The sequence below is a fragment of the Nuphar pumila genome, chromosome 8, assembly GCF_984573655.1.
Source record: "Nuphar pumila chromosome 8, dmNupPumi1.hap1.1, whole genome shotgun sequence".
NCBI lineage: Eukaryota > Viridiplantae > Streptophyta > Magnoliopsida > Nymphaeales > Nymphaeaceae > Nuphar > Nuphar pumila.
In genome coordinates, this window is record NC_143256.1 from 23,718,833 (window position 1) to 23,790,921 (window position 72,089).

The 72,089-nt window shown below is 36.8% G+C and overlaps 1 protein-coding gene across 1 annotated transcript; it reads right to left on the bottom strand.

Moving 5' to 3' along the window:
• Window positions 1–29,573: 29,573 nt before the first annotated feature.
• Window positions 29,574–36,872, bottom strand: LOC149829802 (caffeic acid 3-O-methyltransferase 1-like). Its single transcript, XM_090016095.1, has 4 exons — window positions 36,569–36,872; window positions 32,366–32,784; window positions 31,023–31,087; window positions 29,574–30,180 (listed from the first exon to the last, which is right to left on the bottom strand). The coding sequence occupies exons 1-4, from the start codon at window positions 36,868–36,870 to the stop codon at window positions 29,860–29,862; spliced, it is 1,107 nt and encodes a 368-aa protein (XP_089872221.1). The 5' UTR covers window positions 36,871–36,872; the 3' UTR covers window positions 29,574–29,859.
• Between the last annotated feature and the right edge of the window lie 35,217 nt (window positions 36,873–72,089).

The window sequence follows — 72,089 nt, forward strand, 5'->3', positions numbered from 1 at the left end:
ACTCATTATCGTCTGATTCCGCTGCTAAAAGCTTTTGTAAGTTCTGCTGCAAAGAAAAAAAAAAGAAATTCATGAAAAATTTTAACTTAGCTTTGTTTTGGAAATCCGGGGCGTTACAACTTTCAATCCTGAATATCAAAACTGGGTCATTCTGGACCAAGGAGGCTGTACTCGTCTGGCTATGAATGACAGGTTGATAAAGTGGTATAACAGATGTGCACGGATGCCGCCTTGTGGTCTGGCACAAGGGCACAGAAGGTGGTGTGATTGTGAGAGGTGATCAATGTGCTTATCGTCAAATGATAAACACATTTAGTGCCTTGGATCTGATAGTATGAGACCACATAACATAATATCATCATATGCAGTATGTAACTGGTAGTTTAAATGTGATATTTCTAAAAGACTTCACTAGGTGAGCTATAAACAGGATATCACTTGTGTTATAAAGGGAAAATATTAGAGGGAATCATTGCACTCGCCCAACTGATTTCAATAAGCTAAGAGAAAAATAATCAATGATGAATAGAACAAAACAACAGGGGTCTTTAATTTAAACTTGGCTTCAGCATGAAGAAATTTCAGCAAAGTATCAATAGATATTAACTTCTTGACAAGAGAAAGTACATCCAACTTTAAGTTTTAAACAAAGAGGTGAGATGGGACTTAACTGATGAAAGAGGGTCCTGGGTATGCAATCTGAATTGCTTGGAGTCCCTTTGTTGTACCGGAATTCCGAAAGAGATGGAGCTTCCCTCTTCCCTTCTTCTGAAACCCTTTTCCACGAAGGGCCGAGGAGAGGAGATTCGCCTGGATGGAGAGTCGATGTAGGGGGAAGATGATCCTTCCGAAAAGAGGGAAAAACAGCAAGCGACGATGGAGAATGAGGATGATCGATGATTGATGAATGCTTGACGGAGGATAGATGATGTTTTTTCCCCCCTCCCCTACCTTCCCCTCGTGTGCCCCTTTTAAAGAGGAGGATGAAGGTTCGGGAAGGGATGGAAGACGGTTGAGCGTCGATGGTTGAGATGGAACGATCGTCGATCGAAGGGTGGAAGGTGAATGAGAATGGGGGGTCGCACATGGGGGGGGTCGGCCATGGAGGGAGAGAGAGGCGAGAGTGAGGGGGAGAAGGCGCTGTAACCCATCCGACCCTTTTACAAAAAACCCTAAAAAAGGTTTTGTAAAGGGGGTCCTTCAAATTTACGAACTTTCCAGAAGAAGGCTTGTTTCAAAAGTTTATCCTCGAAAAAGGGTTTTTCTTAAAACTATTTTTGTAATTTTCTTTTTGTTTTGAATTTTTGTTGTTTTTCCTATCAGTTTTTTTTTTGCATTTTTTATATAAAATTCTAAAATTTAAGGGAAAATGGGGGATTTTAAAAATTATTCTTGAGAAATATTTGCAAAAGAGGAGTTTTCTGAGAAATCGGGATCATTTTGGAAAATTTCTTCAGAAGATGGGTTTTGGACCCAGGTTTTGAGAAAATATTCGAGTTTTAAACCTCGAATCAAGGAATATAACGTGATGGGTCCAAACGGATGCCGAACGAACTGTCTGAGCTTTTCAAAAAGTTATTTTGGAAATTTTGAGAATTTAATCTTAAACATTGGACAACAAAGCTCAGATTTGGATCTTTTATCTGGATCCGGATCTGAAATTGAGTCAAATACACAAAATGAATTTAATTTCAATAAATGGAATTTAGATTTAAAACTGACTCAATTACCCAAAAAAAATGAAGGTACGGGGCAAAAGGGGAATATTTATAAACTTTTGAAAATTTTGGGGTGTTTACAGTGGTACTCCGAGCATATCAATCCGATCGAGCTGCAAGAGTTCGATAAGGTGGTTAATTTATTCATCGAGCGATTTCTGTTCAATACTGAAGCGCTACCAACGTTAAATCACCTCTGTAATCTGAAGCAGGAAGATAGTGAAAAAGCCAGGGACTTCATTCTCAGATGGAGAGAGACCTGCAACAAAATGAGGGATCCTATATCAGAAAGGCATGCTTTATCGCTGATCCTCAATAATTTTTCACAACCTCTAAGAGGATTAATATCTACCTCACCCTCCAAATCTTTTATTAAACTCATTGAACGAGCCAAATGACTCGAAATGGGGTCTATGAAGGCATTATTATTGCAAGAAACAGTCAAGATGCCAAAAAGAAGGCTCACTTCACTTTTTCAGCCAAATCTTTCAATAATAGCAAAGGCAACAAGAATGATCATGGCAACAGTTTGGAGAGAATCAAAAGGCAAAAAGGGAAGGACATCAACAGTGATAAATCTCTCCAATCCAGCCCTCAGCATCAAAAGAAAGATCAGGAAAAATCAAAGCGCAAGGACTGGAGAACTGATCGAGAATTCACCCTTCTGGATCAGACACTCGAGAGTATTCTCGAGTATATGCTTGCGAAAGACATCATTCGGTTGCCTAAAGCCGACGATCCTCCAGCAATTATGGGCAGATTCAAAGAACAGTTTTGCAAGTTTCATCAAGCAGTAGAACACGATACAGAAAACTGCTTCGTCCTTAAGAACATTGTTCAAGACTGCATTGACAAGAAGCTCCTCGTTGAAGACGAAAAGGAGGACTAGTCATCATGACTAAGATTTTTTCACAATCATTCCAGAAGATGACAATGCCAACAATTTCCCATTTCTCATCTTGCTTTTTCAAAAGAATAATGTAATCCTATTCTCTTTCCTTGATTTTAAAGCATCAATAAAGTCATCGAATTTTTCAATAGCTTGGCGCCATCTTATTTGCTTCTTCTTCCTTTTCACAATGTCTCTCTTGTGAAGAATGATCTTGAGGACATCTATCAGTCAAGAAGCTTGTCACCTTATTCATCAATTATCCTTCTTTTATTCCAAATTTTCCTCCCTAGTCACGCTGGGGCATTTTTTTCGAAAATTTATCTTTACCTCAAAACATCCTGTATGCAGACAGGATAAATCAATCTCTCATTTTGCATATATATGCACCCATTTGCATTAATTTTGCATTCATTTGCACTCATTCATATGCATTAAATATCAAAATTCCCCTTCAGGTTAAGGGATAAACCTGAATCATTTTCCATAATTCTTCAATTTCGACCCCCGGGTGATTCAATTCTTCAATTTCGACCTCCGGGTCACCCAATTTCCAATTTTCAAATTACCAAAATTCTCAATTTCGACCACCAGATCATCCGATTTCTATTCCCCGTTCAGGATAAGGGAATAATCCTGAAACCATTCATAGAAGCGATCCAACTCTCTATAATGATCCTCGTTCTTCATTGAACTGATAGTGTTCTAAGTGAACTGATAGTCGTTCTTCATTGAACTGATAGTGTTCCAAGTGAACTAATAGTTGTTCCTCATTAATATTCCAAGTGAACTGATAGTCGTTCTTCATCGAACTGATAGTGTTCCAAGTGAACTGATAAGTGTTCCAAGTGAACTGATAGTCGTTCTTCATCAAACTGATAGTCGTTCTTCATTGAACTGATAGTGTTCCAAGTGAACTGATAGTCGTTCTTCATTGAACTGATAGTGTTCCAAGTGAACTGATAATCGTTCTTCATCGAACTGATAGTCGTTCTTCATTAAACTGATAATGTTCCAAGTGAACTGATAGTTGTTCCTCATTAATGTTCCAAGTGAACTGATAGTCGTTCTTCATCGAACTGATAGTGTTCCAAGTGAACTGATAAGTGTTCTAAGTGAACTGATAGTCGTTCTTCATCGAACTGATAGTTGTTCTTCATTGAACTGATAGTGTTCCAAGTGAACTGATAGTCGTTCTTCATCTAACTGATAGTCGTTCTTCATTGAACTGATAGTGTTCCAAGTGAACTGATAGTTGTTCCTCATTAATGTTCCAAGTGAACTGATAGTCGTTCTTCATCGAACTGATAGTGTTCCAAGTGAACTGATAGTCGTTCTTCATCGAACTGATAGTCGTTCTTCATCGAACTGATAGTCGTTCTTCATCGAACTGATAGTATTTCAAGTGAACTGATAAGTCGTTCTTCATTGAACTGATAATGTTCCAAATGAACAGATGGTCGTTCTTAATTGAACTGATATTATTCCCAGCGATGGTTGTTCTTAATTGAACTGATATAGTTCTCAACGAACCGATGATCGTTCTTAATTGAACTGATATTATTCCTAAAGATGGTCATTCTTAATTGAACTGCTATTGTTCCCAGTGAACTGATAGTCGCCTCCTTTGGGGAAATGAGAGGATAATTTTCGTCATGGATGCGTTAAGCAGGACCTCAAATGCTCTCTTTCATCAAGGATTTCAAGAACATTTTGTTAATTTATCAATTAATTACCTATTGATTTCAAAATTTTATTGCGCAAATTTTTACCTCAGTTTACCTTTAGCATTACTTCCAAAAGAGTAAAGCTTTTGCGAAAAGAGATCCAAAATTCAAATTCTTTTTATTGGCCAACCAAAAAGGATGAAGGATAAATCCTCAATATGGCCAGAAAAGAAGATTCAATGTTATTGCAAATACATAGATGATTGATATTGATCGCAGTTATGCCACATCTCTAAAGATTATTTCTGTAAAATGAGGCAGTGGAAATATCCTGAGCGCTAGAAAAAGAGAGAATTCATCCAAGCTATGTCTCCTCAGAATCACCTAAGCTGCAATTAAATATCTGCAAAAGGGATCTCTCACTTGTCGTCAAGATGAAGGCGAATTAAGCGAATAGACCCCCGGAGCCAAAGAAGATTTGAAACATCTCCAAGATGACAGAGTTTGTGACGGATCCTTCCAGGGAAAGTCCAAAGCACTGTCGAGATGAAGACAGATGTGACGAACCTCCCGACAATCCCTAAAAGATATCTAATTTCAAGCTATCATCCAAAGATCTCTAACCCAAGAGCCAATATCGTCAAAAAAGGATCAAAACATCTCCAAGTTGAAGGAGTTTATGACGTACCCTTCCCAACTGAGAGCAAGAGATGAAAAAGAAAGAGAGAGAAAGTCAGAACATCTCCAAAATGAAGGAGAATGTAGCAAAAAAACCCAAGAGAGCCAAGAGAGTGCAGAAAGATTATCATGAGAGAATCTCCCAGGATATCAAACTGCCAAATCTATCAAGAATCTTCTTTAAATTTGTGAAATTCTGTTATCAATACTCTTTCATCAATTGCTTTCATAATATCAAATTCTCTTTCCTGTTCATATCAAGAAAATTGATAGCTTCCTTGAAGAAAGTTAATTGCAAGCAATTTGGATTTCAAATCTTGATTCTACGAAGTGAAGCTCGTTTGTAGGTAATGCTTCAGGTATAAAAGAAAGAATGTTTTTTTCACAATGTGCATCAATTTCAAATACTTTGAATCAACAATAGAATTATCAACATTTTGACAATATTTTCTAGCTATCCGGACGCGAAGTGAGAGCGTGATGTCCGTTTTTGATACATCCTGACACCAATTTAAATCCCTCTTGAGGACTTGATTCCTTCCCTTCTTTGAGAGTGTGAGCTCTCAAATTCGCACACTTCCCTGTGTCCCCACTGTCCAACCATAGACAGTCCCATTTCGGTTTAAGGTGGAACCACCAATCATTTTCTCGCAAAAGGCAATTCAAAAAGCTGATTTTAGTCTCAACAATAAAACACCCAAGATCAACCCCTTTTTTTAAGCTTTAGGGACCCCATTTTCCTTTCTTTTGCAAAACCTCTGTCAGATTTATTGTGCAAAATCTGAATGTTCCATCATGGTCTCTTCTTTCGGGGATTTCATTCATCCTCCGCCCGATCAGGATAAGGGTGCAAACCTGAGCCTCATTTAATGAGGTATTCCATTTCCCGCCCGATCAGGATAAGGGTACAAACCTGAGCCTCATTCAAAGAGGTATTCCATTTTCTGCCCAATCAGGATAAGGGTATGTTATCGTCGCAAAATTTTCCCCGTCTTCCCTTCCTTGCGAAAGAGAGAGGGAATTGCTTTCGCGATTCGAACTTGACTGGATTTTGGAAAATTGTTTTCAAATACTCGCCTCCATTTTTTAAAATTGCGGGAAAATCCATGGGATAGGGCTCGACCTGTCGGTACGAGGTTCGACCGTTCCTATCGCCTTTAACAGGGGTAATTGAACCAAGGACCAAAATTGTGCTTGACTTAGTTAAGTCGTCAAAATCGTGTTCTATCCTAAATGCACAGAGAATTCAGGCATGTGCTATGAGATTTTGTAAAATGCAAATTGGAAAAACATGATGTATGCTTAGAAAACATTTGGAGTTGGAAAATATTTCTCAGGGAAAAAGTGGAAATCCGTCTCTCAGGAAACTCTGATGAAAAGGGTTTGAAATCTTGAGAAAATTTATGAAGTTTTGGGAAAATCATGAATGGTTGAAAATCCTGGGAAAATAGAAGTAATTCTTAGGAAAAGGGTAAACATTTGAAGGGAAAATGCTTGTCAGGAAAAGCTTCAAGTTTTGAAAATTTTCTTTGAAAACGATTGAAATTCATCGGAAAACCCCTGTGGAGAAGGGAAATCGAAACTTGGGAAATTGAAATCCTGGGAATCTTAGCCTTGAAACCCTTGAAAATTGGTTTTAATTCTTAAGAAAGATTGGGAAACTCCGTTGGAAAATCTTAAGAAAATAACATTTTCCAGGGGAAATCACAGAAAAACATGACTTGGAAAATCCGACTTTGAAAAATTCTTAGAGTTTCTTGAGAAATCGATTTCTTGAGAATGAAGTTTTCTTGAGAAAATCCTGAGAAAACCGATGATTTCATGATGCAAATAATATGAGTGAATGAATGCACTTTGAAAAGATTTTCTGAGAAATTTGTTGAAAAAATGTGTATTAAGTCAAAATAAATCCTTCACATGCTCTAACTGTGGCCATGAACATGCTCAGAGTTTAATTGATTTAATGCACAATATTTTGCAAAATTGGAAATATGAGGTGAATTTTAAGATAGCCTAAGAGTGTAGGCTCAATGTGACTGGTAGAGAGATGATGGATCTGGGTCTTGTCCATATTCTGACTAGGGCCGTAAATATGGACTCCACCGAGTTCATTAACTCCCTAAGAGTTGGTGCACGTGCCATTCGTGTACATCCATAGTGCTTTTTGAAATAAAATGCATGAATCACATAATCAGGATATTGCAGGAATTTAAACTATATGATATGCATCCTAGTCTAAGCAGAAAATTAAATCTCTTATTCCAAAATTTACATTGTTACATCACTAATTAAATGAAATAAAAGGAAATTGCAGACTTCAACTCCTTCCTTTGAATGTCCCTGCCAAACTGGAAATGGGGTTAGCTCAAATATGTGAGTTTTTCCAAGATTTTCCAATAATATTATGAAATTATTGGACTTAATTGGATATAAACTCTATTCTCATGCTTCCTTGATATTTGAAATGATGAAAATACAAGAAATTCAGTAGAAAATATTTTGAAATTCGAAATGGTGGTCAAAATGACCAAAATACCCCTAATATTAAAGTTATACCTTTAAAATCAGGGTTTTTTGAAGGAAAACTTGGTAAAATTGAGATTTTGAAATTCAAATTGAATCAAATGATGATGAAATGTAGTATGAGGCATGATGACATGCTACTAAACACATTAGGACTGTAAAATCAGAATTTAACATTTTGCAATTTATCCAAAATAATGAATTTCGCTTGTTTTTCGCTTGGATCAGGGTCCCGCGGGGCCCTGTTTTGATGATACGGCTAAACCGAGCATCAAACGAATTCTAAATGCTGTCAAATTCGGTATGAATCATCTACCTATTTTGATAAATATCCTAGAATGCTAAAACTCACGAAATGACATGGTTAAAATGCTAAAATTTAAAGAAAATCCTAAAATGGACGAATTTCGCCTACGGACCCGAACCAAATGCAATACTTAATATGATAATGCAAAAATTACACCATAAAAACATCTGATATTTTGCAGACTGCTAGAGGACCTAAAATTGAACACTTTTGGTTTTTACAGCCTCGGGATTTGAACTACAGTGAGTTTGGTAACGGGAATTTGGTTCTGACGGAGGTAAAATCAACCTAATCTAATATAAAATGCTAAAAAAATAAAAAACGGCCATGACAATTTCTGATATTTAACTGAGTAACTCAAGATACATACATGGACAACTTTCATGTTTATGACTTTGGAATTTGATCAATAGAAACAGAGATAAAAATATGACATTACTTGCCTAAATCGACAGAACAGACAAATGTGACAAAATAGGAGACTAACAAGAAAAATCTGAAACTACTATTAAGACTGTTCTAAAAATCATAAAATTTTAGATGAAAACAGAGGACATCTTGAACATGACATTCACTTTTTACAGATTTGGATTTGGAGCATTACCCAGGGAGAACCCATCGACTTAAGTCGATCCAAGGTCTCAGAGACCCAAATCAGGCTCTAACACATGTCCCGAACTCTCAGATTTTTGTCAGACATAAAAAAACAATCATAAAAATCTAATAAAATCAGATTAAAAACTAGACATCATTCTGAGTTCAGAACATATTTAGGATTGAAAATCAAACCTTCCATGAGAGAGATCTCAATTTTACAAGTCGGAAATGAGTTTTTAAAACGCATCCCGGGTAACAAAACCTGACTTACCATTTTGAATGTTTACTGCAGTAAACAAATTCAAATCCTTACGCATTTTTGGCACATTTCTAGGGACACCTAAGGTCGCATAGAATGATTTTTTTAGCATTTTTAACGAAAAATAAATGCATAAAATGACATGTGGACTGACTGAAAAAAATAGAGAATTACTGAAACTGAGCAGAATTGAAATAAACACTGAATTAAACCTAATTAACTTATAAAACATTCTAAATTAACGAAATAAAATATAAATTAAATTTAACTAGATGCATGAATGCTAGAAATCATCAAGGAAGCATAATTATATTTTTTTGATATACGTCGTTTTAGGAGAATAGCTCAATCCATCCCTCGGATAAGCTCTTTCTTCAAACGACAACACGAATCTAATCATGATATTATGAAATCAAGAGGGAAGGAGGTGCACCTTGCGTTTTTATGCAGCTTTGAAACTCTCAAAATGGACGGCTACCAAAGGCCTCTTTCGTCCTTCGATCCGGGCTTCAGATGGTTCACGAAGATCGACCCACGCTTGAATCAAGTTGGCCACGACACGAGCAAGATCGGTGCTTCACTGCACCTTCTCCACTGAGCCCAAGGGGGGGGGGCATGAATTCAGAGGAATACACTTGAGTTCTCAAGGGGATCTAGGTTGAAGTTCAAAATCTAAAAATGGAGTCCTCTAAACTGGGCGTGAGTCCTTGTACTTGTAGCCTTTTTTTGAAAATTTTGAATTTCAAACAGGCTCAATCTGAGCCCTCCATGTGGCGCCATCTCAGGGCATGCCATTTGGAATTTTGAAATAAATAAAATATGAATTTTGTGAGTGAGACACCTCAGCATAGTTTGAAAATTTTCAAAATTGGGGTTTGCTTGATTTTCTCTGCAGGAGCTTCCCATATGGCGCCACCTCAGAGGGTGCTCTCTTGGAGTTTGAAATTCAAACTTCTACTTTTCTGAAGGTTCTCCTATGGAGCCACCTCAAAATGGAGTTTGAGGTTTAAAGTTGGAAGCAGTAGGAGCATGCCATGTGGCGCCACCTCTAAGGAGTATAAATATTCAAATTTATGTTTTTTTTGGAGAGAGCAGAGGCTGACATGTGGCGCCACCTCAGGGAAGAAATTTGAAATTCAAATGAGGCTTGCTCTGGAAGAAGGGAGGGTGGCCATGTGGCGCCACCTCAGGGTGGCTCCTACAATGCCATGTGGTAGGAGGGAGGAAAAGGAGGGAAAGGGACACGTGGCGCCCTCATAGACCAGATGGAAAGGGCAGAATTCAGGATTTTTGCCACCTAGACCTTGTTTGAATGGTAGCTTTTTCTGAAGAAGGCTAAGAGTGACATGTGTCCTCTACTTTTTCTGAAGGAAGCTAGAAATGACATGTGTCACCTACTTTTCTGAGAAAAGTAAGGGAAGACATGTGTCATCCTGCTTTTTCTGAAAGAAGCAAAGATTGACATGTGGCAGAGGGAAGAGAAGGAGGGCCAAGTACTAGTGGCGCCATCTCAGACAAAATAGAAAAGGTGAAGTTCAGGATTTGCGCCACCTTTGGAAGGATTTAAATGTTTGAATTCTAGCTTTTTCTGAAGAGAGCAGGAAATGACATGTGGCATTTGCTTTTTCTGAGAAGAGCAGAGAATGACACGTGTCACTTGCTTTTTCTGAGGAAAGGAGAGAGTGACACGTGTCCTCTGCAGGAGATACACTTCAACTGGCGCCACCTCAGGGGAGACAAGCTCTACTTTTTCTGAACCGGACAACACATGACACTTGGCGGCTCATGGTGACTTTGAATGACACATGGCATATGGTGAAGATGGTGGACACTGACACGTGGCATGAAATGAAGAGGATGTCTAATGACATGTGGCGGCTTCTTAAGGTGGCCCCACACTGACACGTGTCAAAGGATGGTAGGCGAGAGAAGGTGACATGTGGCGCCACCTCTAGGTGAACCCCACGCTGACACTCGGCAGATAAATGATGGGAGAAATGAAAGACAAGTGGCGCCAATCCAGGGACAAGGCTCCTATATTTTTGGGTTTTTCAAAATTCAGGTTTTTCAAAAGAAAAGCCTATGTGACACCACCTCAGTATGGGTCCCATATTGCTTCTTTATTGAAATAAAGACAAGACTGTAAAACCTCTTTTTGGAATTTTCATAAAATCTGGACTAATTGGCAAAACAGAAACTTTGAAAAGAGTTGGCCTCTGTAGGGAGATTTTGTAAAAGAATGATATTTGAGATTGTTGGACAAAAGGGCAAAGTCTGAGATGAAATTTATTGAAAATAATCCAGATTGTTTTCCTGATAAAATATTTTGAAATTCAGAGTCCTGGGGGTAAAATGGGAAGAATTGATAATTTTGAAGACCCAGGGTTTTGAAATTGATTTTAAAAAGAGTTGAAATTCAAATCTGGATTGAAAATTTTAAAATTGAGAGTTCTGGACCTCGAAATGACATGTTGTGCAGTGCAGTGATATGAAATGCTCATGCAATGTTATGCAATGACATGTCTTATGAAATATAATCTTGAACCAAGACTTGGAGATTCCTGTCTCCTGTCAGGAATAAAATTTTGAACATCTCAGCTGAAATAGAGAAATCTTGAGAGTTGCAGATGAAATTTAGACTTTTGTAAGGTCCGGGCTCAGAAAATGACCATTTTGCCCTTCGACGATTTTAAAGGCTGGATGATGATGCTTGGTGGAAATGTTGGGGAGGTGAGTGAAAATTTGGGGTGTTTACAGATGCCTCTCTTTGCTACTAAGCCGGCTTATGGCCGAGCTTAGTGGCAAAGAAAAACACATCAAATTTGGGTTATATAAAATGCCTCAGTTAAAAGGATCTGACTGGGTGTGGAGAAATTAGCCTGGTGATCATGGTAGATATGAAATGGAGAATGAAGAGGAAAGATTCACTCTGTGAAAGTGAAATTCAGGTTTTTGCCCTTAACCTAGATGAGACAGAAATACCTCGCATGGAACGAAGCTCAGGTTTGACCCTTAACCTGTTTGGGGAATGGAATATCTCATCGAAATGAGACTCAGGTTTGTACCCTTAACCTGATCGGGCGGAAGATGAAATACCTCTTTGATTGAGGCTCAGGTTTATACCCTTATCCTGATCAGGCGGAAAATGAAATACCTCTTTGAATGAGGCTCAGGTTTGTACCCTTATCCTGATCGGGTAGAAAATGGAATACCTCTTTGAATGAGGCTCAGGTTTGTACCCTTGACCTGATCAGGTGGATGAAATATCTCATAGAAATGAGACTCAGGTTTGTACCCTTAACCTGATCGGGCAGAAAATGGAATACCTCTTTGAATGAGGCTCAGGTTTGTACCCTTACCCTGATCGGGTGGAAGATGGAATACCTCTTTGAATGAGGCTTAGGTTTGTACCCTTATCCTGATTGGGCGGAAGATGGAATACCTCTTTGAATGAGGCTCAGGTTTGTACCCTTATCCTGATTGGGCGGAAGATGGAATACCTCTTCAAAGGAGGCTCGGGTTTATACCCTTATCCTGATTGGGCGGAAAATGAAATGGTATGATGGAACCTTCGGATTTTGCACAGTAAATCCGACAGGGGTTTTGCAAAAGGAAGGAAAATGGGGTCCCTAAAGCTTGAAAAGGGATTGATTTTGGGCGTCTCATTGCTGAGACTAAATAGCTTTTGAAATTGCCTTTTGCGAGAAATGATTGTTGGTTCGACCTCGAACCGAAATGGGACTGTCTATGGTGGGACAGTGGGGACACAGGGAAGTGTGCGAATCTGAGAGCTTACGCTTTCAAAGAAGGGAAGGAATCAAGTCCTTAAGAGGGATTTAAAATTGGTGTCAGGATGTATCAAAGATGGATATCAAGCTCTCACTTCACGTCGGGATAGCTAGAAAATATCATCAAAATGTTGAGAATTTTGTTGTTGATTCAAAGTGTTTGAAAATGTTGCACATTGTTGCAAAACATTCTTTCTTTTCAACTTGAAGCACTACCTCCAAACGAGATTCACTTCGTAGAATCGGGATTGGGAATCCAAATTACTTGTGATTGACCTTCTTCAAGGAAGTTATCAATTTCCTTGATATGAACAAGAAAGAGAATTTGATATTATGAAAGCAATTGATGAAAGAGTATTGATAATAGAATTTCACAAGTTTAAAGAGGATTCTTGATAGATCTGGCAGTTTGATATCCTGAGAGCTTCTCTTATTATAATCTTTCTGAACTCTTTTGACTCTCTGAGGTTTCGGTTACATTCTCCTTCATTTTGGAGATGTCCTGACTTTTCTCTCTTTCTTTTTCTTCTCTTGCTCTCTTTTGGGAAGGGTACGTCACAAACTCTTTCAACTTAGAGATGTTTCGATCCTTCTTCGACGATGTTGGCTCATGGATTAAAGATCTTTGAAGGATAGCTGAAATTAAATATCTTTTAGGGATTGTCGGTAGGTTCATTACATCTGTCTTCATCTCGACAGTGCTTTGGACTTTCCCTGGAAGGATCCGTCACAAACTCCGTCATCTTAGAGATGTTTCAAATCTTCTTTGGCCCCGGGGGTCTACTCGCTTAATTCGCCTTCATCTTGACGACAATTGAGAGATCCCTTTTGCGGATATTTAATTGCAGCTTAGGTGATTTTGAGGAGACAGGGCTTGGAAGAATTCTCTCTTTTTCTTGCGCTCAGGATATTTTCACTGCCTTATCTTCACAAGAATGATCTTTAAAGATGTGCCATTGACTGTGATCAATATCAATCATCTATGGCTTTGCAAAAACATTGAATCTTCTTTTCTAACCATATCGAGGATTTATCCTTCATCCTTTTGGTTGGCCAATAGATAGAATTTGGATTTTGAATCCTTCTTCACAAAAGCTTCACTCTTTTGGAAGTAATGCTGAAGGTAAACTGAGGTAAAGATTTGTATAATAAAGTTTTTGAAATCAACAAATAATTGATTGACAGATTGATAAAATTTTCTTGAAATCCTTGTTGAAAGAGAGCACTTGAGGTCCGACTCAACACATCCGTGACGAAAATTCTCCTCTCTTTTTCCCCAAAAAGAGAGACTCAGGCTTAGCCCTTACCTGAATGAGAAATGGGAAATACTCCTCTCTTCCCTGAAGAGGAGGTGTTTGCAAAATGAAACTTTCGAAGAGAAATTGAGCTTTCGTCAAAGCTCCCTAATATTAGGCTTCTCTTATGGAAAGGGGGCCGATAATAGTGAGGTCTGAAAATTGGGTCATGAAAGGAACGAGTCCATCACACTCTCCCTGCAAAGAGGGTCCTTCATGATGAAAATGGCCTAGTATGAAATTGGGGGGTCACAAGAAAAGCGAGTCTCCATCGAGCCTCTCCCTTTAAAAGGGTTCCTTGTGTGAAATTGGAAATTGTTTTGCAAAGGGTTCACAAAGATGCGAGTCCCTTCAAACTCTTCCTGAAAAGGGGCTAAGTGAACGAATTGGATAGCATGCGAAAAGAACGAGCTCCCTCGAACTCTCCCTAAAAAGGGTCTCTTGCAAGCGAAAATGATTGAAATTGGATATTGAGATTGATTGACCTAAAGGTCAAAATTGGAAATTGGAAAATTGGTTGTTGGAAATTGAATGACCCAAAGGTCGAAATTGGATGACCTGACGGTCGAAGTTGAGAATTGGTTGACCGAAAGGTCGAAATTGTGTGACTCGAAGGTCGAAATTGAGAATTGAGTGACCCGAAGGTCGAAATTTGGAAATTGAGTGACCCGAAGGTCGAAAATTGAAAATTGAGTGACCCGAAGGTCGAAAATTGGAAATTGGTAATTGAAATTGAGAATTGGAAATTGGGTGACCTAGAGGTCGAAATTGGAGAATTGCATGATTCGAAGATTTAAATTGGAATTTGGAGGGTAAAATATCAAATTTGAGCAATTGACAGACCCTGATGATTGAAATGACTTGAATTAACAAAGGAGAATAATGAGTTCGAGCCAGAGCTCGAATAAAATACAGAGATCACGAGTCGGAACCCAGATCAACAAAAGAAAATGAAGAGCTCAAATCAGAACTCGAATGATGTAGAGAGATCACGAGTCGGAACCCGGATCAACAAAAGAAGATGAAGAGCTCGAATAAAATACAGAGATCACGAGTCAGAACCCGGATCAACAAAAGAAAATGAAGAGCTCAAATCAGAGCTCAAATGATGTAGAGAGATCATGAGTCGGAACCCGGATCAACAAAAGAAAATGAAGAGCTCGAATGAAGTTGAGAGATCACGAGTCGGAACCCGGATCAATAAAAGAAGATGAAGAGCTCGAATCTGAGCTCAAATAAATAAAGAGATCTTGAGTCGGAACCCGGATCAATAGAGAAAAATGAAGAGATCGAATCTGAGCTCGAATAAGGTAAAGAGATCACGAGTCGGAACCCGGATCAACAAAAGAAAATAAAGAGCTCGAGTCAGGGCTCGAGTAAATAAAGAGAGATCACAAGTCGGAACCCGGATCAACAAAGGAAAATAAAGAGCTCGGGTCAGAGCTTGAACAAATAAAGAGATCTCAAGTCGGAACCCGGATCAACAGAAAAAAATGAAGAGCTTGAATTAGAGCTTGGATAAGATAAAGAAATCTCGAGTCGAAACCCGGATCAACAAAAGAAAATGACGAGCTCGAAGTTGAGCTCGAATGGATAAAGAGATCTCGAGTCGGAACCCGAATCAACAAAAGAGAATAATTTGAATAAAAACCCGAGTCGGAACTCGGTTTTCCAAAAAGTTGGATCTTGAAAATGTATCAGTTTGAACACTGGATTTTGAAATAATACCAGTTCGAGCGCTGGGTTTTGGTTCAGTATTGGCGATTATCTTTCCATTTTGAAATCCCAATACTGACTGGATTGTTGTTAATGCAGTTGAATGCAAATGAATATGAATTGATGCATATGAATGCACAAGTGCGTGAAATGGGGAATTTGTTTATCCTGTCTGCATACAGAACAAAATTTTAAAAATGCCCCAGTGTAACTGGGAAAGAAAGTTTGGTCATTATTTAAAGAAAATAGGAGGATTACAAGAGGAGAGTAAATGTTTCAAGTATAAAAAATTTTCAAGTGTCGAGCATTAATGGGATCTGGTAATTCTACCCCATCGGCATTGATGAGCCGATATGAGTTGCGGGGTAATGCTTCTTTGACGACATAGGGACCTTCCCAATTTGGCGACCATTTCCCGCCGGGATGATGTTTGAGATAAGCTGTGGATCGAAGTACTAAATCATTGACTTTGAATCTTCTTTCGATGATAGACTTCACATATTGCCTGGCTATTCTCTGGCGATAAGATTGAGCATGCTCTGCTGCTTTTAGCCTTCTCTCGTCGAGTAAGTCTAGCTGCTGGTATTGATCAAGAGTTAATTCTAGAAGCGATGCGAATTTCAAAGCGGGCTTTTGAACATGTAGCGGCAATACTACTTCTATTCCATAGACCAATTTTGATGGAGTAGCATTTCTTGGAGTGCGAACGGTGGTCCGATAGGCCCATAGTGCATTGTGGATCTTCTCATGCCAGTCACGGCCTGTTTCTACAGTTCGCTCCAAGATACGAATTAAGATCTTGTTGGTGGCCTCTGCCTGACCATTCCCTTGAGGATAGTAGGGAGCGAAAAAATGATGATAGATTTTGAACTTTGACCAGAATGTCTTCATCTTTTCATTCTTGAAGTGACTGCCATTATCTGACACGATGTCATGTGGGATGCCGAAACGGCAAAGGATGCTCTTGTGAATAAAAGAGACTACGTGTCGGCCTTCTACTGTGCGAAGAGTGATAGCTTCTACCCACTTGGTGAAATATTCTGTTGCGGCAAGGAAGTATTTGTGGTCATTTGAAGCAGAAGGAGTGATGGGACCTACGACATCGAAGGCCCACATAGAGAACGACCATGGAGAAACAACGGATTGCAAATAAGTTGCTGGAGCATGAATAGAGGGTGCATGTATTTGGCATTGAACACACTTCTTCACATAATAGTAACAGTGTTACTGCATAGTCTTCCAGTAGTAACCTGCTCTGATGATTTGCTTGGCAAGGGTTTGGTAGCCGACGTGGCCGCCGCAAATGCCTTCGTGTGCTTCTCGCACGACTTCTTTGGCTTTGTCTTCATCTAAACATTTGGAATACTCTGAACTGAATCCTCGACGATAGAGGACCTTTGCCAGAATGAAGTATCGGGTAGACATACGCTGGATTGCTCGCTGCTCTTTCTTTGAGAGTTCTGGAGGAAATTCGCCAGTTTCTATGAAAGTTTTGATATTGTAATACCAAGGCTTCTTCCTTTGCTCACCTTGATGTACTTGTTCTGTTGGAAGGAAAGCAGGTTGGTCAAGTCTGCCAATTTCGAAAGAACGGCAAGATTCTCCATTTTTGAATGCCATAATGGAGCTTAAACTGGCTAGGCTATCGGCCACTTGATTAAAATCTCTCTTGATATGGAAGAGCTGAAATTCTTCAAACTTGCTGACAAGAGCTGAAACAATTTTCTGATAAGGAAATAACTTTTGATCTTTGACTTGCCATTTGGCTCGAACTTGATTGACAACAAGTAATGAGTCATCGTAGGCATGCACTCTCTTAACATTGAAGTCTAGTAGGATCTTTAGACCTTGAATCAGAGCTTCATATTCAGCCATATTATGAGTGCATTGAAAGTCTAACTTGAGAGAAAATGGAATCATCTCTTTTTCTGAAGTGATTAATAAGATTCCAATGCCTATTCCAGCCATATTCTTGGAACCATCGAAAAACAAATTTCAGACCGGGTATCGCTGGATGTTGCATATTTGCTCATCTGGGAAATCATCTTCGACTTTCACTTCTTCTGCCAAAGGAAAATCTACCAATTGATCTGCAATTGCTTGGCCTTTGATTGACTGCTGCGAGACATATTCTAAGTCATACTGCATCAGTAAGACTTGTCATTTTGCGACCCGTCCGCTGAGGAAAGGTTGCTCCAAGATATATTTGAGAGGATTGAGTTTAGACAGAATTTTGACCTCAGATGCCAGTAGGTAGTGTCTTAGCTTCTGACACATCCATACCAGAGCTAGGCAGGTCTTCTCTATTTGAGAGTATCTCTTTTCATAGTCTATGAAAGTCTTACTCACATAATAAATGGCATGCTCTATCAAGCTGCCTTCTTTGTACTGCGCCAAGAATCCACCGCATGCGACTTGATTGACTGAGATGTATAATAAAAGAGGTTTTCCCAATTCTGGCGGCTTCAGGATGGAAGGATTGAGAAGATACTTCTTTATTCGATCGAACGATTGCGGACATTCTGGTCCCCATTCGAACTTCACTCCTTTTCTGAGCAAATGATTGAAAGGTTCGCATCTCATCGCCAAGTTGAAAATAAATCGCCGGATTGATTGCATACGTCCTTGAAGGCTACGCAATTCTTTGAGATTTTTCGGGGGTGGCATATCAATGATAGCCTTTGCTTTGGCTGGGTCAACTTTAATTCCCTTTTTGCTGACCAGAAAACTCAACAGTTTGCCTGATTCGACTCCAAAGACACACTTTTGCGGGTTAAGCCTTAACTTGTAAAGAATGAGTCGCTTAAAGACTTGATCAAGGGCTTCGAGGTGATCTTCTTCCTCTATAGATTTTACGAGGATATCGTCAACATATGCATCCATGATTTTGCGCATCTGATCGTGAAAGATAATAGCCATTGCCCGTTGATAGGTTGCTCCCTCATTCTTGAGCCCAAAAGGCATGACTGTATAACAGAAAGTGCCCCAAGGCGTAGTGAAGGAAGTTTTTGATTGGTCGCGGGCGTTTAACTTAATCTGATTGTAGCCGGAATATCTATCCATGAAAGAGAACATGGCGTGTCCTGCCGTGCTGTCGACTAGAAGGTCGATGCTTGGAAGCAGATAGTCATCCTTTGGAGTTGCCTTATTGAGATCTTTGAAGTCTATGCAGATCCTGACTTTGCCACTTTTCTTTGGGACAACGACGATATTGGCTAACCAATCCAGGTAGTCAATACCTCAGATAAATCCTGCTTTGAGCATATCTTCGAGTCCTTCCTTGACTTGTTGTTCTATTCTGGGATCCATTTTTCTCAGCTTCTGCTTAACTGGCTTAGCCTCTGGCTTCAAGACGAGATAGTGTTCGACTAATTTTGGGTCTAAGCTCGGCATATCTTCATATGTCCATGCGAACACTTCCTCATGTTGCTTGAGAAAATTAGTGAGCCTTTCCTTTTCTTCCGGACTCAAACTGGTTCCGATCTGGAGAATTTTGGGATCTTCCTCTAAACCGATATTGACATCTTCAGTCGGATCTTATACTAGAGGAGATGGTTCATCCTGTTTCTGAACTGCGGCGAACTCTAGTAACTCCTGAAGAGACTGGTCATATTCTGCACAATCATCTGATCGCTTTGCAATCTTGCCATCTTCGGTGCTTGCTTTGACTCGGTGAATTGTTGTCAACTTTTTAAAAGCCTTGGGATTGAGAACGAGCTTCTTGATTGTCCGAGAAGTCATTCTGAAATTTTGGATGAGAAATTTGGTTCAGATAAATTTGCCTATCGTAAGACAAGCAATCATTTGAAGAGAACTACGCATAAAATGGTATTCAAAATTATAATGAAGAGATAGACGGAAAGGAGACAGATGGCATCCAGATAGACAAAGAAACTTGGAATTTTATTTATTTTGATCAAAGACATTGATAGAATGAGACATTTATTTTGGAAAGAATAGAAAAAAAATAACAAATGGTCTTCAATGTGCCCCTTTGACAAAAACAGTCTTCTTTGGTGAGCTTCCGCCGAAGAACCCTAGTCCTGCTCTGTGGGGACGATGCTTCTAGATCACTGGTTCTATGCGGTCATCTTCATTTTTGTCGAGTCCTTTGAAGGGTTGATAACCGTGCTTCAGGAGTAACTCAAATCCCTTTCTTGCCTTCATGAATTGCGGAAACAATGGGTGATCTTTAATGGTACTGTAGTTGATTCGGCCTCCTACCTTGAAGAATTGAGGACCTCTCCATCGGGTCATGGCTACGGTGTGCAAAGATAGCTCTGAGGATGCCTGGAGTATTTCTCGATTTTCTCCATGACTGATCTCTTCTCTTTCCTTGATGTTGGGAATATCTGCAGTGAATGAGGGCCAGGGAATCATGGGCTGCGGGAGCCTTTCTTCTGGGTCTTCTCCTAGTATTGTAGTAATCATTCCACCTTTTGACCATTTCACGAATTGATGCAAGGTGGAAGGCATTGCATTTGCATTATGAATCTATGTTCTCCCGAGTAGCAGGTTGTAGGTGGGTGGTACATTGACCACATGGAAAAGGACGGAGTGTACCGAATAGTTGATGAATACTTCCAGAAATATTTTGCCCTTGGCCGTTTGACCATGGTTGTCAAATCCGTAGATAGTGATGGGATCTGGAATATATTCTTCATCCTTGATCCCTAATGCTTTTGCGGTCATCTCGGGACAAATATTGAGGCTACTGCCTCCATCGACCAGCACATGCGGTACCGTCATTCCTCTGACTCGAACGACAATGTACAAGGCATTATTGTGAAATGAATGAGGCTTTGGAAGGTCCTCATCCAAGAAGGTGATTGGCGCATTGGTCATGGCAGAGTTCACAATCTGTGCCATGTCTTCAGGAGTGGTACTAGGCTTAACTTTGATCTTTCTGAGCAAATCATCCAGTACTCGTTGGTGCTTTTTAGAATTCTTGGCCAAGTCAAAGATAAAAACATTAGATAGAGCAGTCAGAGGCTTCTGACTTGAATTCTCCGGCCTGGGTTTGATGCTTTGATTGAGGAAGTCAGGAATTCCCTTTGACTTGGGGGCTGACTTTACAGGTGCTTCAGAAACTTTCATCTTGCCGAATGCTGAGATTAGGTCCATTTTCCTAGAAGTTGGGGCTGCTTGTCGTAGCACTGAAACCTAGTGCTGAACTTGGAGATCTTGTGCAGAACACGGCTTGATGTGCTCATGCGGTAGGAATGGCTGTGCATACACTACTGCTGTGGTGTGTGGAGGAAAGGGGTGATTGAGAATATCCATTTTCTCTTCTTATTCTCCTTCCACTAAAAGATTTTTTTTCAATAAGATCTTGTATAATGTTTTTGAGAACAAAGCAGTTCTCAGTGTTGTGTCCCACTGTCCTGTGGAACTTGCAAAATTGATCTTTCCACTTCCCCATAGGCACAGGGGGATCAGCCAATCTGGGAACCTTAACCATCTCTTTTGACATCATATACTCGAGCACATCCTCGAGTGATTGGTCCAAAGGAGTAAACTTTCTGTCGTAACTCCATCCTTCATGTTTAGTCTTCTCACGCAGTTTCGGCCCTTGGTCCTGTTGAGGAGGCTTGCTGTATTGAGAAGCAGGCTTTCCTTTCTGATCTTTTTTGTTGTTCGAACTTCCCGCGCCGTAGTAGTAATCCCTCTTCTGCCCTTTGTACTGATTTCGGCCTTTGTTGTTGTTGTTGGCAGAATAGGTGAAGTGAGCTTTCTTCTTCTGCTTGCCTTGGGGGTTGTTTTTGGAAAAGGTGAAGCCTTCGTAGACTCCATTCTCCACACTCAGCTTGAGCCATTCGGCTCGTTCAGTCAACTCAATGAAGGTACGGGATGGTGCAGTAGAGATCAATCCTCTTAATGGTTGTGAGAAATTGTTGAGGATCAACGATAGGGCGTGTCTTTCCGAGATAGGATCTCTCATTTTGTTGCAGGCCGATCTCCATCTGTGAATAAAGTCCCGTGCTTTTTCATTCTCATTCTGCCTTAGATTGCAGAGATGACTCAATGTAGGAAGAGCTTCTGTGTTGAACAAGAAGCGTTCAATGAATAGGTTTACGACTTTATCGAACTCCTTAAGCTCGATTGGGTTGATATGCTCAGCATACCACTTAGCTGTAACTCCTTCCAAGCTGCGTGAGAAGCATAGAAATAGTGCCCGATTGTCCCTCTTGAACCTCGAGCATTCAGCAAAGAAAGTGGCAAGATGAGCTTTTGTGTCGCCAGAACCGTCAAACTTAATGAATTTACGGGGAAGATTCTCCAGATCATCATCCCCTTCTAAAACGTCGTAGAAGTCTTCGCTGGTGAAGACTTTTCTGCCCTTGTCGCGGGCTTGCAGATCCTTGACAACTCGAGCCATTTCCCTGAACTGTGCTTGCAAGGGCTCTTCTGCATCTCGGCTCTTTGATTTGTGGCTCCTTTTTTGGCCATGTTTTTGAAATGCCGGAGGCACCTCATATTCTTCATCGGTGTTTTCAGTTGAGTCTGATTCATCTGAAATCTCCTCTGGCTGGATCTGCTTTTTGGAAGCCTTCTTACCCCTGTGACCATGAAACTTCTCTCTGAATGGATTCCTTTCTGAGTTGGTCCCGGGCTGCTCATTCATCAGTTTGTTCATCATCTTTCGAAACATGGCATACATTTGCGGGTATATGCCATCATCTTCTTGTTGCTGCTTTTGACTCCTCTTGGACCGAGGGGAACCCATCTCTTCTTCTGAGGCCGATGAGTACTGAGATGCCGTTGTTCTTTTGCCTGATCTTGTCTGAACCATCAAATGTTGTAGACGCTCTCTACAGGGCAAAGACCTGATTAGATTCTATAGGAATTAGTTTTTGGAAGAAATATTTGCTGGAAATATGGCAGACAATTTGAAAAAATTATCCCATTACTAGGGACTGAGTCGTCGCAGGAATCACGACATTTGTGTTGTCATTCTTAGAAAGAGAAATAAACAACAAAAATGTGCTTTGTTACCTAGGCGAGGTCGTCAAACCATAATAGAAAGAGAGAGAATTTTATTGAAATGAGAAAACATGATTTTATTGATCTTGACAAAGAGGTGGAGGACAAATAATTTGCCACAATTCACGATAGTCGGCAGACACTCTAGGACCTGGAAAGATTTTAAGAGAGACAAAGGAATCCCAGCTGTAGCGGGTAGAATGATATGCCCTAGACCATTGTGCGGAGGTGAGATCGAACTCTGCCATAGCTCCTGATAACAGTCGGGCTTCGATGTACTGCTGCCTCTGGGAGAACTGTCGAACACATTTCTCTGGTTGGTAGTAAGTGCAGAAGAAAGATCCCAGCAACTTGAACCGCTTGCCATAAGCGTATGTATATCTGGGAGGGGACAGTTGCCGATCAAAATAGTCCCAGACAATGTCATCTTCTTGAATGTTGTTGATCATGGATCGATACTGTGCTACCGGAAGGAGTTCTTGACCATTGTATCTGAAAGAGCTTGCTCGGGCTGAAACATGTTGGAAGAACCAGGATTGAAGTGCATAGATGCAACCTTCAACTAAAATGGATTCTCCAAGTGAGAATCGAGTTAGACCACGATATAGGAAAGCAAGTGCTGCCATGGCTATGGAGAGGCGATTGGTCTGTCTACTTCCCCATCTTCTCATAAGCTGGATTATTCTGATGTCCATGTAGTTTTGTCCATCTGGAAAGAGGGATAATCCTACAGTGCATAGAACCATTGCATTCTGAATCCTTTCTTTGGTTGTACTTGATAACGAGCTGACTTCAATGAAGGTTCCATATTGGCGATACAACTCGAGCAGGTTAACATATTCATTTCCGTCCAACTGGATTAGGGGCCAGGATCGGCGGCCTGTCATACGAGCTAATAGATTTTAAGTCCATAATACAAAATAATATTCATTATTAAAATAGATTTTATGGAATAACAAACTTGAATTAATTAAGTTTAATAAAATAGTAGAGGTCCATAGGGTGGGGCGTCCCCCTACGTGGGCTCATCCTATGTGGCACCTCAAGTGAAATTCAATTTAAAGTTGAAAGTTAAAAAAATACACAAGAGAAATATTATTGTTGAAAGTTTTCTTAAAAATAAAACATGAAAAGACATCTTTGGTATCAAAGCGGGTTAAAAATACTGGCTCATGACTCATCCAGCAGTCTGACATCACTTGGTGAGTAAGCTCTCATTGTTTATTTGATTTAATTACGTTATTATTATTTGATAGATAATTTATGTTTGTTTATGAACTTCTATGTATGTTTATGAGTTTTTGATAATACATGTATGAATTACGTATGTATGACTTGAATAACATTTATAAAAAATATGTATGTTTGGGGTTTATATGTTTCATGTTATAAAATACACATGTTTTGAATTATGCAATATAATTGATTCAATGAATTGAATATGCATGCTTCGAGGTTCAATTTATGAACGTGTTGATTTTATATAATATGAAATGAGATGTTACAAGTGGCTATGGTATGATGTCAATGCATGAGATGATGTGCTTTTATGTAATATTGAAATGTCACATGAGTTGAGGTCATGAATGCACACGATAAAAGTTTGATCTCAATGATGGAACTATTAGGTTGCAGAACCTTTTTGATATGCTAACATGTGATTACATTTTGAATTGCCATATAGTTATTACCTATGATGTGATGTATGTTGAATGTATACGTGCTTGTACCTGAATTGGTGGCTATTGACCCCATGAGTGGTAATTGTGTGTATACAGTATGACAATAGATCAATTAAGGAAGTGTTTTAAAGAAAATATTTGTAAAGGTGTGCATGACCAAGATCGGGTGATCCGGCTAGGGAGGTAAATTGTTGTGAGGAGGCACATTGTCTAATATCAAGTAACCCGCTGGGATAGTAAATCCCTGTGAGGAAGTGCATTGTCCCAGACTTGGTAATATGACTAAGGCAAAGATTCCTTGTGAGGTTATACATTTCCAATACCAGGTGATCTAGAGTGAAACATATTTTTTAAGATATAATGAATTTTTGAGGATAAACTCTGAAAGAAAATTCTGATACACCAGATTAAGGATCTATGATTATGATTACTCATCTTGATTATGATAAATGGTTTAATATGAGATATATTGCATAGTAGAAGCGTGATGATTTATATTTTGTATTTCTTGGCTTCAATGATTTGATATTGAATTTTGAAGACGAAATTCCTTTTGGAGGGGAATATATATATATATATACCAAGAATTTATTCAGTGAGCAACCCTAGTTAAATTTTGCAGACAAAATTTTTTTAAGGAGGAAAGGATGTAAACCCCATAAATTATTGTTATTTTCATGAAGAATAAAGATGAATTAATGCTAAAATATTATTTGAACTTAAGATGAGATTTAATTGTAATTCGAGCTTTAATTTGGATTTAGATTGAATTCAGATTTGAATTAGATTTAAATTTGACTCGAATTTTCATCTAAACTATAATTAAATTGAATGTCAATTCAAAATTTGAATTATACAGTACTTTGAATCTTTGTTGAAATTTAAATTAGAATTTAAATTGACATTAGATGTAATACTTGCAATTTTTCAAGGTATTTTCAATGAATACAATAATATTAATGATGATTTTTACGAGAACAAATATAAAAATGCAAATTATCCTAAGATGAATGATAAAAAATTAAAGTTGATTCTAGATGATTTTAATGAAATTCACATTCAAAATCGAATTTATGAAAAATTAAAATTTTAATGAAATAATTAGCAAATTTTGTCAAAATAAAATAAAAAAAAGGGTTTAGATGAATTTTGGATAATTTGACATGTATGTAATGTCATTTCATTACATTAGGATTTGAGTTTTATAGATTTTAAATACATAATATAAATAATACTAATTATTAAAATAAATTTTATTGAATGAAAACTTGAATTGATTAAATTTAATAAAATAGTAGAAGTCCATAGGGTGGGGAGTCCCCCTATGTGGGTCCATCCTATGTGACACCTCAAGTGAAATTCAATTTAAAGTTGAAAGTTCAAAAAAAAAAAAAAGAGAAATATTATTGTTGAAAGTTTCCTTAAAAATAAATTATAAAAAGAAATTAAAAGAGAGAGATTTCAAACTTGCTAAAAACAAAAGAATCCCCCTAAGGGGAGGGTGTCCCATCCTAAAAGCTCCTCTAAGAGGGGCTGTCAAACAAGAAAAAAACAAGAAACATGTATAGAAAGTATAATAATGAAGAAAAATAGAAAAAAATAGTAAAGTCAATACCTTGCTATTCAAGCAAGTGAGATTGACTTGCTTTAAAAAATTTTGAAATCAAGCAAAGAAGAGGGGGACGTCTAATACATGTGGACTGCCTTTGCTTGCTTGTCCATATGATGTACATGGTAATGTACGTCATATAAAAGTATGTATTAGACCTAGAATGTAACCTTAGTAATAAAAAATAAAATAGAGAAAAGGTAAAAAGTATAAAAGCATAGAAAGGAAAATGTAAATAATAGTAGAAAAAAAATAAAGGCGGGGCTGAGATTTTCTTAGAATGAAGGAAGGTAGAGGGTTAGAGATGCATAAAAGAGCTGGGAAGGGTCACTCCTCATTTGCCCTATTTGAGATTTTTGCCTCTTTCTCTCTCTATCTCTTTTTTTCTCCCTCCTCTCTCCTTTTCCTCCTCTCTTCTCTCTTTACTTTCTCTTTCCTCTTTATCTAAACCAAGTAAGTCAGATTCAACGTTGAACCAAGGTTGAGCAAGGGGCTCTAACCATATTGTGAAGGGAGGAAGCAAATTGTGTTGGCAAACTAGTCCTTTTGGCACACTGATTCCATAAAAGAGTTAGGGGTTCTATTATTTACCCGTAGATCAAAACTCATATGCATGAGTATATTTCAAGGCTGAATAAGTGAAATCATACATCAATCCTTCCATACAAGGAATCGGTGTTGGTTCTACCATATTGAGCATAGGGATGGTTTTGGGGACTAAAAATTGCTTCTATGACCTGATTCAAACATGAATTTGTCATGGATATGATTCAATATGTATATTGTATTTACATATCAGAATAGATATGTAATATGTATATATACATGTGAGGGGTATTGTTTCTAGGATAGAGGATATAAAAATGAAGAAAAAAATGGGTTTGATGTGTTATAGCTTTATTGGTATAAAATTGGGTATAGCTGATTGGTCCCAAATCGGATGCACAAGGGGTTTATAGTTTCGAACAAACCCTTCGTGGATCAGTTTTGACAAATGAAAGAAGAGGTTGATCAGACCCTATGGGTTGGGTCAGTTTAGTCGCTAAAAACTAAAAATAATGATTTATATGTTAGAGAGATTAATGAAAATAAAAGGAAAAATCAGGTATGGGGGCTAGACTAATCGTATTACAATCGATCATGGGATAATTCATAGAAATGACTCACTTGTGGATCAATTCTGATCAACCCTAGATACCGACCAGATCTGTCCCTGGATGGACTAGGTCTGGCTGGTTCCAAGAAAAATAAAAAATAATCAATGCTTATATACTAGCAGATTTTTCTGGAAATCAGTATCTTGAAAAAATTATTTTGAGAGCTCGAAAGGGGGCGGATGTACCTGTGGTTCAGTCCCAAGGTTATTTGTTAGTTTTATTTTTAACGTTGTTAAAAAATTTGAGTCTATTAAAGAAAAAAAAATAGCCATGTTTTCTCTATGTGAGCACTATATACTTTTCTTATAGGAAGTAATACCAATCGGACCTAGACTCTAAAGGTCTCGGATCAGGGTGTTACACTTTTGCTCTCACAGTTTCATGTCAAAGGCCCATAACCCCTTCATGTCAGAAACCCTAGGGAGGAAGAAGAGACCTTAGGTTAAGGCTTGGCTTGGCTTGGCTGAGTGAGAAGAGAACCCCTTAAGTTTGTAAGTTTTAACCTATTTGTAAAAAAATGAGATTTATAAATTAAAATTTTGTCAAAAAAATGTGATTTACTTGCGGCAAACACTGTGCCAATATATTACAATATTTTTGTGAGATATTGTCATAAACAAAGAAAATTTTGAGATTTTGTAAATCTCGTGACAAATTGCCGTTTTAAACTTTTAAAATATTTTTTGAGATATTATCATGAGATTTTCATAAATCTAGTGATATTTGTCACTATGGATGGGAGTAGGTGCTTCTGGAGCACCTATCGTTACTAATAATTACTATTATTACCATTGTCTTCATACAATTCTTGTTATCGCTAATTGTACTCTCTATTCTAGTTTCAGGATCAATGCCTAAACATGTGTCCAATAATCAGATTGATCGATCTGTGTTACGTATCAGACATGGATTCTCAATTTTTTTCTTTCTTTTTTGATTGGCAAGCTAAAGTTAGGTAGACTTCTGTCAGTTACAAAGCAAAGTTACACATTCATTGCATCTCTCTCTCTCTCTCTCTCTCTCTCTCTCTCTCTCTATATATATATATATATATATATATATATATATATATATATATATATATATATATATATATATATATATATATATATATATATATCGCATGCATGGGAGTAACAATGAACTACATTTCGTGTCGGACACAAGGGCACAGCTGATCGCGCACATGATCAATGGCATTCATTTTTTTGCATAGAATTGTGATTTAGCATTGTCTTGACCACCACTAAAGACTTGGGCGAAAAATAGGTCTTTATTGGCTGTCAAAGATGGCTGCTAAAAGTGTTTTTTCTTGACACGCAGTGCGCAACTACTTGTGTGATGTTTCATCTGATATTTTGTTGTTCGCAGTTACACTGCACTCAACTATATATATATATATATATATATATATATATATATATATATATATATAGAGAGAGAGAGAGAGAGAGAGAGAGAGAGAGGCCTGACACTTTTTGTGCCTATCGAGCTTTGGAAAGATTGTTTCTATTTTTTCTAAAATCTGACCTTACAGATGTCATGATTGATTTTGTGAGAATCGACTTTTGGATCGTCTGATTCCAACACCAAGTTAGGTTGTAATAAGATTCAAGAATCAATGGTCTACGGTTTAAAAAAATATTCAATGCTTGAAAAAGCGTCTTTTTCTCAAAAAAACATGATACAAGTGTTATTTTCTAGCAAATTGATCATGCATAACACATCTATAGGGTTAGATTTCTGAAAAACAACAAAAACCCTATCCAAGCTCGGTAGGCACAAAAAGTGTCAGGCACCTCTCTCTCTCTCTCTCTCTCTCTCTCTCTCTCTCTCTCTCTCTCTCTCTCTCTCTATATATATATATATATATATATATATATATATATATATATTAGTTCCCCTATACTTTGTGGGCGTCGGTACTCAATCATGTTAGTTTTGAGGTATTTTTTATATGAAAAATAATTATATTGTATGAAAAAAATAATGCATTTTTCAAATCCACTTGATGTCCAATATCATAAACATTACTATAAAAAGATCTTTTAAACCTTCACACAAGCGAATTTCTTTCAGATATGCAAACTTCCTCTCAAATATCCAAATATGTGAATTTTCTCTAAAATATACAAATTTTCTCATAAATATGTGAATTTCCTATCACACATTTGTGAATAACCTCTTGCTTGTGCCCCCCCCCCCTTGTGCGATTTTATTAAAAGGAGGCTGATACATTTTGGGAACATTCACAACCATGAGTTGTGAAGGTCCCTAAAATGTGCACACCTTTTAACTAAATACTCTCACATTTGCGAATGTCCAGATTTTCTCATGCAAATGTCCTCACACATTTTTTAACGTCCTCCGACCAGTGCCCCTTATGTGATTTTAGTAAAAGTAGCTTACACATTTTGAAGACCTTTGCAATTCATGATTATGGATGTCATACCGTATTTGCGAATGTCAAGACATGTTAGGTAAAGGGCCTTGTGTCTGATATTAGCAAAAGTGTCATTAAAGGTAAACAAACCTTTAGCAGCAATTCAACAGGTTGCTAAAGGCCTTTTGTCTTTTAGCGTGTGAGAGTCCACCCGCATCTCACCAAGGAAGTTGTAGGTAGCTTACCACTCACTATATATTCGAAAATTGTAGGACATTTAGCGTATATTACAATCATTTTCCATTTTTTATAAGGCATCTATGAGCATGCTACAGTGTACCACGGATTTATTGCTAATATTATTCCAAGTACAGTGGCAGAATGATTAGGCTGCAAACGAATTATTGCACATACACTGAAACTAATTATTCCCCATACATCGCGACAACATGCTTGAAAGACTGCTAAGCTCCAAAGATATATATCACAATCTGATCTTTATTTCCTCTCTCCTTTATATCCTCGCTTGTGTTCCATTACCAAAGCCCAGGAGAGAGTTTTGCATTATTTCACTTACTTGAAGGGAAAACCTTGGTGCTTAAATAGTTCATTTGACATTATCTATGTTGTTTTTCTTGTAGAATTCGATGACCCAGAAATTGTAAGCATGGCATATGGGTTTGATATCGACAAACCTAGCAGCCTTTGCCAAAGCCTCAAACTCCATCTTTGTCCTCTCCTTCCCACCAGAATTCAGTGTCATCATTACCAGGTCAAGCTGAAATATGTTAGATGTAGTGAAATTGTTGCCTACCATCTCCGGCACAATCATCTCCATGACAATCACCTTGCCGTTCTCTGGCAGAGCATTCCAGCAGTTCTCCAACAGTTTCAAGCAATGGTCATCTCCCCAGTCATGAAGAATCCACTGCATGATTGAGCCTTCAGAGCTTATTTGTTGGTTAACATACTTGAAATTAGGGAAGCACATCAGGCCGTGTAATCCCGGGCTCAACTTGGTCATGTCTGGCTAGGGCTCATTCAATTGAACAAGTGAGCTGAACCGGTGCATCAAGCCCAGGCTTGATTAAGCCTGGAGGCCCCATTGATCTCATAGTACTAGGCTTGTTTCATGCAACTTTAAAAGGAAAGTGTTGAGCTGGCGATCCCAATATAATCATTGTTCACTATGAATGAAACAAACGTCAAATTATCAAAGTGGGAAAGTGAACCCTAGTTTTTCTCACCACCTATCACTTTTTAAGAAGGTGAGCTGGCAGGATTTTGAAAAGGGAACTAAACAAACGAGTCCTAGTTAATTTATCAAGCTTAGCTCAAGCTCCAATGGAGCATAGCTCGGCTCAAGCTCAAGCTGAGCTTGAGCCTTTTGTATTTTGGACAAGCCAAGCTTATGAAGCCCGTGTCCATGCTAGGCTCACCTAATGTTCCCTCCTACTTGAGATTTGTGTGTGTGTGCCAAGAATTTCTTGAGAAAGCCAGATTTTTCAAAATATTGTGAGGTTTTAACTCACAAAGATTTTGCTGAGAATGAGATTTATGACAGTGGCCATCCCAAAGAGGAGAAGAATTTCTTTAGAAAATTACAGTAGGAAACCATTGGAAGATTCCTTTTGTGGTTTTCGAAATAGAAATTTCCAAAGTTATAAGAGTTTCAGGTGGGATCATTTTAATTTGCAGCCTGCGCCATATGCTAACTTGAAAGTTTCTAGACCGGGGAAATACCCAATGATAGATTTATAAGAAACAAACCTTCATGAAGATGGCTTCTCCGCTTGGTACACTAGAAAACATATCGCCTCCAACATGTTCAATTCCTACAACAAGAGCACAAAAGCATCTTGATAATCATCATAGAGATAGCTGATATACCAATATTTTAATGAGCGCAGATTAGCAAAGTGAGAGGGAAAAGAGAGGCAAGGTTGGGAGCAGATGTAGTGCTCGGTGTAGAACACCTTATAATGGCTGCCCCTATTAAAAGGAGGGGTTGCCTCATTAAAAGTGGGGGCGAACCCTCAACACTGGACTACGACTCGGCAAGGTTTTGCATTTTAGGAACAGAAATGGATCAATCAGCTTAAAAGAGATGGTAGTTTTGACATTGCTACTGTTAATGGGTTGTATTTGGTGCAGGTGTTGGTGTAAGCAGATCTTGCACATATAACCAGATTGAGACCAGACTGAGACCAGACTGGATTGGTACACTTATATGCTCATTTCTCTACACTTACAAACTTACGAGATCTACATTTACATGTAAATAGCCTAATGACTTCGGATCTTTTAGCAAAGCTGACCTGCACCTAATAAGATGTTGAGAGGGGCCTTTTACCTTATCCAACTTGATCGGTCCATTTGAGCTGGATGTCCACCCCAAGTTCGTACTATTGGAATACCAGTTCTATCTTTCCCCAACATTCTCAGACGATATATGGGGAAAAGGAGTGCACACACCTGACCATATTTTAGCGATATATATTTTGAAAATATTGATACTTTATTTGATAATTTAAAAAGAATTTTCTGATAACCCAGCAAAATTGTGAATTTTTTTTTGAAACTTTTTATAAACTTATATGCACTGATAAAAAAAAAACTACTTTTATCACAACAATTTTTTTTTAAAAGGCAAGCTGGGGTTAGGCATACCCCTACCAGTTAAACAACTATACCATTGGGTTTTGAACCTGCAACGTCCCAACACAAGGTGACGTGCACTAGCTGCTCCTACTTGACATTCGGAGCCCCTGTTGGTTTATCACAAAATTTTTTATTCCATCGAAAGTCACAATGTTGACACTTGTGATGGTGGTGCAAATTTCCTAATGTATTTATATCAATTATTATTCTTAGGGCATGTTTGCAATGCCCTGTGATTTTTATAAGTTGTGATTGTTTTTGCCTTGAGTCTTGTGAAAGTTGGTCACAAGATTGAGCTTGCCACCAACAATCACAACTACTTTCTCAGTTGTGACTGTTCATCACCACCTTCGATTGTTTTTGTCAATATTGCAAGAATGCAACTTCTCAAGAAAGAGAAAGCTCTCCCTTCTATTTGTCATAATCCACACATTTATTGAATCTAAACTTACCAGGGAACTGCGGCGCATCATGGATGACATGCGGCATGTCGAAATTGATGGCCTTGATTTGTGGGTACTTGGCTGTAATGAGGCTCAAGTTGGCTCCTGTCCCTCCCCCAACGTCAACCAAGGATTGGAGACCCTGGAACCCAGTGTAGTTTTCTAGGATCTTCTTCATGACCATGGTTGACTGATGGTGCATACCCTTGTTGAATATCTCATTGAACCGTGGATCCGTGCTATGGTACTCAAAGCAGCCCATGCCATAGGCTTTGTTGAATGGGATACCACCCTCCAGCACTGCATCCTTAAGGTAATACCAACTCTCCATGTACACCTTGTCCTGGGCCATTAGGAACAGAGGGCTGAGAGATACACCATCCTTGTCTGGGAGCAAGAATTTGCATAGAGGACCCAGACCGTATCGCCTATTCATTCCATCGGATAACGCATAAGTAAAGGTCCACATTTGTTAGTGAGTACGAGTTGAGCACATGGGCATGGACCATGCCTCCATGGGCATACTTCTTTACCCTATGGTCATTGTTGGGGGCATTGAATGGGTTAGGTTTTTCCCAACCCAACCTGATGCCTTGTACGCAAGGGATATATATGGCTTGGAATGCGATGTGCCCCACTTTTTTTCCTAGACACAGCCCGTGCTACTAAATCGAAATCTTCAAACACCAGTCAAGACTTCTTGTTTAGTTTTCATAAGGTAGTTGAAATTAATGCCTCCACCCCCTCTTTCATTTACTTATTGAAAGCCATTAAAGATGAAAAGCCATACAGATTTAAATCTCATTTAAACCGTTGGATTGAAAATAATTCAATGGTATAGATGAAAGAGTAGATGCTCCGAGAGCACTGTATCATTACTATATATAAATATTCATTTCTTAGGCTCCCTTTTTCGATAGGTCTCGTAGGCCTTTTCAAAAATCATATTTTCAATTTTTTTTTTTTCACGTTTAACACCGTAGATGTGATCTGTAGGTTTTGTTTAATGGGACTTTTGGATCGCCGAAATCTGATTTGTATATAGGTTTTTTTGGTGATTTAAAAACAATGGCTACGAAGGTTTTTATTTTTTGTCTGGCTCAAAAAAATATATTTTTTATTAAAAAAACATGATCCAATAATCGATTTCCACTAAATCTAGCATGCTAAACACGTCACAGTTCAGATCTATCATAAAATACTTAAAACCTACCGGGCAAAATAGGAAAGAACGAGAAATGGGACCTTTTATAGAGAGAGAGAGAGAGAGAGCCGAAAGTAATTCAACATTACCACTCATGAAGATCAACAAAATGTTGAACCCATGAACTGAACAAGAACAAAAGCCAAAACAAATAAAGAAAGCACAAGAGAAAAGAACATTAGACAGATAAAATGGGCTCACGCCATAGCCGCGTGCCCAGATTGTGACAAAGGATAGGTAGCATCAGCAGGAGGGAGTGGAAGATCACTAAGATGCATACGCAAGATCGCATAAACATCTACCAAAATTTTATGCACCAGGTTTTGAATGTTAACTCGAATATGACGAAAATGAGCATCGTTACGCGCCATCCAAACAAACCACCAAGAGGTAAGCAACCACGTCCGCCAGATGAACCTCCACCTCTTGCTGCGCCTAATACAAACCGGCCCCAATATCAGATCTAGCGCAAATGACTCCTCCTTAACAAATACTTCCGAATGCCTCCAGGTTCTACTAAAGATTTCCATAAATATTGGGCAAGACCAGAACAAGTGAAACGTAGATTCTTCTGCAGCTTGACAAAGCACGCACCAACTCGGTAGTTGAATGCCCCACTTCTTTAAATTACTGTGGGTCTGGATCCTATCGTGCAAAATTAACCAAGCCAGGACTCGCGAACGGGGGGAAGGACCCTTCGCCCAAAGCACATCCTCGGGCAACCAATCAGCCCCTGGCAGTAGCAACGATCTATAGACTTTCTTGGTGAGAAACTCTCCGCTTGGAGCCAACGCCCACTGCAACCACTGACCAAAATTTCCGGAGACCTCAAAATGGTCTCTAAAGCAGGCTAAAGCCCTCAACCACGATTTACGCAAGTGCGAGAGCGCCAAACCTCGGGTTCCCAGACGAACCGGAATAAGAGTTGGATCCCCATATTTAGCAAGAAGAAAACTAGCACAAGGGTTATCCGGTTGGTGGGCCAACCAACATTGCTTGGCGACAAGAACAATGCTTCGCAGTCTGGGCACCGGGATGCCTAAACCACCCATACGCCGAGGTAGAACCACCGAACGCCAACCAATCAAGTGACGCTTACCTGTGAGTTTACACCCAGACCAAAGAAAGTCTGCCAGCAAGCGCGTCAGCTGCTTCTCTACTCCCACAGGCATCACAAACAGAGACATGAAAAATTCTGGAATAGTTGAAAGAACATGTCTGACTAAGGTTAGACGTCCAGCGCTAGAGAGATAAGACGACTGCCACGAAAGCAATTTGCGCTTCACTTTTTGAAGCGTCGGAGCCCAAGTCGTTGAAGATAGAGGCTTCACTTGTAACGGCAAGCCAAGGTACATAATAGGCAAGTTAGAAGTAGTGCAATTAAAAATTCTCTTTCCAGCTGCAAGCATATTGGCATTAACATTGAACATGGTAATAGAGCATTTGGTCTCATTTAGAGAAAGCCCAGACATGGAGAGAAAGAACTAAATGATAAGCTTGAACCTGAGCATCTGTTGAACATTTGCACGACCAAAAATGATCATATCATCAGCATAAGTAAGAATATGACCCGGGAAGTCGGAAACCTGCAAAGGATCAATGAAACCCGATACAACAGCCCGCTTAAGCAAGACCACAAGACCCTCAGCAACTGCATTGAACAACAAAGGTGATAGGGGGCACCCTTGCCGCAAACCCCGCCCTAGCTTGAACCGGTCTCCTCTAATACCATTGATATTTAACATGGCCTGGGCATTTGAGACCAACTCTCTCACCCAACCAGAAAAACGACGACCAATACCGAAATTTGCTAACATTTGAAATAAGAATGGCCAATGCACAGAGTCAAAAGCTTTATGAAAGTCTAATTTAAGGACAAAGTAAGGTTGACCGCTATGCTGCAAGGAATGGACCACCTCGGACGCCATTGTGAACGAGTGCTGGACCCTCTTATTACGGATAAAGGCGAACTGAGAGTCTGAAAAAATCTGGTTAGCCACCGATTTCAACCTATTCGCCAAAACTTTGGCAAACATCCGATAGAGAGCACTCATAACTGAGATAGGTCGGAATCGAGAAATATCATTGGCCTCATCATCTTTCGGAATGAGCGAAATAATAGCAACATGCAAATGATAAGGCAGTCTGGAGTTACGATGAAACTCATCGAACATACTCACCACGTCTGATTTAACACAGTCCCAAAAGATTCTAAAAAAGTCGACATGAAACCCGTCAATGCCAGGCGCTTTCCAACCCGACAGATCCTTAATGGCCGAAAAAATCTCATCTTCAGAGAACCTTCTTTGCATATATCTGGCTTGCTCAAGCTGAATTGAGCCAACTAGGAAATTACCAAAGACACCCTCCGCAGTTAACGAAGCAGAATATAAGTCCTTAAAGTATAGCGAGACTGCAGGATTAACGTGCTGATTGAGATAAGAAACACCCTCAATGGAGATAGAAGGAACAACCTTCCTCCTATGACGATGGGAAGCATATGAGTGAAAAAATTTAGTGTTGCCATCACCAGCCGCAAGCCATTTCACCCTAGACCTTTGCTTCCAACGAATTTCCTCTTTGATCCTCCAGTTTTTCAAGAGCATGGTTAATTCTAAGGACCTGGCCTGAAGATTGAGAAGTTGCAAATCAGAAAGAGAGTCAGGAGAAGACATAGACTGATACAACTGAGAAATCTCTTGATCCCATGCGGCTATTTGCTGAAATTTCTCCACCTTACGACTATGAAGCCAAGCTTTGATATCCTTAGCTAGACGAGAAAGCTTATTTTGAACACGTAGCGCGGCCCAATGCACATCAACAGTTTTGTTCCAAGAATTAGTAACAACCGTGAGAAAATCTGGCTCCTGAAGCCACCATTCTTCAAACGCAAAGCTCCTAGTGGGTTGAAAGCCATCTCCCCAATGAGTGATGATCTGCCCATGATCCGAGATAGAGGGAGGAGAGAGAGAGAGAGAGAGAGAGAGAGAGAGAGAGAGAGAGAGAACCTTTGGACTTTGCCTTCTGGGGTGGTCGAGGAAGAGCAGGTGAAGATTGAGTGTCCGACTAAGAACCGGAGGATGCGATCTAGCATGGTGGGTGCATCTGGGTTCTTGGTGGGCAGCTGGGCGGCTATCTCGGCAGTGGTGAGTTGGGCTCCCTCCCCCTCCTTGGCCATGACGTCAAAGAGCTCCAACTCTATGGCAGCCTTGACGGTCATGGCCAGCAGCGAAGATCCCATCAACTGCATGGTGAGCTTGTACACCTCGTCGTCTGACGTATGGCTGGAGAGATCCCTGCGAGAGCCCATTTGGGATGGATGAGGAGCTATTTTTGGCTTGATGATTATGCCAATAAGGGAACAAGGCAGGTTTCTTTCATAGGTTCCATGAGAACAGCATATCACTCAACTTAAGCAGCCTCACGGGGCCCACCTCCTTGATGGAGTGCGCACCAGCCACAAACATAGATCAGGTCATGCTGAACGTGAGCCACTCATGCTAAAATCCCAACAGACCATTGTAGTTTTTGGATAAGTTTCCCTCAAATTTTTTAATGGAAAAATGGCCTGACTACACACGCTTTCCTCTCTCTCTCTCTCTCTCTCTCTCTCTCTCTCTCTCTCTCTCTCTCTCTCTCTCTCTCTCTCTAGAAGCAAATTGGCGAAGCAGGCTATATGTTCCCCTCCGAACAGGGCAGGTAGCTGCATCTCATGTTCAGGGTTCCCAAAGAGCACCACGTCTGGAAGCATGTGTGGCTCGTATCCCCATGTTTGTCAGCATCACTTAGCATTAGAGTTTGATGCAATTGCAAAGACTTAAGTACCCTTTCCTCTATTGGTGCCAAAAAAATGACGATTCTAGAAAAGGAGTGTTTGTAAAGACTTAAGCACCCCGAAGATGGTTATTTAATACTCAGTCTCTGCACTGCAGGATTATCCGAGAAAGGAATTCGCCCGGGAGAAGGCCATGAACATCAACCCTCTCACTCTTTCTCCCTTCTCTTTTTGCTTTTGTGCACATCAAGCAGACGATCCCACATTGCTCCATCAAGCACTGACTGACCTGCACAATGACTGTAGCATCGTTCAACTTGATGAGATGTGGAGCCTGATTCAGAGTTTTTGCACTTACAAGAGAGGGGTCTAGGGGCTCCCCCGGCGTGGGTAGCATCATTCAACTTGATAACTTGTGGAGCCTGATTCAGAGTTTTTGCCCTTACAGAAGGGGGGTTTGGGGCCTTATATAATTTTTTTCTTTTCTTTCCCTCTTATAACTATCGAAAAAGAGCAATAAAGCATTTTGTTTAATCGTGGTGCTCATATTTTCTTCGGTTGTTTCTTGCTCGAGGTTTTCGTAACACCTTTTTTCATGATTTTTCTGTTTTTTTTTTCTAATTTGAAGATGGTGACTTCGGAAAGTTTTCGTTCAATTTCAGCAAATGTACCTCTTACAGAACCTGAAATTCTGTAACTAGTTTTGGTTTTTAACAAATTTGAAATATCAAATGAGTATATAAAGTTATAAAAAAATTTAGATATAAACTAGACAAATAAAAAAAGAAAACCCTTTTTACAGATTTGGAAAATGATCTTCCGTTAGGGAGATATGACTCTTGCAAAATGCACTAAAAACCTGAGTAGCTTAAACGATATAGAGTGTGATAGGGTCTTAGTTTTTGACAAAAAATGGGTATTAAATGACCATAAAAATTACTGAAAATTAGAAAAAATAAACTAGACTCAATAACAAAGACTTTGCTTTTTACAGATCAAAAATCCGATCTTCGGTTAGGAAGATACGCCACCGACAAGTTGGTCTTAATTCAAATAGCGATTTACGCGTGACGGCTTACTGAATAACACTACAAATCATTGTAGCGATTTGTATTGTCTTTCATGACTCACTATAGCAATTTGTGGTATTATTCAGAAAATTATTATGTGTAAATCGCTATTGTGACTTATAGTGTCTTCAAAAAATTGTTGTGCGATTTAAGGCATAAATCGCTACCTAAATCGGGATCAACTTGTTAGAGATGTATCTCCCTAACTAGAAATCATATTTTAAATCCGTAAAAAGTGGTGCCTTTGTATTTTAGTCTAGTTTATTTTTGACAATTTTTAGTGATTTATATGATCATTTTATACCTCATTTTGATTAAAAATCAGACCTCTATTATTCTGCATTATTTGAGTTACATAGGTTTTTAGTTTATTTTGCAAAAGTCATATCTCTCCAACGGAAGATCATTTTCCAAATCTGCAAAAAGGGTTTTCTTTTTTTTTGTCTAGTTTATATCTGAAAATTTTTACAACTTTTTATACTTATTTAATTTTTGAAATCTGTTAAAAATCGAGACTGGTTATAGATTAATCTTATTTAACCACGATTAAACAAAACTGTTTCATTTTTCAACAAATTTGAAATATCAAATGAGTATATAAAGTTATAAAAAATTCCAAATATAAACTATGCAAATAAAGGAAGAAAACCTTTTTTACAGATTTAAAAAATGATCTTTCGTTGGGGAGATATGACTCTTGCAAAATGAACTAAAAACCTGAGTAACTCAAACGATATAGAGTGTGACAGGGTCTTGGTTTTTGACCAAAAACATGTATGAAATAATCATAAAATTTGTTGAAAATTGGCAAAAATAAACTAGACTTAATAATAAAAACGCTTTTTTTACGGATTAGAAATTCGATCTCCGGTTACAGAGATACATCCCCGACAAGTTTGTCTTGATTCAAATAGCGATTTACACGTGACGACTTATTGAATAACACTATAAATCGCTATAACGATTTGTAGTATCTTCTATGAGTCACTATAGTAATTTGTGGTGTTATTCAGTAAATCATTATGTGTAAATCGCTATCGTGACTTACAGTGTCTTGAGAAAATCGTTGTGCAATTTAAGGCGTAAATCACTACCTGAATTGAGACCAACTTGTCGGGGGCGTATCTCCGTAACCGGAGATCGTATTTCAAATCCATAAAAAATGGTGCCTTTGTTATTGTGTCTAGTTTGTTCTTTCTAATTTTTAGCAATTTATATGGTCATTTTGTTCCCCATTTTGATTAAAAATTAGGCCTTTATTATTCTGCATTATTTGAGTTACATAGGTTTTTAGTTCATTTTGCAAGAGTCATATCTCCCTAACGGAAGATCATTTTCCAAATCTGTAAAAAGGATTTTTTTTATTTTATTTGTATAGTTTATATATGTAAATTTTTATAACTTTTTATATATATTTGATATTTCAAATCTGTTAAAAACCAGGATTGGTTATAGATTAATCTTATTTAACGACGATTAAACAAAATAGTTCTGGTTTTTAACAAATTTGAAATAGAAAATGAGTATATAAAGTTATAAAAAAATCCAAAAATAAACTAGACAAATAAAAAAATAAAACCTTTTTTACAGATTTAGAAAATAATCTCCCATTGGAGAGATATAATTCTTGCAAAATGAACTAAAAACCTGAGTAACTCCAACGATATAGAGTGTGATAGGGTCTTGGTTTTCGACCAAAAACAGGTATGAAATGACCATAAAAATTGTTGAAAATTGACAAAGATAAACTAGACTCAATAACAAATATGTTGCTTTTTACGGATCAGAAATTTGATCTTCGGTTAGGGAGATACGCGTCTCGACAAGTTTGTCTTGATTCAAATAGCGATTTACGTGTGATGGCTTACTGAATAACACTACCAATCGGTATAGTGATTTGTAGTGTCCTCCATGAGTCACTATAGCGATTTGTGGTGTTATTCAGTAAATCATTATGTGTAAATCGCTATTGTGACTTACAGTGTCTTCAGCAAATCGCTGTGCGATTTAAGGCGTAAATCGCTACTTGAATCAGGATCAACTTGTCGGGGGTGTATCTCCCTAACCAAAGATCATATTTCAATCCCGTAAAAAATGGTGCCTTTGTTATTGAATCTAGTTTATTTCTGTAAATTTTTAGTTATTTATATGGTCATTTCATTCCTCATTTTGATTAAAAACTAGGCCTCTATTATTCTGCATTATTTGAGTTGCACGGGTTTTAGTTCATTTTGCAAGAGTCATATCTCCCGAATGGGAGATCATTTTCCAAATCTGCAAAAAGGGTTTTCTTATTTGTTTTGTCTAGTTTCTATCTAAAAAATTTTATAACTTTTTATACATATTTGATATTTCAAACTGTTAAAAACCGAGACTGATTACAGAACTTCAAATTTTGTAACAGGTTTATTTCATGTTGAGAAATAGTGACTTCTCAAAGTCATCATTTTCAAACCAAAATAGATTTTCCAATTCTATAAATTGGGTTAGTTTTCTGATTGAATTGAATATCTTCTCCCTAAAATGTGGGATAAATTGGGTTTGTTTTTCCTCTGAAGCACTCAAATTGCTGCAACCTGTCTGTTAAAATCCAAATTGTTGTATCTGAAATTAATGCTCTAATGTTTTGATCGTAACTCTAGTTTCAGAAATGATTTTGATATTCTGTAAAAAGGGAATGATTCCCTGATATGTTGTGAATCCATGGACTCATTTTGAGCTAAAACTGTATTGTTTAAGGCTTTCATTTGTTTGAAATGCTCTGACAGGTTGACCTACAAAATCCTGATTGTGCAAAATCTTGTCTTATCTGGATAAAAGAATTCAAATTTGGGTTTTCCTCAAATAAATGCTTAGGATTTTCTATAACATAATATTCATAAGATTGTTAAGCATTTGCATATCATTTGTAGAAATTTCTAAGGTCATTGACCATTCATTCATTGCATCTTTCAAAACCAATTTTATAAATAAAAAAAAAATAGCATTGCTTTGTTAAAATGAAGTTAAATTAGGCACTTTATCTTTGTTAAATTTAATTTTCAAACTTAATTCATGTATTTCATGAATTAAAAATAAATTTTATCAAGTTAGAATGCTTTAACTTCATTTCAAACAAGTTTTGGAGTTTATTTGCTTTTATTTCAATCATTTTCAATATATTTTCATAAAAATCTCAATTTCAAAGTTAAATTCACTTTAAATTCAAGTTTTAAAATAGATTTATAGGTTTTAAACCCCAATTTCAAAAATTCACAACTCTAAAGCACCGTTTTTAAATGCTTTGCAAAGTCATGCGTCATTTACTTTTATTTTATTTTATTTTATTTTATTTATTTCTAAGGCATGAAAGGCTATTTGGTTATATTCTTCAAGTTTTTAATAATTGAGGAAGAATTCATAAAAAGCCTACATTTATTGCTGACAAGTTTGTTCATCTTGTAGGATTTTTCATTTGTTATTATTTCAATTATTGTATAAATTCGAGGGTTGTAATAAATCAATTAATGAGAAGTTTACTTTATGCTTAGTTTAGAATGAATGAACATATAGTTTAATTTTTCATTCTCCATAATTGATATGTTGTATTTTTATTTTTATTTTTATTTTCATTTTTCAATAACACTATGGTGAAACACGAATGGCACGTGCACCATTTAATAGAGGAAACATAAAACTAAGTAAAGTTTGTATGGACGGTCATAGTCAGAATATGAATAATACTTAAAATTATTATTTTTTATTAAATAAAAATAGACTTACACTCTCAAGTCATTTTAAAAAATCATCATATTTTCTAAAAATTTATTTTCTTCCTTTATTAGGATTCAAAATAAAGATTAATTCTAAGTATATTTGTGATCATAGTCATAAATATATGGAAGTTTAATCTTATTTTAATTCTATAAAGGCACAAAATTAATTTTATTTCTTATTAGAATTTGAATAAAAAATAAATTAGAATATGTTTGTGATCATAGTCATGAATATATTAAAATTTAATCCTATTTTTATTCTATTAAAGAATGAAATTTGCTTTCCAAATTAAATTTCAAACAAATTCTTAAATGCATTCATCATTTAAGATAGAATTGCATCATGATTTTCCATCTTTTTCAAATCATTTTTCAAATTTCCAAGTGAATTTTGAAATAATTTTTTAAATCGTTTTTTATTTCTAAAATCATTGTTTTACTTTATTTCATAAATTCAAACTTATTTTTCAAATTCCATTTTCAATTCCCTTTAATTTTAAATCCTATTTTAAATACCTATCACTACAAGAAAATACATCGTTAGCGACGGAATACTTCCGTTGCTAGTTAGCAACGGATTAACGAGCGAAAACAATCTGTCGCTATAATGAATGAAGTTTACGAAAATAGCGACGAAATATATTCCGTCGCCACATCCATTGCTAATTAGCGACGGATGTTGCGACATATTGTTTTGTCGTAATGGCCGCAACATTTGGCGATGACGTTTGCGACAAAAGATTTTTCATCGCTAATTAGCGACGGAATGGGCGAGGGACTATATTCTGTCGCTAGTTTCGTAAATTTGATTTACGTTGGCTTAGCGATAGAATTAATTCGTCGCTAAGCCATCGCTAATTTTTGAATAACCCTAATCCCAGACAGCTTTTCCTTTTCTTCTTTCGCTGCTCTCGCTCTCGTCGTTCGTCGTTCACCCGTTCTAGTCGTTGGCTCGCTCCCGCCGTTCGCCCACTTCCACCGTTCATCGTTCGCCGGTCCCACCGTCCGCAGGCCCCGCCGTTCGCCGCCGCCCGGAGACAGATAAGCGAGGTGGTCGCCCCCCCCGCGTGTTCTGGTAGGGGGTCGACCCCCTGCTTTTTCCGGCAAGGGGTCGACCCCCTACTGGAAACGTAGGGGGTTAACCCCCTGCTTGTTCCGGCAGGGGGTGCATTTTCGGCACGGGGTCGACCCCATGCCTGTTTCGGCAGGGGGTCGACTCACTGCCGGAACAGGCAGAGGGTCGACCCCCTGCCGAAACAAGCAAGGGGTCGACCCCCTGCCGGAACAGGAGGTCAGTTAACCCCCTATGTTTCGTAAGGGGGTTAACCCCCTATGTTTCGTAAGGGGGTTAACCCCCTATGTTCTGTAAGGGGGTCGACCCCCTGCCGGAAACGCAGGGGAGTCGACCCCCTGCCGGAACAGTCTCTTTTTTTTTTGTGACTTCATTTTAAAACAGCATTTTTTTGTGCAGATTTTTCAACGGAACCAGCTTGTGCTCAGCCACCTGTGGTAAGTAAGTGACAAAAATAATGCAAATCGGGTAAATACTCATGGTGAGTAAGTGATGCAAGTGTATCACATGTTATTTAATTTATTAGATGTAATACTTTATTATTCACACACTCACTTAGTTGTTGATATTTAGGGTTGCTTTGTTTGAGTTCGGAGATCATGCTGAGCATGATTTTAATGTATGAATATGGAAGTGTTCTTATTTTTGGAGTACGGAGTCCATGCTAGGCATGGTAGTAGTTAGTGAAATATTGAAGTGTGTTTGCTGCAGGTACATATTTGTCATTTGTTTGATATGAATGATTACGATGTATTGCAATATTTGATGTAATTGTATTCATGCTTGCATGTAGTTACTTTCAATTTGATTATGACTTTCATGTGAAATTGTATAATGAAAGCATGCTTCAAATGATTGTATCGTGTCATTAATAGTTTGCACATGAAAATATTAAGTTATCAATGCATGCATCAAAATTCTTGTTATTGTATGACATCATATATTGCATGATAAATTTGGTATTTTCTTCATCGTAGCATTCTGATTGTTCTCTTTTAATTTGTTAGGTTATTATTCGTAACATCATAAGAAAATGACAGCGAACCATGAATGAATGTACCGTAGGATAGTGTACAATGAGTTATCGCATGAATATATGGATGGTGTTGAAAGTTTTATTGAATTTGCAACGGCAAGTGTCAGTACAGTGGATCCCATAGGTCAGATTAGGTGTCCCTGCAAGATTTGTAAGAATAATCGATTTGTAGAACCTTATAGCGTTAGACATCACCTATACAGGAAGGGTTTTGTGAGTGATTGTCAGAACTGGACGTTTCATGGAGAAGAATTTAGAAACGATTTTGATGCACGGGTGAATATGGTGCACGATAATCCATATACGGATTTGATATTTGATGTCGCAGGAACAGAATTGGGTTCTGCTATGAGTTCTAGTGATGTAAGAACTACCGTAGATGAAGAATCACCAAACGATGCAGCTAGTAGATTTTATGATTTACTTAGATATGCTGATGAGCCACTTTGGAATAGTTGCGAGAGTCACACTATCTTGTCTGCAGTTCTTCAACTAATGAATTTGAAGTCCGAGAATAATTTGAGTCAATCATGTTTTGACCGTTTGTGCATGATTGTAAAGAGTATGTTGCCCAAAGATAGAAATTGCCACAAAATTTCTATCGTGCGAAAGTTATGGTCAACGCTCTAAGTATGGGTTACAAAAAGATTGATGCTTGTCCAAATCACTGTATGTTGTATTTCAAGGAGCAGGAAAACAACATATCATGCCCGTCATGTGGGCATCCTCGGTTCAAGCCAAAGACAAGAGGCAATGGTAGCACGAGATCAAAGAAAGTTTCATATAAGTCGCTCTGCTACTTTCATATCACTCCTAGATTGCAGCGATTGTATACGTCTTCAAGGACAGCTAAACACATGAGATGGCATGCAAATAAAGTTCGACACGATGAAAACAAGATCACGCATCCTGTTGACGCTGAAGCTTGGAAGCACTTTGATTGTACTCATCAAAACTTCACAATGGAAGTGCGAAATGTTAGACTCTGTCTATGTACAGATGGATTTAATCCATTTGGGAGTAGATCAACTCCATACTCATGCTAGCCAGTATTTGTAACTTCATACAACCTTCCACCAATCTTGTGTATGAAACGTCCAAATCTTTTCTTGTCTCTGTTGATCCCTGGTCCGACCTCACCTGGCCAAAATCTTGATGTATATTTAAGGTCATTGATTGATGAACTAAAAGTACTGTGGGATGACGGTGTTACCACATATGATGCCCACAAAAAAAAATTCAACATGAAGGTCGTTGTTCTATGGATAATCAGTAACTTCCCTGCATATGGTATGCTATCTGGTTGGAGCACACATGGGAGGTTGGTATGTCCGTACTGCATGGAGGATTCTAAAGCTTTTAGATTGAGGCATGGAAGGAAGCCTTGCTAGTTTGAGTGCCATCGTTGATTTCTACCCAGCGACCATCCGTTCTGATGACAAAAGAATGTGTTTAAAGCAGGCACAACTGAAATAAAAGGTTCATCTTCAAGATTGTCTGGCATAGATATTCTAAGAAGATTGCAATACTTTCCAAATGTATTAACAGATGCCCGCAGTCCTACACCCTTCCATGGATTTGGGAAGGATCACAATTGGACGAAGAAATCTATTTTTTGGGAACTACCGTATTGGCCAACCCTATTGATATGACATAATTTGAATGTGATGCATGTGGAGAAAAATGTGTTTGATAATGTGTTCAATACAGTAATGAATGTTAAAGGGAAAACGAAGGATAATCCGAAGGCCCGTATGGATTTAAAATTAATATGTAAAAGACCAGAATTGGAACTCAAAGAGTATAATAACAAAGTACTGAAACCAAAGGTAAAGTACGTGCTCGGACCTGATAAAATAAAACATGTATGTCAATGGTTGAGACAATTGAGATTTCCAGATGGATATGTCTCTAACATTGCTCGGGCTGTGAAGATTGACGATGGACAGTTATATGGGTTGAAGAGCCATAATTGTCATATTTTTATGCAACGATTGATACCCCTAGCATTCTATGATATGTTAGACAAACCTATATAGGGGGTATTGTATGAGTTGAGCGAATTTTTCAGAACATTGTGCGCATCGGAGGTCGTAGTATCAAATGTAAAGAATCTCGAGGACTCTGTCATCACCACTGTTTGTCTGCTAGAAAAGATATTTCCGCCAGCATTTTTCGATGTTATGCAACATTTGATCATACATTTGCCATATGAACTAAGGGTTGGTGGCCCTGTGCAATATCGATGGATGTACCCATTTGAAAGGTATATGTTTTTTATATTTGTCTCTTTAATGACAGATATTTAAAATTTGAAATGTATGTTTTTGCCAGATGCATGTTCGACCTCAAAAAAAAGGTTCATAATAAAGCAAGAGTAGAAGGCTCTATTTGTGAGACGTACACTTTAGAAGAGATTTCAAATTTCTCATTTATGTACTTAGAACCTCATATTCCAACACATTACACATGCCTGCCCCATAACGATGATGAAGAACAAGTAATTGTAGCTGACACACTGTCGATATTTCAACCACTTGGGCATGCATTTGGTAGTTGCCGATCAAGGCTCTTGACAGATCAAGAGCAAGACGCAGCACACATCTATATTCTTTTTAATTGCTCAGTGATCGACCCATACATCGAGTAAGTATATGTAGACGCAACACAATTATAAATCCTTTTATGTTTTATACGTGGATACATGGCTCGGTAATATAAGTATTTATGCTTTGCAGAAGATTTGATCTGGAGTTGCAAAAAGAAGTTTCACATCTCACTGATGCAGAAGTACAAAAAGAACATGGAACTAAGTTTGTGGAGTGGTTGAAACAGTTGGTAAAGAAGCTAACATAAATTTTGTACTTGTAAACAACACTAAGTTACTTAATTGGTCGTGATCACAATCATTGTTTTTGTCTGTGCGTAGGTCCGCCATGGTGATGTTAAAGATCAAGGAATATGTGATTTAGAAAATAGTCCGACCAAAGTTATGCAATGCTACAACAGATACATCGTAAATGGCTATTGATTTCATACAAAAGATTACGGTATAAACAAATCAATGATGAATAGTGGCATGTGTGTCAAGGGTAGAAACTACGGTGAAAATGAACATGATTACTATGGTGTTATAGAGGAAATAATGGAGTTGACTTACTTAGGCATAAATAATAGGGTAACTTTATTCAAGTGTCATTGGTTTGATCCAACTACAACAAGACTCAACAAAGTTTCAGGCATTGTGGAGGTGAATCATAAATCTAGGTTTGGAACATATGAACCATTCATATTAGCCTCGCAAGCTCAACAAGTTTATTATACTTCATATCCGAGTATAAAAAAGTCAGATAGAAATGAATGGTGGGCAGTTTGCAAGGTGAAGTCCAAACTATACCCTGAGTATGATCAGTTACAGGAAGATAAGTTAGCTGAAGACAACGATTACTATCAATCAGATGATATCTATGACTTCGCTTATGGTCACGATGTTGCGCATGATATGCATGTCATATCTCCATTGGCCGATGAAACATTCATAGAGGAATATGATCCAAATGATGTACCAAGTGGATGGGTAAACAATGAAGAAGAAGAAGAAGAAAGTCAAACAAGTGACGAGAAAGAATTCTCAAGCTAGTGAGCAAAATCTTGTAATACAAACCTCTATTTAAATGCATTTCAATACTTTATATGAATGATTTGAATTATTTGAATGTATTGTAATACTTGATGCGAATAAATGAGTTGTATTGCAATACTTGATGTGAATGATTAAAAATTTTATTTGAATGTATTGTAATACTTGATACAAATTATTTGAATGCATTGTAATACTTGATGTGAATAATTTGAATTATTTGAATGTATTGTAATACTTGATGCGAATAAATGAGTTGTATTGCAATACTTGATGTAAATGATTTGAATTATTTAAATGTATTATAATACTTGATACGAATGATTTGAATGCATTGCAATACTTGATGTGAATGATTTGAATTATTTGAATGTATTGTAATACTTGATACAAATGATTTGAATTATTGCAATACTTGATGTGAATGATTTGAATTATTTGAATGCATTGTAATACTTGATGCGAATGATTTGAATGCATTGCAATGCTTGATGTGAATGACTTGAGTGCATTGCAGTACCTGATATGAATGATTTGAATGTATTGTAATACTTGTTGCGAATCATTTGAATGTATTGCAATACTTGATGCGAATAATTTGAATTATTGTAATACTTGATGTGAATGACTTGAATGTATTGTAATATTTGATGTGAATTATTTGAATGTATTGTATGACATATGTTATTTGTTAGAATATGGTTCGTGGAGGTTACAGTGGTCGCTCATCCAGTAGTAGCCAGACTCAGCCTTCATCTTCACGGGCTCCTGTGATAGGTATATCATTTAACTAATTGGATGCTTGATTAGTTCAAATAAGCATTCTGCGAATTTCTAACGTATTTTTTTACAGATGATGTTTCGCCTATACACGACCCACCTAGACCAGTTGATCACACAAGTCAGGAGCCAACACACGAAGCAGGGTCTTCTCGGTCTGGCACAAGAAGACTCATTCGAATAGTGTATATCGATAATCGACCGTAAGTAGTTCGTTTTTAATTATTGCATATCTTATAAATATTTTATATTGATATTTATTATGTACCAATTCATGTGCAGCATGAGGTTTGAGCCACAAGAAGTAGTACGGGAAATTAGGAATTCACTTCTTCAACATCTACCAGGATCGGTTGCTCAATGGAAAGAGTACCCAAAGGAGGTGTTAGACAGAGTGTGGTCCTCATTCACGGTATACAGTTGTTTCTCATAGTTAATGTGTTTCATATTTAATTTTTTTAAGTCATGTCTACTAACTTTCTGAAAATATTTGTAGGCTTCAAATCGCTTTGTAACTACGATGGAAGAAAATGATGCAAGGAAGGTGTGGCAGAAGGTGGCTACCAATCGATTTGCAGACATGCTGCACAATATGAGAACTGCAGCAAAAAAAACATCTGGCGTAATAGATGATCCACTACAGTGGAAGGGCCATGGTCCTATTACTATCACGAGAGATTATTGGGATGAAATGTGTGATAAGTGGGCTGGATATGCATTTCGAAATCGCTCTGCGAAGGCTGCACAAAATCGAGCGAAAATGCCTGAAGCCCATCTACACACAGGTGGATCTAAGACATTTGGGAGCCACCTAAAGAAAATGGTAACTCATCAATATATAATATTAATTTTATAAGTATTGTTGCAAACTTGTGAACTAAATCTTTTGTCTTTTAACTTCGCAGAAAGCAGAAAAAGGAGGCATTGTACCACATAAGGATGTGTTTGTTGAAACACATAAACAGAAGACCATGGGAGTCTTCGTATCAGAGAAGGCACGAACGACAACGGTATATATTTATTCTATTAATAATCATTGCAATATGCAAGTTATCATAATGTTATCATTAATTATTAATGCATATTTTAAACATTATTTTGTAGGAGGCATATGAGCAACATATGGTAGAGCGATATGGCGATGACGCTACTCAGCATCCATCATTTGATCCTGCAGCATGGGTGAATGCAGCAGGTGAACCCAAAAAAGGTCGTGTGTTCGGGTTTGGGAGTAATATGAACACTTCACCAGTTATTGGTTCTTCTAGTTACGGCTTACAGACTTCTTCCGCCGACATAAGCTCCAAGCAGCAGCCTATTCTTTCCGGTGATGATGTACGCCAGATCATTGAGGACACACTGAATGACTACTTTCATGACACGGTCGTCCTCTTTCTTCAAGATGAGTTCAACAGTTTTGTGCTGAACAGGAGATCTTTGATTGCAAGTCCCTCTCAGGTATAATCACATATTTAGTTTTTTTGTCTGCCTTAGAACACATATGAGCATAATCGAATCACATATATAACTTTTTTCTTACCTTAGAGCACATATGAGCATGATAGAATCACATATAGAGTTTTTGCCTGCCTTAGAGCACATATGAGCATGCTATAATCACATATAAAGTTTTTTGCCTGCCTTAGAGCACATATGAGCATGATAGAATCACATATAAAGTTTTTTTGACTGCCTTAGAACACATATGATCATGCTATAATCACATATTCAGTTTTTTGACTACCTTAGAACACATATGAGCATGTAATAATCACATATTCAGTTTTTTGACTACCTTAAAACACATATGAGCATGCCAAAATCACATATAGAGTTTTTTTACTACCTTAGAACATATATCATTCATGATAGAATCACATATAAAGTTTTTTGCTTTGTCTGCCTTAGAGCATATATGAGCATGATAGAATCACATATAGAGTTTTTTTGTCTGCCTTAGAACACATATGAGCATGCTATAATCACATATTCAATTTTTTGACTGCCTTAACAGACATAAGCATGATCGAATCACATATATAGCTTTTTGCCTGCCTTAGAGCACATATGAGCATGGTAGAATCACATATAGAGTTTTTCTAGTTGCCTTAGAACTCATCTGAGCATGATATAATCGCATATAAAAAAAATTTAATGCCTTAAAACACATATAATTCATGATAGAATAACATATAGAGTTTTTTGCCTGCCTTATAGCACATATGAGCATGATAGAATCACATATAAAGTTTTTTTATTGTCTTAGAACACATATGAGCACATGATAGAATCACATATAGTGTGTAATTTATTTCATTATATTTTGTTTATCAATATTGATTGTTCTTTTCTTGTGTAGGCTGCTAGCGATAATCAGCGTAGCGGAGCTGAAGGGACAGATAAAGGCAATGAACAAGAAGACACACAAAATCTTGGCGATGATTAGAGAACTGTGTTGAAGAAGTTCTATTTTTTTTTTTTCAAATTGTAATTGTTGAATTGTAAAGAATTAAACTTGTTAATTTTAAGGTGAAACGATTAATTGTTGTAGATTCCTTTTATATGAAATTTTATGTGTAGTTTGTTTTTTATTTACAGGAAATATAAATTGTACAAGAAATATAAATTGTACCATTCTCGGTATTTAATTTTCAAATAAATTTTTTTATTTTTTTTTCATGTTTGTGACGGATTAGCGACTGATGTTTCCGTCGCTATGCATATAAATCTAGCAGCGGCTTAGTGACGGATGTAAATCCGTCACCAAATGAGGTCGTCGTTTAGTACCAGCAGATTGGCAACGGAATGCGTCGCTCGTTATTCTGTCGCAATTAGCGATGGATCGGGCGACGAATTTATTTTGTCGCCAATTAGCGTCGAAAAATTCGTGACGTAAGCATACGGTCACCTCGTCGTCGCTAAGCCAGTTAGCGACGGAATGTGGTCGTCGCTAATCCACTGCTTTGTTGTGATGTATTTTCAATTTCCAATTTTATTTCTAAAATTATATTTTTGAATTTTACATTCCAACTTTGAATTTTATTTCAATTTCAAATATTTAATTCAATTCTTTACCCCAATCTTGATTCTCTATTCAAATCAAATCTCAAATTCTAAAAACTTGACTTTGAATTCGATTTCCAAATCTTCGATTTCAAAACTTTCAAATTTGAATTCATTTCAAATTTGAAAAATAAATTTGAATTTATGAAATAAAGTAAAACAATGATTTTAGGAATGAAAACGTTTTCAAAAATTATTTCAAAATTTACTTGGAAATTTGAAAAATGATTTGAAAAGGATGGAAAATGGTGATGCAATTCTATCTTAAATGATGAATGCTTTAAAGAATTTGTTTGAAACTGAATTTAGAAAGCAAATTTCATTCTTTAATAAAATTAAAATAAGATTAAATTTTAATATATTCATGACTATGGTCACAAACATATTCTAATTTAATCTTTATTCAAATTCCAATAAGGAATGAAATTAATTTTGTGCCTTTATAGAATTAAAATAAGATTAAATTTTCATATATTCATGACTATGGTTAGAAATATACTTAGAATTAATCTTTATTTTGAATCCTAATAAAGGAAGGAAATGAATTTTTAGAAAATATGATGATTTTTTGAAAATGACTTGAGAAAATAAAATGACTTGGAAAATCTATTTTGGTTTGAAAATGATGACTTTGAAAAGTCATTGTTTCCAAACAGGAAATGAACCTGTTACAGAATTTGAAGTTCTGTAACCAGTTTCAGTTTTTAACGAATTTGAAATATCAAATGAGTATAGAAAGTTATAAAAAAATTCAGATATAAACTAGACGCATAAAGAAAGAAAACTCTTTTTACAGATTTGGAAAATGATCTCCCATTGGGGAAGATATGACTCTTGCAAAATGAACTAAAAACCTGTGAAACTCAAATAATGCAGAATAATAGGGGCTTGGTTTTTAATTAAAATAGAAAATAAAATGACTATATAAATCACTAAAAAATGGCAGGAATAAACTAGAGTCAATAACAAAGGCACCACTTTTTACGGATTTGAAATATGATCTCGGGTTAGGGAGATACGCCCCCGACAAGTTGTTCCCCATTCAAGTAACAATTTATGTCATAAATCGCACAACGATTTGCTGAAGATACTATAAGTCACAATAGTGATTTACTGAATAACACCACAAATTTCTATAGTGACTCATTGAAGACACTACAAGTCGCTATAGCGATTTATAGTGTTATTCAGCAAATTGTTATGCATAAATCGCTATTTGAATCAAGACCAACTTGCCGAAGGCGTATCTCCCTAACCGAAGATCAGATTTTCGATCCGTAAAAAACAATTTTTTCATTATTGAGTTATAAATTGTACCACAATTTAGTAAAAATACCATAAATTATAATAGAGATTTATTGAAGACACTACAAATCACAATAGAGATTTATCGAAAGACAGTATAAATCGTCACCAACCGAAAGACTGATAAATTTGAGATGTTTATGCCCAGTTTCAGCTATAATGCTGAACATAAAAAGTGTGGAGCTATGCGTTAGCTTTCCACAAAAATAAGAACATCCGGTTTTCATGAAGGGATATGGGAAATATCTAGAAAATACCAAACACCATCTGGGATGTTCTGGACTGCTGACAAAAATTTCGGTGGTCTGCCAAAGACAGGGATTTTTTATGGCCTTGTGGACTGAATCGAACAAAATCATCAACTACAAAGTTGAAGGACTACATTTAAGATTTCCATAATATCTAAAAACACCTAAAATCGACAAGCATCTAGGGAGATACTGTCATTTTATCAGAGGACTTAAAACTGTATAACTTAAAGAATGTAGAATGATAGGGGTCTGGTTTTTAATCAAACTGGGGCATGAAATGACCATAAAAATTACTTAAAATTAACAGGAATAAACTAGATTCAATTTCAAAGACACCACCTTTTATGAATCGTAAATACGATCTTCGATTAGGGAGATATGCCCCCGACAAGTTTGTCCTGATTTCAATAGCAATTTACCGTAGAAAGTTGTAAATCGCACTGCGATTTGCTGAATAAACTATAAGTCACAATAGAGATTTACTGAAGACACTGTCAATAGCGATTTATTGAAAAAAGTTATAAATCGCACCGCAATTTACCAAAAATACCATAAATCGCAATAGAGATTTATTGAAGACACTACAAATCGCAATAAAGATTTACCGAAAGACATTATAAATCGGCACCAACCGAAAGACTGATGAATTTGAGATGTTTATGCAGAGTTTCAGCCATAACGCTGAACATGAAAAGTGTGGAGATATGCGTTAGCTTTCCATAAAAACAAGAATATCTGGTTTTCATGGAGGAACCGGGAAATATCCTTAAAATACCAAACATCGTCCGGGATGTTCTGGACTGCTGACAAAAAGTTCGGTGGTCCGCCAAAGGCATGGATTTTTTATGGTATTGCAGACAGAATAGAACAAAGTCATCAACTACAAAGTTAAAGTACTATATCTAAGCTTTCCATAATGTCCAATAACACCTAAAACGGACTTGTATTCAGAGTGATACCGTCATTTTATCAGAGGACTTAAAACTGTATAACTTAAAGAATGTAGAATGACAGGGGTCTGGTTTTTAATCAAACTGCGGTATGAAATGACCATAAAAATTGCTAAAAATTGACATAAATAAACTAGATTTAATTATAAAGGTACCACTTTTTACGGATCTGAAATATGATCTCTGGTTATAGAGATATGCTCCTGACAAGTTGGTCCTGATTCTAATAGCGATGTATCGAAGAAAGCTATAAATCGTACTGCGATTTGCTGAATACACTTTAAATCACAATAGAGATTTACTGAAGACACTGTCAATAGCAATTTATTAAAGAAAGTTATAAATCGCACCATGATTTATCAAAACACCATAAATCGCAATAGAGATTTATTGAAGACACTACAAATCGCAAAAGAGATTTTTTGAAAGACACTATAAATCGGCACCAACCGAAAGACTGATAAATTTGAGATATTTATGCATAGTTTTAGCCATAACACTGAACATGAAAAGTGTAGAACTATGTGTTAGCTTTCCACAAAAATAAGAATATCCGGTTTTCATGTAGGGAACCGGGAAATATCCCAAAAAAACGAGACACCATCCGGGATGTTCTGGACTGCTGACAAAAATTTTGATAGTCCACCAAAGATAGGGATTTTTTATGGCTCTGCGGACCGAATCGAACAAATTTTCAATATACTCCTCTATTTCTTTGCTAGCTTTTGGATGTCTTAAATCTGGAAAATTTTGAAGTTCGGTTTAAAAGCTGCATCAAACCATAGAAAACATTAGTTTATCTTGTATTGGCATCTCATCTGACTTGTTAAGAGGTGGAATAAATAATCAAAGAGGCTCTTCTCTTTGGTTGTGCAAGCTTTGCTACCATTGAACTCCATTGACAACCACAAGCATATCTCTGATGCCACTGTCAGACAAAGTCAACATTCTATCTTTAACTGCATCTTATTTCCTTTTAAAATATTAATTTCATGTCTTTTATTTGTCATAATTTACATTCCATTAACTTAGTACTAGTATTTGATGTTTTTAATCAGTATTATATATATAGATCCATGTTCCCATGTCCTGATTTTTAAGAATTGACGTGTTGTGCCAAAGTGTATCCGCATAGCGGCCCATTCTCGCATCCATGTGACACAGAGTGAAACATAATATATATATATAGTTGCATCTATTATCAAAGAAATAGCTTGACTTAACAATTTCTGTTAAACAAAGAAGATTGCACAAGTTGTAGAGATTCATTTCTAAGGCATTGAAAGCAAATGCTTGCAAAACATAGTAAAGACAGGTTCTAATGACTTGAAAACAAAGAAAAAAGAGACAGAATGAAGCACGTGAGAAAAGTGAGAAGCATCTTCCATGGAAGGTACCATACATAGAGAAAACATGTTATATAAAGGAAAATCACATGCTTCTCATGTATGGCGAGTATCTGATGGAGGGAAAACTCTGAAAGTTTGAAGATGTCACTTACCTAAAAAGTTAGTTTTTTTCTTTATCTACTTGTATATATTATCAGCATGATATTTCTATTTATTTTGCACAAGATACTTACATTTCCTTTCCCTTGCTCCTCCCTGGTAGTTACGGATATCCCAGCCCAACAACTAAACTCGTGAATACACTTGGGTTGGTCATGTCCATGAGCGAAATGTTGATGAGCATTCAAAGGAAAAGGAAAACTGGTTTATGTTATTAGTGTTGATTGGAATTGTTTGGTTTTTGTTGAAATAGTTTCTTTCTGCTTGAATGACTGTTAAACATGATTTTATTGGAGCTTAACGAGTTTATTAGTAGGAGTACTCGTTTCTGTTGTATAATGCCTTGAAGTTATCACAAGTTTTAACTAAATTTTCTCTCTTCCACAGCCTATATAGCAGTGTTATAAAAAACGCACCTTGAGGCACAAAAGGCGCGCCTCGCCTTGAGGCACGGCCCTCTGTGTCTCAAGGCGCAAGCCTGGGGCATTTTTTTTTACTTTCCAACAAGATTTTTGAGACATAACCAGCAAAATTTTTATAGGTTAATCTCATATATTGATTAATCTCGTATATTTTTCAATTATTTTAGTCATGTAATTAGTTTCTTAATATATTTTAACTTTTGTGGGTTAATCTCATCTATTTTTCAGCTATGTAATCAGTTTTTTAATTATTTTTATATGTTAATCTCATATTTTTTAGAATAATCTCATGTATTTTAACTTTTGTAGGTTAATCTCATATATTTTGCAGTTTTTCCAGTTATGTAATCAGATTCTTAGTATATTTTAACTTTCGCTGGTTAATCTCATATATTTTCCAGTTATGTAATCAGTGTTAAGTTACTTTTATATGTTAATCTCACATGTTTTAGAATAATCTCATATATTTTAACTTTTGTAAGTTAATCTTATGTATTTTCCAGTTATTTCAATTATGTAATCAGTTTCTTAGTATATTTTAACTTTTTTTGGTTAATCTCATATATTTTCTAGTTATGTAATCAGTTTGTTAGTTACTCTTATATGTTAATATCATATATTTTAACTTTTGTTGGTTAATCTCATATATTTTCCAGTTAAGTAATCGGTTTCTTAGTATATTTTATCTTTTGTTGGTTAATCTCATATATTTTTCAGTTATGTAATCATTTTTTTAGTTGCTTTTATATGTTAATCTCATATTTTTTGGAATAATCTCATATATTTTAACTTTTGTAGGTTAATCTCATATATTTTTTAGTTATATAATCAGTTTTTAGTTACTTTTATATGTTAATCTCATATTTTTTAGTACTTATTTGAGATTTTCTATTTCTTATTGGTTGTTATTTCATCAATAAAGCATTTCTTTATTTATTTGTATTTTTATATATATTTATAATTTTTTTAAAGTTTTCAAAAAAATTTGAGGCTTACGCTTTACGCCTCGCCTCGGTTTTTGGTGGAGCGCCTCGCTACGCCTCAACGCTTTTCACAACACTGCTATATAGCTTTAGGTTTTGATGAATTGACATCTGGGATAAGTAGTTGTAGTGTTGGCCTTTCTTTTGCTGCTTTGTGAGGCTTGACTGACTTATTGAGATTTATTTATTGTATTATATGAATCTACATTTTGAAAGAATTGATACAATGTATAAATGCATCTTTTTGTTTATGTTTTATTTGTCAAAGATTTTAAACAAATTACGCAATCTTGATTTTTAAGGAAATTTCCTTGAAATAATGTTCATTCTCTTTTCAAAAATTATATCAGAACATTGCATAGCATTGTATCTAATACAAATGTCTTTTCAGATAATGGCTTCTCCTAATGCATAAAAAAAATAGTCATTACACTGAAGGTGAGATTTCTACATCAGCAAATGTGCATATATCCACAAAAGAGGCACTTGTGGGAAGTAGTTGCATTCCAGAGATTGGTATGAAGTTTGATGACGATGAGAGTGCATATGATTTGTATAATTTATATGCAAAAAATCAAGGTTTCAGTGTTCGAAGGCAGAACTTTTCTAAGAACAAGTACGATAGAGTGACACGTAAGGAATTCACATGTAGTAAAGAAGGCTTTAATGCTAAGGAGAAAGATGGTAACAAAAGTAAGATGAGAGCATACACAAGATGTGGTTGTACTGCAAAATTGGTTGTTAAAAAAGGGAAGAATGAAAAGTTTTTTATGCCTACTTTTCAGCCTACCCATAACCATGCACTCGCTACTCTAAGGAAAGCCCCTAACCTAAGGTCTTATCGGACAATGGGAAAATTGCATAAGCTTTTTGCAGATATGGTTGATAGTGTTGGCGTAACACCTACTGTGGCGATGAGGGGTTTAGAAAAAGGAGTTGGAGGAATTAGAAACCTAACTTTTTTGCCAATGGATCTAAAAAGCTATTTGTGGACAAAACAGTCAATCAATCCCAAAATTAGAGAAATTGGAGCTGTAATGCAGTATCTTGGAGACAAAGCAACAACTGCCCCATCATTTTTTAATTCAACACAGATGGACTATGATGATATGATCAAAAACTTTTGTGGGGCAGAATAAACTTTGGTTGTTTTGGAGACGTTGTTTGTTTTGACACCACATTCAATGTAAACAATCAACATAGGTCATTTGCACTTTTTGTTGGTGTAAACCATCTTAAACAAACAATTGTGTTTGGAGCTGCAGTAATGTATGGTCAAACAATTGAGTCTTTTGAATGGGTATTTGAAACATTTCAAAGGGCTATGAGAAGGTGATGCCCAAAAGTGATATTAACATATGAGGATCAATCAATTGCAAGTGCACTAAGAAAAGTGTGGCTAGACACACATCATAGGTTATGTGTGTGGCATATGTATCAAAATGCAGCTAAACACATGGGCCAAATATACAATAGTGAACCTGGCTTCAAGAACGTTTCTGGCAAGTGTATATTTGCATGTGATGATGATGATGTGAGTTTTTTGCATTCATGGCAAATAATGTTAGAGAAGTATGATCTTTTAGATAATGATTGGTTGGCAAAGGCTTTCAAAAATAATGAAAAATGGGCTTTAGCATATGGCCGTGATCATTTTTGTGTTGATATGGTTTCAACACAAAGAAGTGAAAGCATGAATGCTACATTGAAAAGGTTATTGACTTCAAAGGTTGGTCTTTTGCGTTTTCTTGAATGATACAACACATTGGTGGAAGGAATATCAAAGCAAATCAAAGTACGCTAATCATGTTGTATTGTAACTTGCCCCAGGAAGTTGCAATGGTCTACACATCCACCGTTATTGAGTGGATCAGGAAGGAGGCAAGTTTTAGCATGGATTATAACTTTAGTTCCATTGGAACAGAGGGAACAATTCATAAATATACAGTAACTTCTTATAAAAGTGTGAAATAATATCTTGTTTCACTTGATTCATCCATGAATTCAATTACATGCAGTTGTAAGAAATTTGAATTTTATGTCGCCATGCAATAAAGATACTAGATATTATGGGCATTAAGTATATTACTAAACAATATATTTCGAAAAGGTGGACAAAGGATGTCAAAAGTGGAGTATCTCAAGCTCATTATAGAAGATTAGATGATGTTGATTGAAAACCAACAATTGCATCTTGATATAATCTTATGAGTCATTCTTTTATTAAAATTGCAACAAAGGCTTCTGATCGGATTTTTGTGAGTGTGATTTTAGAACTTTATTTTATCGTTGAAAACATTTTGAAAAATTACCAATCAAGTAATAAAACCGACTTTCCACGAATGTGGCAAGTACGGGTCGATCCATAGAGAACAGAATACACTCAAATTAAATTGAACAATTTCACTTTATTGATATCAAACTTGTTCAATTACAGAGAATAATATAATGCAAATTAAATTGAACAAGTTATGAACAAGAAAAATGATGAGATGAATTCAAAGCTTTACGAAGTATGCAGAGAACTGCAGCTTTGTATCACCTGCAAAACACAAAAAAAAAATGAAGTTAGTTGAGCTACTCGGCAATTTAAAAATAGCTAAGTCTATGTTAATACTAAATTTAATTAATACTCTAATTTATACGGAAAACGAGAATTTACCCGAGCTAATTCTTTAAACTAATTACTCAAATGCTGCTATTAACTCAGGACCAACATTTGAAACTCAATAGAATACTAAAAACCAAAATTAGAACAATTACGTAAAATAGAAAAAGACAACTATGCCCCTACGCAACCCTAAACCCTAAATTCTGAAAGACTTATAAAATTTGAATGACGGACTACTCAACAAAATTAAAATCCATTCAATCGGACTCTGGTTGAGTAGTCCGTCATTCAAATTTTATAAGTCTTTCAGAAGAATGGATTTTAATTTTGTTGGATTCCTGACATGATCATGAATCCAACACAACTCTCGGATCACGAATATCAACCCGGATGTTTGGGAGATAAGCATCACAGATTCAGTGATGATTACGCAATATGGCTATCAAGAACTTCTAAAAGGACAATGGTCAAAGCAACACTGAAACCAACTTAAAAATATTGATTACCCTACTCACACTATCATACCCTAATTATGCTGCTAAATCACAGAAAAATCCAAAATCTACTGCAAACTCACCTAAGTATAGAATGCCTCACTCGACTAGAGTTAATCTACTCGAATTTTGCCTAACGAACCAATTATGTATAGAAATCGATAACAACCACTAAAATTACTTAATCTAACTAAACTACACTACTCAACACCACGTATGCTAATGATTAATAGTTGGATACCTGCTGGAAACATAAACACTAAATAAAAATCAAACAGCCCTAATCTACATCCCAATACTAATATCTACAGGAATGGAAATACATTTAAGTAGGGTTAAACCTTAGAACTAAATTAACATACCAACTAAGTGGGGCAAATCAAAGCTATTCAAGCCTAAACAACTTCACTAATAGTAAACTAACAAATCAGATATTGCGGTTAAAAACATGAATTCGACAACACACCTTCTCGCATGCAAAAGACCTAAATCGGGTAGAAAGGGTCTACCCGATTTTTGGTTCGCTGATGAGCACCCTTAAGGCTACGAATCTGCATTAACTGCAAGTACTCACTAGAAATTTATCTTACTGTAAACACATGACCACAAGACTGAAATGTTCAAACATGCAACACTACTGAATTTGACTCCTCTTGGATCAATGCCCAAGATCGGCAAGAGGGCTCTAGGCGACTAAGTACAAGAGAAATCCATTAACATGCAACCTGCGAAGTGTAAAAACAGCAGAGATAGTCACTAATTTATTTGACTTTTACTAACTCCAAAATTTAAAATGAATGGCAACTGCCTTACAGATGGATTAATCTACAGTAACTATCCTAATTAAAAGCCTAAACTATCTAAACCAAAATTGACTAGACTAATTTCTATTCGATTTGAGTCATTATAATGTTATGACTTTTTCAAAGCAAATTGACTCAAAGGAACAGAGATTTCCAAAATGCTATTATTCTAAAACAAAACCAACATGCCAATCTGGACATTCAATTAAAACACATGGCAACATTAGGCAAAGCACAATCTGGAAATTCAAGCAGCACGTAAGGAACATTAATCCACATGAAATCTGGAAACTCAAATAACCCGCATGCTGATTTTAACCATTCACACTACCTAATAATCAAACTAGATCTCACCTAATTTACCTAAAACGTATGTTGAATATGCAAAGTAATATCTCAAGACAAAGCACTAAGAATTGGCTAGCAAAACCCTAGCTGATTCTCACATACAAACCATAGCAAGTGTAATTCAGCAACGACACTAATCTAACAAATAGCCCTACACTCAATTTTTGAACGTTGGTTTAAGCGTGAACTTATGCTAAGGCTGACAAAATTATGAATCTACGAAAGAAACAACACAACACACTATTACTACTAGGTTTTAACTAAAAGAGTTAGAGAGAGGAAGACATACCATAAATTGGATGTCCGACGATCAGAGAGGTAGAAGGGTGTGACCATCGCAAAATTTTTCCTCTTGTATCCTCCTTTTTTTCCTTCTCTTTTCCTTTCTAATCTCTATCTCCCTTTTTGAAGGGGAAGTAAAAGACAGAAAGGAAGAGAGAAGAGAAAAAGAAAAAAAAGAGAGGAATTCTTTTATGAATGTCTCATCTGACCAAAATTTTGAAAAGATTTTGAAAATTACTAGCCTCTGTTTTAAAAATTTGCGGGAAAATAGAGAGGCGAGATTCACTCGTCGATACGAGGTTCGACCGTTCCTGGCACCTTTACCAGGGGTAATTGAACCAAGGATCGAATTTATGCCTTTTGCTTTGCTAAAATATTATCTAAGAATTTATTCTAAGTCTAAAATGCACAAAGAATCATGCTTGTGCAATGCAAATGTAGAAATGTATGCTTTTCAGAAAATAGTTTAGAGATTTTTCAAGTGATTCTGAAATAAATTTGATACTGTAGTGAAGAAATGATTCCAAGGTTTGAAATTGATTTAAAAAAGTTAGATTTTGAATCTAATTCAGAATTTGAAATAGATCTGGAAGAAGAGACTTGAAATTCCCAGGTCTCAGAATGATCAAAATTTGGAAAGATAAGCCTTTGAATGAAGAGAAAAAGAATTTAGAGCCAGATTTTGAAATAAGAATGAATTTTCAAAGTCAGAATGGACTTTGAATTTGGATCGATTTTCAAGAATCGATTTTAAAAAAGGAAATTTTGAATTCAGAACCTAAAACAGAAATTGAATTTTGAATTTAGACTTAAGAAATAGATTTGAAATTGGCTTTGAAAATGAGAATTGGAAATGGAACTGGATTTTAAATCTGGAATAGAATTTGATCTGAAATCTAGAATCCTAGATGGATTTGAAAAATATGAATCCTAAATGGAATGAGATCTGAAGTCTGGAATCCAAGATGGAATTTGAATTCAGAATCTAGAATCCTAAATGGAATTGGATCCGAAGTCTGAAATCCAAGATGTAGTTGAATCCAAAATCTAGAATCCAAGATGGAGTTGAATCCGAAATCTAGAATCCTAAATGGAATTGGATCTGAAGTCTGGAATCCAAGATAGAGTTGAATCCGAAATCTGGAATCCTAAATGGAGTTGGATCCGAAGTCTGGAATTCAAGATGGAATTGGATTTGAAAATCTGAATCCAGGGTGGAATTGGATCTAGAATCCAAGATGGAATTGGATCTGAAAAACCCAGAATTTAAGGTGAAACTTTGAAAATTGGAATTGGATTCAAAAAATTCAGATAAATCTTTAAGATGGATTTGGGATTTGAGAATCCAGATTGAATTTTGATTTTTAATTTTTGAATTTAAGAGAAAAAACGATTTTTTAGAGCCAACCTCAAAAGCTTTGATTCTTGATTTCCCAAAATGAATTAATTTTTTGAAGATCTAAACTTAGAAAATTACAGAAAGAATTTGAGAATTTGAAGAGAGAATAAACTCAAATTAAAATTCAAAATTTTTGGAATCAGATGATGAATCTGGGATTTCAAAGTTGAATTGAACTTTGATCTGGAATATTGAGTTGAATTTGAACTATGAAAAATAAATTTTGGAAATTCAAAGTTTGAAATGAACTTTGAAATTTGATTTGAATTGGGAATTGAATTTTGAATCTAGAAATGAATTTGAAATTTCAAAGTCGAATTGGACTTTGAAATTGAAGTTTGAATTTTTGAAATAAAATGAGAGTTGAGAATAAAAAGGGAAATTTGAATTTATAAATAAGAATTGAAGATTGATCTGAGAAGTGGAGAAGCTATTTGAAGAATTATCTCAAAATCTCTTGGATTTTAAAAATATGACATAATTTTATTCTGAATGATGAATGAATTTAAAAGAATTTAAAATTTAGTTTTGAAAAGCATATTTCATTCTTTAAATGAATTGAAATAAGATTGAAGATATAATACATTTCTGACTATGGTCATAAAATGTATTATATAATAATCGTATTTAAATTCAAGTGAAGAATAAAACATATTTTGGTGCCTTTATAGGGTTTAAAATGAAATTAACTCTCAATATATCCTGACTATGGCCATTGATATATATTTTTGAATTAATTTTAAGTTAAACTCTAATAAAGGAAGAAAATATTTAGAAAAATATGATGATTTTGGAAAAAGATCCAGTGTGGATCCAATGTTATTCCATAAAAGATGAAGATCATAAGTTTTGTTCACACCCTGACTATGTCCATTGATGAAAGTCATCAACTTAGGATTTTATCACCTTTTATTAGAATGGTGCACGTGCCATTTGTGTTCCCATTCGTGAAATTTTGGAATAAAAGAGAAAATGATATGAAACAAGCATTTCTAAAAAATATACATGCTCATACATTCTGATCTAAAATTGAAATATAAAGAATTCTCATTATCTCTAGCCATTACATCATTGAATGAAATTTGAAAAGATAAAAAAAAAATCTCTTATTTAAAAAAGGAAGTCTAAGTTCTTTATATGTATTCCTATAAAGCAGAGTTAGTATGCGGCAAATGTGGAAAATATAGAAGATAATGGAAAGATGTAGTATCAAAAGGCCTACGTATATTTATATGGGCAGGATATGTCTATATGAAAGGTGTATACACAGACATTTTTATACACTAAACATGATCAGTCATTGATGACAGCAAAAGATAACTTGTCTCATTAATGTCAACAGTCAGTATCATCTCATAAGCAAAGAGAGCTACCCATGTTCAAGCACCCAGCTCACCATTTAAAACTCATGGTGGATGTTCAACTAAACTCAAATTAGGAAGGAATATAAGGATGCTTACATCCTAACCATACAGATAATAAAGTATATATTCTTACCTATTTAAAAAGAGTTTCTCTGGGTGACAACACATAGCATATGAACTATTTATGACTTCGAGAACTGTTTTCTGTCCAATCTGCCAATTCATGGTTGATGAGATCTCTTGCTCTGCTGCAATAGTTGTGAAGAAATACCAGACTCTTCAGATGCTTGTTGCCAAATGATGAAGACCCTGAAAATATACAAACACTATGTCATGAATGAGAAAAATGCTAAAAAAATGCCCCTGCTTTAACCTGAAACCCATATTTCATTGGGTAAAAATCCCTTGAAAGCCTCTTGATTGCAACTTTTATATTGTATGGGGACTTGCTTTGCATACCAAACCAAACCCTTCATACCCAATAATGTTGGTTTGGTCAAAATTGTTGGTGGCCTTCAGAAGGTCACAGATGATCAGCTCCTTTTCATCGTGATTTTGAAATAGAAAGACCAGTTTCGCACCCAGGTTGCAAAGTCCAGATCGACCTTCCCAGTGAAAGAATTGCCCCGCAGGGCATGCATCCATATTGAAGAGAAGTATGTAAATGTTATGTGTTGATGCAGAAATGCTAGTGAAGGTGGATATGTAGTGATGACAGTGAGTGTTATGCATCCAGAAGATGAGGCAATCAGACAGCAATGTGCGCAAATACATGAATCGAGACTTAAATCCTCTCTGAATTTATTAAACCCTATAGGTTTTCCAAATTATTATTATTTTTTTAAGTCTAATCACTTTCAAACTAAAAAAAAAAAATCTGCGAACGTATCGCAGTTAACGTCAGATGGTTTTGTATATTTTTTTTTTGTGAACATCTTGGCAGGTCTTGAAATCATCTCCCAGCATATTGCAGCTATCGGACATGCTCTCTTTTCCACAGAAATCACAGACAAGTAGATATTACAAATGCTACCTAGAGGGTAGTAATATATTGGTTGTGCACTTGCAGGTGAAGAAAATGATATTAAGCCAACCACTAGGCAATCAGTAAAAGCATATGATCTTTAGAAAACATCAAAATGGCCCTGACTAGGGATTCAAATGACCCTTGTTCACGGTCGACGAATTGCATGACCATCGGTTGTAGCCTATAACCCTGTATCACAGCAAGATAGAAGCAGATGTGAAACCATTATTTGAGCAAAACGGGATATAACCTCCAGTTATACCAAATCAAAAGTATAGATCTCTTAAGTAATTGGCAACAGTGTGAAGGAGTGGTGGAGATATATCGACTTTGCCAAAGATCTGATTACTTTCTCTCCAAATTCAATAGAAGCAAAACCATATTGTTGTTACCTTACAAGCATTCACTTGAGCTGTTATACTCGGGTAATCCATTCCAGTTGCCTTTGGAGGATATACCACTTCACTACCAAATACGTGAATATCAGTACCATCGTGAATCTTCAAGTAGTACTTCAGATCAACTCTTCTCTATTTTTTTTAGAGCAATCTTTTGCAAATAAACCTAACACAGTCACCAAATGAGTTTTTTTTTGTTGTGTATGGATGGCTTCTTCATGAGCCATTGTGCATGGACCACCTCCAATCATATGTAACACCAAGTCACGATGTCCTTAAAGCAAGTAAAACCAGTAGAATTTTATGATTTCATCCACAATCTCAGTGACATCATCTTGATGATGCTGGTGATTGAATTGGTATCTTACATGGCTAATTGGCACAGAACTGAAGATTCAAAAATATGAACCAGAATTGGGCATGAATTTTATGTACGTTCAAATTGTAGCTTTTGGTCCAACACAGGATTAGAGGCATAACCTGTAAAACTACCCTTACAGCCAAACCTTGGTGGGATCTTCCACATGAAAATGACCAACAAACTTAGTAAAAGCCATGGAACGTGAGTTGTTCCTCAAACAGTGCACAATTCATTCATGAGATTCCATATAAGAGCATAGGTAGCCATCATTTTGATAACACCCAGGACCAGCATGTTATTGCAACAGGAGAACAAATAATCATTAACAATCCCTCATTCCCTAGATATGATTTCTAAAGAGAAAAAAAAAAAAGAAATCAACCCTGTAACGGGAAAATCACCATGGCATTCACGAAATGTTCTTGGTGCTGGCACTCTGAAAGAGAGATTCTGTCCATGAACTGTTCTAATAGTAGAACTGTTTCTCCTCCAAATTCATCGCCCCTTTCATACGTTTCAATAGCACTTGGGGTGTGTGAGTGATCTTGTCAGCAGATTGACAATCGATTCTTTAGGGAATTGGTGTGCCAATCCACGATGAACGAAGAGACGAATACACATATCCAGGTGAATATGCTTTTGGGCGTTGGCCTAAAGCAGATGACACTGAAAAAGAAAGATATGTATCTTGGGGAAAACATCAAATTCGCATGAGGTATATAGGTTCAAAGAAAACGCAATACCTGGTAAAGGAGAGATCAGAACAGATGAAAAAAAAAAAACAGTGAAACTAAGACCTAGGTACAAATTAAAATCTGAAATGGAGAACACTCGCAGCATTATATTTGAATGTTAAACTACTGAGACAAAAACCAAAGAAAGGGATCTACCGTACTATATATAGGTGAATCATAAATTATGTAAAACTTACAGGAAATCGAGGGAGTTTGGCAAGGGAAAATCAACGTTGGAGTGCCATCGTTCCCGATGATATCGCACATCCGTGGATTGATATTGCAATAAGCGATTCGATGCCACAAGGGATGCTCTTATGGAGAGATAAACAGGAAAGGGGAAGAAAAAATAAAAATAAAAAAAAGGAAGAAACAGAGGGGATCGAGAATCACAAAACTAAAAAAAAGAGAAATCAAAATAGACTCAGAGGCAGATGGAGATTCGGAAACCCCGGTAAATCGAAGATACCATTGTGAGGTATCGCCGACTACCAGTAAGCGAGGCAATGCGCAACATGAAACCGAGAATTTAATGAAAAAACAAACAAACTAAGCATAGGGAATCAAAACATAGGTGAGGAACCGACGGTAAGGAAAAGAACAGAAAATGGAACATAAACAGGCATTCAAATATGCAAAAATCAAAGAAATTCTCAAATAAATTATGAAAGGGGGAAGAGAAAGAGGAAAAAAAATGTCGGGACATGTATGTTCCATTGATGTAGCAACAGGTGGGTCGATCATGCTATATGCAGGTCGATCCCACCATTTTGCCTTATAATAACAAGAAGAAAATGAAGAAGAATGAAAAAAAGAGAAAAAAAAAAACAAAATGAGGCAACGCTATGAAAGGGAAAAGTAATTTTTAAGAAGAATCGAAGAGGAGAAAGCTACTTATCTGCAACTTCCACTGGAGATTCGATTTCCTTCATTCGATCAGAGAGGATCCGAGAGAAGGAAGAGAAGGTCAGCGGAAGAGGGGATTGACGGATGGCTTGGAGCTTTTGCGGTATGAACGACTTCTTTCAATTGATGGAGGAGAAGAACCAGAAGAATGCAGAGAGGCAGAAATCATGAAGAAGAAGATGTGGAAGAAATCAGAGAATAGGGATGCGGGGGTGAAAAGCGGTCGAGGAAAGAGGTGAGGAAATGGATCCTGAAAGAGAAGAGGCTATGCGAGGGTGAAGAAGCGATGGCTCAGGGCTTCCTTTGCATGCCCCTTTTAAAGTGGAAGAAGAAGGCTCTGGAAAAAGGGGGTTCGTTGGAGATTGATGGGTTGAGGAAGGTGGGTTAGGAATCGATGGTGATCCATGAAGGAAGAGGCCAATGGGGGGGGGGGTTCTTCGATCGGGCGATGGCGATCGAGCGAGAGAGAGAGAGAGAGAGAGAGAGAGAGAGAGAGAGAGAGACGAATGAGCTCATGACGAAGGCGAGCGACTCTTGTAGGTTTTCCAATTCATCAAAAACAGGGTTCTAAAAGTTTTTCTTAAAAAGGGTTTTAAAACCATTTTTTGGCATTTTTTATTTTCAATTCAAATTTTTTTGTTCTTTTTCTTCATATTTTTTGCATTTTTTTTTGTTATTTTTGAACTAAAACTCTAAAGTTACGAGAAAATAAAGGATTTTGAAATATTTTTGTAAATTTTTAAAATATTTACAAAATAAGGGTTTTCCGAGAATTCAAGGCTATTCTTTGAAAAAATCTTCAGAAAACGGGTTTGGATCTGAATTTTGAGGAGATATTCGAGTTTTGGACCTCAAATCGAGAAATACAGAGCAATGGATCCAAACAGATATCGGATGAATGGTCTGAGCCTTTCAGAAATTAATTTTGATATTTTTGTAAATTTAATTTGAAAATTAGATAACGAGGCTCAGATTTGGATTTTGACACTGGATCTGGATCCAAAATTGAGTCATATATATAAAATGGATTTGATTCCAGCAAAATCCGAGAAATAACTGGAATTTAGATTGAAGATGACTCAATTTACTCAGAAAATGGAGACCAAGAGCAAAAAGGAAATATTTATAAAATTTTGAAAAATTTGGGGTGTTTACAAAAGGGAGCGGAGTGTGCCTATGAAAATGCGCCAAAAGCCCTTCAAGGATGTTGTGGATGTGTCAAATTGCGGGGGCTGCTGGCTGTAGCAGGGTGGACTTACACCGGTAGATGGAAGAGAACCGAATCACATTCGGGTGGGGAAGAAGGCCGGAGGGATAGAGCCAGACGATCTCGGATGGAGTAGACAACACTCCAATTAAGAATGGTGTCTTCCACAAGGTGCTACACCTGCAAACACAGCAACAAACGAATCAATAACAGCAAGGAGTACAGAAAATGGAGACGAAGCACGAAAAAGAAGGGATATGATAGAGGGAGAGAGGCGATAGGATGAGAAACTTCAAAAATTTAGGGAAAACTTAGAGAAAAGATAATGATGAAGAGGGGCGGCTGTAGAAGAAGCCATGGAAGCTTCAGATTCGGGGTCTTAGGCACAAAACTCTAGGCAAAAATGATTTGCCTAGGGTTTGCAACCTCTTTTTATGGCAAATTCCCCTTTTTGGAAATTCCAAAAAGGAGATTAAAAACAATTATTTTGCTAGGTGCCTAATCAAAGGGTTTTTTTTGCAATATTTTTCAAAAATCAAGTTTGGGTCGGTTTGGGCTGGATTCTAGTGATTTTGCATTGATCCAAGATCCATATTGGCCATTTGGATATGGATTTGCCTCACTTCGCCCCAAGGTTTGACCTGATTTGAATAAATATTTTGCTTTGTCTATTACATATCTTTTGTAAATTTTACTCTTTTAAATGTCCGATGCATAATGTTCATTGTGGTCACGCTCCTGCTCTCTCTTATAGTTTTCTTGAAGCTGGTCCTAGTGCACTGACTTGTACACAATTAATGGTAATGTCTTTATCTTTAATATGACAAATTTACACTATTCTTTTGAATATTGATTTTGTATATTATGTGTAGATGCAATTTCAAGAGCAAAAAAACCCATAATGAAGGTACTCTTGGTATGACTCCATGTTTTTTCTCTTATTTCTATTGTAAGTTCAATGTTCCAAAGCTAACATTGTTGTCTTCACCGAGTGGGAGAACAAGGTTGTGGAAAGATGAACGAGTAGACCCAAATATGAAGATTCTGTGGAACAGGTAAAAAAAGTAGCATGACAGAGTATTGGGAATCCTTCTGCGGAGGGAAAAATTCATACTCCAGTGGGAGTCATGGCATTTTAACAGATTATTATCTCAAGTCATGTGACTGATTTACTGAGCGACACTCTAACAATACTGCAACTGCAAGGCTCTGTTATAAGGGAGAACAGGGTAATGGCAATGGCAGTTTTGGTTCTAAAAGATGCAAATGCTGTAGAAATGTTGGTCCTAAGAGATTTAAATACTGTATTTGGAAAACATTATGATGATGTCAGGTTTTGCCAGCAGTATCAGGATTATATTTGGTCTTTTGTAGCTTGCCAGCTTGGGCTCACCCACCTGGTCAAGGTGCACATATGTCTGCCAAGCAATGACCCTGATTTTATATTTTGAACAGCAATAAAATTTAATTGTTTGTGAGACTCGTGCCTCCAAGTGACAAACCTATGCTGCTGTTCCCTTCTTAAACCAATGCCCTCCCCTTCTTCCAAAGGTACAATATGGACACCCAGCCTCAATCCGCATGCAGCAACATTTGTCCTGGCATCTCTAAGATGAGTGCTAACTCAGAACAAGTTACAGCCGAGAGGTTTCCAATTAGCTAGTTGTTGGTCACTATATCTGAGTTTAGAAAAAACATGTCAACACTTGTTTATTTCCTGCCCTTTTATTCACAAACTTTTGATTGATAGTCGCATGACGTGGGATGCTTTTGGACTCTGATTGGACGTAGGCACTAATGATCTGACTTAATTGGATCCGGTTTCAGATTCAGAATTTGATGGGAATCATCCCAAAGCTGAATCTGGATCCGACTTGCTTAAAATCCGACATTTACATGTTCTTGGAATCAGATGATTTTCCTTGGATTCTGATGCACAGTTATTGATCAGATCTGACTTTGGCTGGAAAATCCGTCTAAACAGATTCAAGTCTGACTTGAATCCAAACCTTTTACATCCCTATGTCCTTGTATCCTATTTTACTTGAAATTGCCCAAGCATCCAAGACGTGGCCCCTGGCTGTGTTCCCGTGACATGACCTAATATGCCATCTTAAGAATTGGACAAACTTGGTCTTTCTTTTTCCTATTTGGGTTCAGAAATTTCTGCAATTCTGAGTATGTTGTATTGATGTAACTAGCTTTATATTAATCTGGTTGTGTCAGTTAGTTTCTTGTTAGTTATTTATGCAAGTTGGAGCAACCAGGAGGGTTGTGGCTGTGGCACGTGGGCAAAGATGTGGAAATGATAATACACAAATTTTAGAAAAAATGGTATGTTACATTTATATATCTGCTGCATATTTATGCACACAAATATGTATATGTGTTTGGATGTTGCTATCATGCATGCCTTATATTGAATGTCAATCAATTTACCTGTATTACCCCTAACACTTCAGAAATCCATGTCAATAACTTGTCTTGGATAGTTTAGTAAAGGCTCAATACACTTGGCTAGGTGAGTCGGCTAAAGGCATTCAAGTTGAAGGGCATTGCAAGTTTAATATCTGGGGTGTGCATGTAATATCGCGTATTTTTATACTTAGTCATTTTCAGTTTTTTTGAAAATTTGGCTAAGTATGGGAGAAAAATCATTTGAACCTCGATTTTTAACCGATGCTTTTGAGTCTGGACTTGGCCCAAGTCTTATAAGCTAGGTCAAGACGAGTCAATCAAAACATGAGAAAAAATTTTATTTTTGATATTTAAATTCAAGCAAAATTCAAGTTATTTTTGGGCAAATTTCAAAAGCAAATTTTGAGTTATATATCGTTGGATGAATCTCAAAATTCTGAGCGTAACAATATTTTATTTTCCTTGATTCGGCCTACGGTTGGCCCGAAATCGCATTTTTTTAAAAATTGAGCAGTTTGTCGGTTCGGATCTGGATTTGGATCAGACTGGATCTGATAAATTTAATCC

Bases quoted from the DNA above. Each gene is read 5' to 3' on its own strand.
- LOC149829802 (XM_090016095.1), bottom strand. From the start codon at position 36,870: ATGGGCTCTCGCAGGGATCTCTCCAGCCATACGTCAGACGACGAGGTG. The intron at 32,785-36,568 runs GTTCTCTCTCTC...TGGAATGAATAG, and splicing joins CCAGAAGGCAAAGTCCAAAG to GCGATACGGTCTGGGTCCTC. The intron at 31,088-32,365 runs GTAAGTTTAGAT...CTCTTGTTGTAG, and splicing joins TGATGCGCCGCAGTTCCCTG to GAATTGAACATGTTGGAGGC.